This window comes from Saccopteryx leptura, unplaced genomic scaffold (genome assembly GCF_036850995.1).
Source record: "Saccopteryx leptura isolate mSacLep1 unplaced genomic scaffold, mSacLep1_pri_phased_curated manual_scaffold_47, whole genome shotgun sequence".
In the NCBI taxonomy this organism is placed as follows: Eukaryota; Metazoa; Chordata; class Mammalia; order Chiroptera; family Emballonuridae; genus Saccopteryx; species Saccopteryx leptura.
The window spans coordinates 190,966-262,131 of record NW_027095729.1 but is presented as its reverse complement, the minus strand read 5'-3'; the positions used below and the strand labels follow the sequence as shown (position 1 = coordinate 262,131).

At 48.0% G+C, this 71,166-nt stretch overlaps 1 pseudogene; it reads left to right on the top strand.

Annotated features, from left to right (window-relative positions):
• The first annotated feature begins 69,583 nt into the window (after positions 1–69,583).
• LOC136387022 (histone-lysine N-methyltransferase EZH2 pseudogene) overlaps positions 69,584–71,166 on the top strand; it is a 2,313-nt pseudogene continuing 730 nt past the window's right edge.

The following is a 71,166-nucleotide window of genomic DNA, read 5'->3' as shown; positions in this document are numbered from 1 at the left end:
CTTTTCTCAATGTATTTATTATATAATGCATATTGTTTTCATGCAACTAAAAAGATATCTCAGACAAAATTTTCATATGGATGTGCAGGTATTGCTGGGTTCTTTTCTGTTTTGTCATTTGGTCTATTCATATGTCATTACCCCATTGTTTTAATGATTGTATCTTCATACTGGAATGCATCTCTTGTCTAGTTGTACAAGCTTCTGTGTTTTATTTTGCTTTTCAGAATTGTCCTGTGCGTTGCGGGTGCTTATCATCCTCCTTTCTGTGCACGCTGCCTGCCGTTAAGACCCTCCCTCAGCCCAGGCTCATGACAATCCAAAGTGTCTACATACATTGTGGTTGTCCCTGGGGCCACCATCTGACCTGGGTGAGAAACATGTGTTCAAAGGTTATTCTGGAACTTGAATGATTGGCCTGGGAATGTAGAAACCACACCCCATTAGTGCAGCGAGTTAACCTCTGAGGATTGAGGAGTAATCTAGAATGTATCCATTGATGAATACGTAGGGTCACAGTGCTTACTGTGTTGTTCTTCATGTCTCAGTGTACTGTTATGGGGAAAATATTTGCTCACATTCTGGGGTTTATAGTTAGTACATGTTGAATGAGTCAGCTCTGGAATGACCATCTCTTCTGCTGGGTTGGATGAATGTGGAACCTCCCCATCAACTTCCTCAATGGCCAGGTGAGATAGGAAACAAGGAAAAGGTATAGGGCTCTGAGGAAGCTAGGTTTTCTCACATAGCCTGCTACGAGCAGGTAGTTATTGTCCTCCAGTCCCCTCCATGTAGACCTACTGAGTGCATGGGGTGGAACATAGAGGAAGATGAGGAAATCCAGTCCGTAGCAGAATAGGTGTTCTAGCTGTTTCGTACACTTTGGGTGTGGTCTTTCTTAGATATGGGCTCTATTTTTGTTCATATCAGAATTCAAATATGAAGTGAGCAATGTGGTCCAGGGGATACTAGGTAAGTGGAGGGGATTGAGGTGAGCGAGAGTGGGGAACAGCTACAGGCAGCTTGTGAGGACCCAACAAGGGTACCCAGACTATTTCTGAGGTACATGCCTCATGCCCAAATTAGATGAACTATTCCCATGGGGCCACTTTTTGTGAGCCCTTCCTATAGATGCAAAGCAGATTCCGAAGCACACTGTTGTGGTCCCAGTTTATTGACCATGGCGAGGTCTAACCTCACAGGCTTCCAGGCAGCAGAGCCAAGTCCAGAGCCTAGGTGCGTGTTCCAAGCTCCAGAAAGGAGAACTTTTATAAGCGATAGGAGAAAGACCCTGAGAGGTTTGTTCCCTGGATCCACATGTCTGACATCTGGTGTCCTGGGGTGAGGGGTGAGGGAAACCTGGAGGCAGACTTTCAATCCTGATTCCCAGAAACCATGGAGGAGAAGAGGAGACGTCTGGAGAAGGAGGCGGCTGACCTTGCGGCAAGTTTTCCATGGAGGCTTGAGGTCAGTGTGTGAGGGCAGAGCAGATGTTTCAGCGAAGAGATGAAGAGAGACCAGAGAAGAATATTTATCTCCTCTGCATGCATCTCTTGGAGGGAGTCATGGGAAAACAAGAAGAGGAGACTAGCTGGTGAATTTTTCCTTCTTGCTCAGGCCAGGGTGTGAAGAGCACAGTGAGTCTTCAGTTCACTGGCCAGGAAAGATCATGAGCAGGATTCCGCATCCCAGCTGCAGTAGCTTGTGTGGTGACAGGGGTCATCTGGGGCTGAATTTCCACCCCTGCTTTAGCCAGAATGATGGGCAGGAGAGGTTTTCATAGGAAGGGGCCAGGAGAGACCTGGAGGAGAATTGTGTTTTTCTGACTGTAGCCCAGAATCTCATGGGCAGCTGGAGCCTCCGGAAACAGGTGAGGAGAGACCTGGAGCCACTTCTTTCTTACTGGCTCCAGCAGGTCTGTGCTGGGCAGAGGGCGTCCTGAGGTCAAGGGCAAAGAGAGACCTGGATGTGGCTTCTCGCCAGCCTGTGAGAGGTTTTGGGGTTTCTGGGGTGAGGGGTACACTTCAGCCAGCATGAGTCCGGCCACGCCACTGCTAGGCAGTCCTGCCCCAGCTGCTCAGCTCAGGTCAGGGCTCACTGGTCCTGAAGCCTCCCCCAGCCGGCCAGGTACCAGAAACACTTCTTAGATCACAGCCTCCCCCAGCCTTTGCCCGTCTCTCCTCTGCTTTTCCCTCCCCGCGGTGTCAGGACCTGAGATGCCCAGTGCGGATGAATCTGCATGGGCAGATGTGGTAGCAGAAGTTGTTTGGAGTGTCAGGCTGGACAGGCCACAGGCTGCCAAGGTTCTAGGTGAGGAACATTTATGGGAGAGAGTGGTGATGTCCAGACAAATAACCTCCAGAGAAACAAGTGACTAGGATGCTTCCAGGTAGGGGAGGGGAGGGGGCAAGACAGTGGGGGAAGGAGTGCAGCACTGGTAGGAGGTGAGAGCAGGGCCCAGGCTGGGCCAGGTGAGGGGTGTAGTGTAGGTAGAGGTAGAAGCGGGCGCGAACACATCACTTCGGGGCTGGAGAAACCCGGGGTGAGAAGGGAAGGGGCTATGATTTGTAAGAGGCTTTCAGAACATAGAGCCTGGGTGTGACGAGGTCATGGAGAGAGAGAGAGAGAGAGAGAGAAAGAGAAAGCGCCGGAGGAAGGGGAATGGCATGGAAGCCATGACCGTGGAGCTGCCTGGTGAGCTCCCGTTTTCCCCGCAGATAGGAAGAGACAGCAGGGTCCAGCAGCATCAGTCACCGCCAATTCCAGTAGCCAGTCCTTCAGCTTTAAAAAACAAACAAACAAACAAACATGTTTATTAATGAGAAAGAGAGAGATTTGTTGTTCCATTTACATAGGCATGTACTGGTCGCCACAGTTGGAGGACTCGGACGCGACATGACAGGACCCCTTAGTCTCAGGTAGGACCCTTGGCCCCAATCACAGGGTCAGATCTGATGTGTCAGGGCTCCATACTCCCTTAGGGTAGACTCCTGGCCACACTCAGAGGAGGCAGAGCCGATGTGACCGGACTCTCCACGCCGTCTGTCTGAGCTGAACCCTACACACACTCTGGTGCCTGCCGCCAGGAACGCTCTTCTCTGCTGCCATCTAGAGTGTACCTTGGGAACAGCGCCCGTTTACCGAGCATCTGCCGTTGTCATGTTGCAGGGACACAGTGAATGTCCAAGACACCTCCCATCACCCCCAGCTCTGGATGTCTGTGTCTCCATAATGGTAGGAACTAAAGTGCATGGGAGAAAGCTCATCACTTTCTCAGGTAGGACTCTTCTCCACGGAGACAAAATCCAAAGCTCACATAACCCCCTCCTAGTTGGGGCCCCTCACCACAGTCAGAAGACCCAACCCTGCTGTACCATGACTCCTGTGGTAGGACCCCATTCTTACATCACAGGGTCCAGAGCCAATGTTACCAATCCCAGACCTTCTACTCTCTCAGTTGTGACCCTTCCACAATGTCAAATGATGCAGAGCAGATGTGACAGGATGCCCTATGCTCTCAGGGAAAGACCTTTTCTTGCACTCATGTGGATCAGAAATGATGTGATGCCCTCCTTACTCTCTCATGGAGGGACCTCTCCTCACACTCAGAGATTCCAGAGCTGATGAAAGGACTCCCCTTTTCTCTGGTGGGCTTGTTTCCTATGCTTATAGGGAGCAGAACCAATGTGACAGGACTTCCTGTGTCAGGGAGGACCCCTTCCACAATGACTGGACCCAGAGCTTACGGGCATGACCCCTTACTTTCACGAGGCAGAGCCTTCCTGTGAGAGGACCCCCTGTTACCTCACTGTCTTGTATGAATATGAATTCACCTTGAGTATGTATTATATGTTGAGTAACTCTTGTTCATCTGATTAAGTTGATTTGATTATTACCACAGCTGTTGGGACTTACAAGGTACAAGGAAAATGTGTTTGTCTGTTTTTTATCCCTCATCCTGTCAATGAGCTGGGCATGTGAAGATAAAGGATGAGAAACTAACTTCAGGGAAGTGCTGCAGCTGAGATGTGGACATCTGCCAGCTGGGGTTACTGTTATTTTTGTTTACTGTTAGCTGTTTTGGTTAATTTTTGTAGAGTTTGGTGGAATTATGTAGTGCTCCCTTATTTACACTGGCATAAAAACACATCTGAAAAGGTAGCTGCTTGGACTCTGAGAGTCATGAGTTTTCTGTATTGAGTCTCAGCTGTGTTTACATTGTAAGAATCTGGTTGAGCTCCTGCATCTGTTGTGTGGAAACTTGGGTTCATTGTCTGGCTCCATGTCTGGAGTTTGGCTGTGGGGTCTCGGTTACAGATGTGGATTCAGTCTGCAGCATCTGTGGTTGAATCTGTGTGGAGCTGTGTGGCATCTGTGTGGGGCCCATGCGAAGCTCTACCCATAAGATGTAATATGTGGCATCTGGTGTCCAAGTTCTTGTGTCAGTCTCTGGTGACTGGTATTTGGGTTCCAGGGTCTGACTTGGGTATGGAGAACAGTGTTTGGTTTGGTGCCTGGGGCCCAGGGTCCTACTTTTGGTTTAGGGTCTATTTAGGTGGAGGAATGTAGGGTCTATGTCTGGGGTCCTGAGACTATCTGTGGCCTCTGTCTGGTGTCTGTCAGTAATGGTTGTTGTGTTTTCATAGGTAGCTGGCTATTGGTGGAGAAAGACAGGTAAGGAACTTGCACATTATATTTTATAAATCTAGGAAAGCCTGTTTTAGGAAGAAGCTTCAACATTTTATTTAGCTTAAGCTTAATCAGCACAACTGGCTTCTTCTTCAGCATTCGCCATCTTGGCTGCTTCTCCTCTCCTCAACATGGCCTTTATCTACTCTCCTCTGTGCTCTCCTCTCTAATGCTAATCTCAGGAACCCAGAGGTAGCAAGCTCCCAGTCTGCCCCACTTTATAGTGTAGAAACCAAAACCTTTAATCCAATACACAAACAAGGAAGTCTCTGATACAAAGTCACTTATCTGAGGCATAATGGGATTCCTCACTAGAGTGCACCACCCCACATCAAAAAGGATGGGATAGGCTTAGTTCCAAAACCAAGCCCCAGGCTACAAGGATCCTTCCTGCCCACAGCCCTCCCCCAACACACATTAATATAATCACGCCCATCCCAAGCAAGAAGGGCAACCAATACCATCACCTGGGTGACGGCCTTCCACGTGGGCAGCACCATCTTTAAAAAGTGAGCTTAATATATTTTATCTGCCCAACACTGGACCATCAGGTTATGTACAGGTTTTCCTAAAAACATAAAAAACTTGAAAAAAGTACAATATTCAACAGAAGGCTGCAAGGAGTACTTGGATTGCTCGATTTGTCCAGGATACTGTGAGTGCGCACTCTTCTGGCCCATCTTGGACCATTGGTTCTGAACTTTGAACTGTGTTAGAATCAGTCTTTAGTTCAAGTACCTGTGAAATGGAGATAACAATTGTCCCTGTCTCATTCGGTAATGGGAGCAATAGGTAAGGTGAGGCATGTGAGGGTCTTAAAATAGGATTTATTAACAGGTCTGGATTCTCATTTAATGCTGTGGACAGTGCTGTTGTCTAATTTTCCTCCCTTTTTTCTTTTTTATTGAATCCAGAGAGGAGAATGGGGAGAGAAGGAGAGTAAAGCATCAATCTGTTCCTGTATGTGCTCCAGCCAAGGATTGAACCAGCCACCTCTGCATCTCAGCACAATACTCCAACCAACCGGGCCATCCAGCCAGGGCGTGTGCTGCTCTGTTTTGCACATATTTGGATCAACATCACAGTGGACCTGTCTAGGAAAAAACCCACAACTATGTTTTTGCTGCCACCTCATGTGCATCTTGAAATTAACAGCTAGATAAAAGTCACCAGAAAGTGTTTTCCTCTGCTACTATCTGTGCTACTATCTGGGTGCATGTAACCAAAAAACTGTCAACCTACTTCTGCATCACCAATGTGTCTTTTCCCTTTTTTCACTTGGAATTTCTTTGTACTCTGCTTTAGGCATAGCATGGGGCGGGTACGCGGAAAGGCGGAGACGGGGCGGGGCGCAGGGATAGCTGGGGGCGGGGACTACGAGGGAGCGATGGGTGGGGCGGCGAGGCGCGCAGAGGGCCTGAGGCACAGAAGGCGTGGGGCGGGGCTTACAGTGTGGGGCTGGAGGGGACAAACGGGGCAGGGAGCACGATGCAGGGTGATGTGGGGCGTGGCTGCGAGGGGCAGGGACAGTGATGGGTGGGACACGGATTGCGCGGGGGCGGGAACGGGGCGGTGACGGAGTGGTGCAGGACGGGTAGTGCGGGACCGGGTGCACCGCGGGGCTCATGGGGCGGGGCCCAGGTCTGGCACGGCGTAGGGCGTGGACTGCGAGGGGCTGCGAGAAGTGGGTGGCCGGCGCGGAGCTGCGTGGGGCTGTGTGGATGGCGATGCGTTGAAGAGACAAGCGGGGTTCCCGTGGCCCAGGGGCGATGGCAGATGGCGCAGGGCTGGGATAGCGAGGCGCGCGAACAGCGCGGGGCGGGGATGGCGCGGGGTGTGTGTGTGGGGGGGGACGAAACATGGCTGGAATGGAGCTGGGTGTGGACTGCGAGGGCAGGACACCTCCCTGTGGTTGGGTCAGTACCTGGAAAAGAGCTCCAGCCTTGCCTTAAGACAGGAGCTTCCTGCCTGGAGAGGGGATAACTCGCTGGAGAGGGTCTCCCTCCTAAGATTTGGTGACCTTTCGAGTGAGGGGTCCTCCCCTTGTAGAGTGGCTCCGGTTCCATGGAAGGGCGGCATCTCCCTGGAGATGTTTAGTAAGGGGAGGGAGCCTTTCTCCCCCAAGTCTCTTGTCAACTTAAGCAATGTCCAGAGCTGTAGAATATTTATGAGTTTATTTTAGCCAGACTGTCGACAATTGCTGGTAATCAAAGTCTCAGCGATTAATAAATTATATGGAAAATGGCGTTTTGCCCAGTGTTTTGTACATCAGAATCGAAGTTGAAGATGTGGGGGTTACATGAAATTCATTGGTGTTAGATTAGGGAGGCCGAGAAGGAGAACGCAAAGCCGGGAAATCTGTGGGACTGATTTAAAGTAAAAATGAATATACTAAAATTTATTTTACGTGGGCAGGAATAAGATAGGTAACAATGACTGTGATAATAACAACTATGTGGGTGGTTGGCTTCTGCTCTGCTGATATGCTTGCTATGAGGACTGCAGGAAAAAATTACCCTTACATTTCAAAGGTGTGCTATTGTTAGGATAGACAGGCATCAGTGCAGAAAAAGCGAAGAGGAAACAGAGGGGGTTTTATCTCACTCTCTGAAGGACAGGGGGTCAGCGATCACAGGGTTACCCTGCAGCTGGGAGGTTGGTCCACAATTGAAAGGGAACTCACGGGATCCTATTGCAAGGGCAGTGGAGGAGTCCGTGGGAGAGCAGGGCCTACTGACATTAACGAGTCTATACAGGGAGGGTGTGATCCGCCAAGCAGTATCAGGTGGCCTCTGCTGACACTCCATGGCCAGTGAACAACTTGGTTGCATCCGTGGGGGGGGGGGGGACCACAACTGTCCGCCTATTGTGTAGGGAAATGTTATTCAGATTACCTGTCCTTTCCTGAGTGTCGCGGGTGTGCGGAGTGTTGGAGTCTTGTTGAGTTTGTGAGGGAGAGGTTTAGTAGTGTGAATCCAAGGGAGATGGAGTCAGCGTTCATCCTTCCTAAAACTGAACACGGAGGGAAAAAAGGGTTTAGCACGTTGGAAGGAAGGGTGCCCCCCAGACTGGGTCCCTGAGGCTCTGAGGAGAAGAGTAGCCCCGTGATGGGAGGTCTGACAGAGGAGCAGTGAAGTGACGTGCAAATCTGTCCTGAGAGGGCTCGGATGTAGGGTTACAGTGACCTAGCAGGGTGGAAGCTTTCTAAAATCCAGAGAAGTCGGTTATTGCCATGTCTAGCCAGTTGGGTTCCTGGTAGAGGGAGGGGGACAAAGTAGCCCATGGGGAAGCTGAGGCCATTCGAGCAGGGGGTTGGGGTGTATCAGTATTAAAGAAGGGAGAGTGTTAGGGTCATGGAGAAGTGAAGGGGTCATTGGGTCACAGCTCACCCGACGCTGTCTCATAGCTTTTCTCTGAGTGTATTCTTGTGGGTACATGGTTGTGAAGAGGTCAAGGTGGAGGTGATGCCTTTGCCTTGGAGACTCATTTTTGTGGATGCTGGGAGGAAAGAGAGTGGAGTAAAAGGAGGTGAAGGTGGTTTCAGGTAAGAGTGAAGGAGAGGGAGTAGGGATTGGAGACGGAGCTGAGGGTTTCTTAAGGCAGACTTTCTTCAGTGGGTAGTGGCTGCTCAGTATGTTAGAAAGAAGTGTTCAGAGAAGAGCCTGCTCGTGCATTTTTTGTGACAGAATATTTATTTCATTTCTCATGGTTGTTGTGATAGAAGAAATAGAATTTCTCCCCTCAGTGAAATTTGAATGTAGAAACAGGGAATCCTTCAGTGGCAGACATAGGTTATTTTTGTAATAAAAAACGTACCATGGATTTGGATGAGAAGGCTGTGAGGGGAGAGAAGCATCGTGCCGTTTACTTTCCGTGATTTTTCTGTTCTGTGTTCCGAGGTTTTCTGTCAGTGCTGGTCTGTGTTTGGTTGGAGGCCACCGGGTGGACGCTTTTTGCCAGCTCCCTGTCTGTGAGGGCGCACAGTGTGCACATGAAGACAGAGATTTGTCATGTCGCAGGATGTGCACGTTGTTGTTCTTAGAACTGGTTTTTAGTCTAAGTTGTATGACATAGCTCTGTGGGAACGAGGATGAGAGTGTGTTGGACTCTGAAAAAACCTTACATGTAAATGGGGGCTCTTACCTTCCGTTATGGAGCTATGGAGTCTTCAGGTAGGTCGTTCACTTTCGTTTGGGGGGAATGGTGCCCTTTCGGGGAGTCTTTAGTCATCAGCCTAGGGGGGATGCGTTCCCGCCAGTCCGACTGGGGCCCACGGTTCCCACCAGTGTCGTAGACCCGTCGTAGAAACTTCACGGTTCAGTACAGGTGGTGTCCAGGGCGTTCCTGGGAGGGAGGAAAGGAGAGGCACCCGCGCAGTCCATAAGTGTGTCAGGGGAGCAGTGGTGTGTCAGCTGTGAGGAGGATTCTTTTTTTTTTTTTTTTTGTATTTTTTTCTGAAGCTGGAAATGGGGAGAGACAGTCAGACAGACTCCCGCATGCGCCCGACCGGGATCCACCTGGCACGCCCACCAGGGGCATGCTCTGCCCACCAGGGGCGTCGCTCTGTCGCGACCAGAGCCACTCTAGCGCCTGGGGCAGAGGCCAAGGAGCCATCCCCAGCGCCCGGGCCATCTTTGCTCCAATGGAGCCTTGGCTGCAGGAGGGGAAGAGAGAGACAGAGAGGAAGGGGGGGTGGAGAAGCAAATGGGCGCTTCTCCTATGTGCCCTGGCCGGCAATCGAACCCGGGTCCCCCGCACGCCAGGCCGACACTCTACCACTGAGCCAACCGGCCAGGGCCGTGAGGAGTATTCTTAAGGGGTTGGGTCATGGGGGTGTCTCTTAGGCTGGAGTCTCATTGAAATGAGGTGGCCCCCCGGGGAGGCTGTTCTCAGCTGCTTGTTCCGTGGGATTATGAAATGGCATCTCTGATGCTGTCTGTGGGGATAGGGCATTGTGTATTTCGATGTCCACTGTGGGTTTTTTCCTGTTTACCTGTTTTCAAAAGTTTCCCCAGTGTGCATGTCAAGAGAGGATCCTCAGTTTGATGCCCTGTGGCTATAGCCCCATAGTGAGTCTTAGGGGATTTGAGGACGTATTTTCTGTGCAGTGGTGACTTCATGTCTGATGACGACATGATTCCTGGGTCACTGGTCATTGCAGTCAGTCTCCTCGTAAACGTCACATAGAAAGGAGAACTTGGGAAGGCTGCAACTAAGGTCTAGGATGGATCCTGGGAGCCAAGGTGAGGGTAGGCCACTGGGATTCAGATCTCGAGAGTGAGAGATTGTCTTCCAGGCGGGTTATTTCATGTCCTGGGAATGGAGGAGGAAGCAAGGTGGAGATTGTAAGGGGCTGGGAGAGAGAAGGTGTTGAAGTGGAGTCCAGAGCAGTGAGGATTGCTGGAGTGAATGGTTCATGAGCTTGGGACTCTCAGGAGGATTTTGTTAGGTACTTTCTATTGCAGTCCCATCAGTGACGACAGGGCTCGGTTATGGGGAGGATAGCTAATTCATTTAGGAAATTGTATGTCTGGGGCCTGGCTGCCTACTTCTATTGACAGATTTTGAAGGTCGGCATCCCATGAAGGAGAGACTATTTGCTGTGGACACTGTTTTTGTGTGCACAGCGGAGCATTGCTGGCACCTGCCTGTGATACTTTATTTCTTTCAGGATGGTCTCTGTTCAAGTGACCATGGTTGTCATTAGGCAAGTGTATGCTTTCTCAAGCTTTGTGTTTGGGTGGCACACAGTAGTAATGTATTTAGGTTTGATATCTCTGTTGCCATGTGTGTGCTTTTTAGGGGACTGTTGTGAGGCAAGGTGTATGTGAGAACACAACAATACAGCACTTTGTACCCGTTCTTTTGGGCCTTCACTGGTTTCTGTCACTGTGTCTGCACCTGGTGTCTGTCCCCCACCCCCACACTGTTTTTGATCATAGGGTTTGGTGCTACAATGCACATGGAGTGTGGTGATGCAGGACTTTCTGTGATTTGAATATTCATTTTGAGTCCTGCATGTCCTGTCAGAGCCCAATCTGTGTATTGAATAAATATGCCCTCATCCCAGGCTTTATGTTTGTTCATTGATTGCCCTCTCATATGTGCCCTGACCAGGGGCTACAGCAGATGGAGAAACCCCTTTCTCAAGCTAGCAACCTTGGGTCCAAGCTGGTGAGCTTTGCTCAAACCAGATGAGCCTGCGCTCAAGCTGGCGACCTCGGGGTCTCAAACCTGGGTCCTCCGCATCCCAGTCCGCATCCCAGTCCTATGCTCTATCCACTGCGCCACCGCCCGGTCAGGCCCAGGCTTTTTGTTTGGATGAATCCTGTTCTCTCCAGTCAGAATCAGCCCCATTGAGTGTCTGAATGGGGGTTTTTCCTAATTTGTGGAGACTGGATTCTGTTGGACAGGAGCGTGTGGGCCTTTGCCCCTGTGAACCATCCTGAGGCGACGCTGAGAGCTGGGAGGATCCAGAGAGATGTGTGTGCCTCGGGGACACTTGAAGAGTTCAGTGCTTTCACCTATGTACTGGTATTTTAAGGTTGTTGCTCTGGGTGGAATGTAGGTGGAAGACTTCATGAGTAAAAATAGGAATTTATCAAAGTATTCAGTTGTTTGGTGGTTCACATAGGCTTTTGAATTGAATGCAGATTGGTTGACTGAGAGGGACTAGGCTGACAGTGGAGCTATTCAAACTGCGTGGACCCTGAGCCAGCGTGTGTGCTTCCAACGCCGTGATTCCTGTAGGGAGAATGTGGTGGAACCTTGAAGAAGACATTTCAGGATAGAACAGGTGTCTCCTAGGTTGGATCTCTTGCTCTCTCTTTTTATGCAGTTTTCTATTCCAGTGGTGGGCTTGGGAGGGAAGGAGAAGTTGTAGGCCCTCTGAGATGTGTAGGGTTAGCCATACAGGCTGCTATGCCAAGGAATGAAAAATTCCTTCATGTCATTCCAGGGGAAAGAAAGACATGGACTGTATAGGTGAAGAGTTGAGAGATTTTTTGAGTATACATGGGGTACATTGATATTGTAGAGATCACAGTGCTCATGGTGAGGGTCTCCGTGATTCTAGAGTAAGGGTATGTTTTCCTTGGTCTAGGACTGTCCATCTTTACTTATCTATATTCCTGAGGAAGGGCATAGGAGAATTCACCATCTGTTCCCGTTTTTGTATTTTTTTTGTATTTTTTTCTGAAGTTGGAAACGGGGAGGCAGTCAGACAGACTCCCGCATGTCCCGACCTGGATCCACCCGGCATGCCCACCAGGAGGCAATGCTCTGCCCATGTGGGGCAATGCTCTGTTGCAACCAGAGCCATTCTAACGCCTGAGGAAGAGGCCACAGAGCCATCCTCAGCGCCCGGGCCAACTTTGCTCTAATGGAGCCTGGCTGCGGGAGGGGAAGAGAGAGACAGAGAGGAAGGAGAGGGGGAGGAGTGGAAAAGCAGATGGGCACTTCTCCTGTGTGCCCTGGCCGGGAATTGAACCCTGAACTCCTGCACGCCAGGCCGACGCTCTACCACTGAGCCAACCGGCCAGGGCCTGTTCCCGTTTTTACCATGTAACATAAGCCTGGCCATTGTGAAGTAAGTTGTCATGCTTCTTTGATGTTGAGTGTAGGCCCAATTTCCTGCTGTTGAAATGGACAGGAGAATGTGTAGTGGTTGAGTACGGTTGAGTGGAGACATGAGCATTCTATTGACTGTGTGACATTGAAGAATGGTCAAGTGTTCACAGAAAACAGGGGAAAATAAGGTAACATGAGAAAGGAAGTTGGTGTTGTGAGTCATTTCATGCCTAAGTTAAAATGTGGTGACTTTCTTGGAATTTAAAGAGAGAGGTAGGAATTGGTTGTGTTGCACAAGTCCTGGCAAGATTTGTCCCAGAGGATGTAGCTCAGGGGTCCCCAAACTACGGCCCGCGGGCCGCATGCAGCCCCTGAGGCCATTTATCCGGCCCCCCGCCACACTTCTGGAAGGGGCACCTCTTTCATTGGTGGTCAGTGAGAGGAATATAGTTCCCATTGAAATACTGGTCAGTTTGTTGATTTAAATTTACTTGGTCTTTATTTTAAATATTGTATTTGTTCCTGTTTTGTTTTTTTTACTTTAAAATAAGATATGTGCAGTGTGCATAGGGATTTGTTCATAGTTTTTTTTATAGTCCGGCCCTCCAATGGTCTGAGGGACATTGAACTGGCCCCCTGTGTAAAAAGTTTGGGGACCCCTGATGTAGCTCATGGGGGTGATCTTTTTTTAAAAATTTTTTAAAAAATTTATTCATTTTAGAGAGGAGAGGGAGAGACAAAGAGAGAGAGAGAGAGAGAGAGAAGAGACAGAGAGAGAGAAGGGGGGAGGAGCTGGAAGCATCAACTCCCATATGTGCCTTGACCAGGCAAGCCCAGGGTTTCGAACCGGCCAGTGACCTCAGCATTTCCAGGTTGATGCTTTATCCAATGCGCCACCACAGGTCAGGCCTCATAGGGGTGATCTTAAGGAGTGGGCCACCTGGGTAGGATTTGAAATTTGGAGGAGGAACGCTTAAAGACATGAGGTTGGCAATGGAAATGGTGTGATGGAAAGGTGTATGATGTGAAAGGTGTCACAGAGCCCTATGTGAGGTTTGAGAAGAGGCAGTGATTTTCCTATGTCTCCTGTGGTTTGTCATTGTGCCACATACTGTCCCAGGTGATTGTGCTTATCTGGTAACATCCAGTCTGATACCATCCAGTCTGTAGGGTGTGTTATCAGCTGAGGAAAGGAGTCCTCATTGTTTTCAGAGTAGTCCACACCATGTTTTTGAGTTCTCAGCATGCAAGGTGTGTGTTGTAGGGGGAGGTACTGTTTTTGAACTAGAGCAGGGGTAGTCAACCTTTTTATACTTACCGCCCACTTTTGTATCTCTGTTAGTAGTAACTTTTTTTTTTTTACAGAGACAGAGAGAGAGAGTCAGAGAGAGGGATAGACAGGGACAGACAGACAGGAATGGAGAGATGAGAAGCATCAATCATTAGTTTTTCGTTGCACATTGCAACACCTTAATTGTTCATTAATTGCCTTCTCATACATGCCTTGACCGTGGGCCTTCAGCAGACCGAGTAACCCCTTGCCTGAGCCAGCAACCGTGGGCTCAAGCTGGTGAGCTTTTGCTCAAACCAGATGAGCCCTCACTCAAGCTGGTGACCTCAAGGTCTCAAACCTGGGTCTTCCGCATCCCAGTCCGATGCTCTATCCACTGTGCCACTGCCCAGTCAGGCAGTAATAACATTTTCTAACCGCCCACCGGTTCCACAGTAATGGTGATTTATAAAATAGGGAAGTAACTTTACTTTATAAAATTTATAAAGCAGAGTTACAGCAAGTTAAAGTATATAATAATAAATAGCAAGTATTTCATGTCGGATTTTCGCTGTTTGGCAGAATAAATCTTTATAAAACAACTTACTATAGTTAAATCTATCTTTTTATTTATACTTTGTTTGCTCCCTTACCACTCACCATGAAAGCTGGAACACCCACTACGTGGGTGGTAGGGACCAGGTTGACTACCACTGAACTAGAGTGTGTGATGATGTCTGTTTTGTATTCCAATAGACTCTTTTCCAGCTGTTCTTCACCCATGATAGATACATGAATTCACCAGAATTTCCAACTGCCGTTTTGCTGTTCCGCTTGTCTATCTGACCCCATCCTTGCTTACTTACTATTGTCCCTGAAGCAGAACAGTTCTAGGAAGCTGGTCAACTGCCCCAAGGAAAATTATTCCAGGAAGCTGAAATCGTAAGACTGCAGAAGGGAGCACACCAGAATTGCTGACTCAACGCACACTTGCTCAAAAGCTCTCCCCCACCTTAATAAATTTTTGCCTCAGAGTCTGTTTTGGTGCTCTTCTCCCCGAGAAGTGCCCGGCAGGGTTCCATTCTTCCTTTCAGTAAAGCCTGTTACTCTGGTCTTTCGGACTCCCATGGATTCCAACAACCCAGAAGGTGCTGTCATTGAGGGATCACTGTTTACATTCTGTGCAGTGATCATCATCCATTATTTCTGTTTCCTCCTGTAATGTTAGCTTTATGATAACCCCCAAAGGTCAGGGGAGGAGTGCTGAATATTTCTTGCGGGAAGGTCGGGATTGCCAGAGAAACATAGACTTTGACGTGTCCATGAGTCCTACCATATGAAGTGATGTGATTATGTCGTAGTGCAATGTTACCATGGTTCTGTCCAGGTATTATTAGAAATGTACGTATCATGCATGTCTGGGTCCTACTGAGAGGTGCGTGGCAAAGCTTTCATGTTCCAGGAGGATGTCCTTGTGTTTGTGGGACATTTATGATTTCTTATCGTCACTTTAAAGAGCAGGAGGAAGGGATCTAGAAGGAAGTGTCCTTTTATTGCCATACTGCGTCATTCAACTCAGTTAGGCGTTCAGCATTTGTTTCTCCCCTGTGCCTACACTGGCGACATTGTTGGTCTTTCGGCAGTTGTCTGTAGAATGTGTTAGTCCTGTTTTAGTGAATTCACCGTTCATGCCAGTGAGTGTGATATGGGTGTTTTGTGAGAGGGAGATGACATGGAGGAGTGCTGTTTCCAGAGAAAGGGTCCTTAGAAGAGGAGTCTGTTGATGCAGAAAACGGTGAGGTCAGGTAGGTCTTCAGTGTGCAGTGTGGAGTGGGGTCATGTGGTTGAGGTATGGGGTCTCTGTATGGTTTTCTTTCGGATACAGCGGGAGCGAGAAAGGTGGCTGTACAGAATTCTCCCTGCGGAAGGTTTGCTGGACACTGATGGTCGCCTTTTTACCAAGGTTGTAGACAGTGAGTGAGCCTCTGAGCAGGCTATTTCAGGCTGAATAGAATTGACGTCTCTGCCGCCCTCTTGTGGACACCTAGGGAAGAGCAGCCATCGATAGGGTATGTCGGCTTATTCTTTGGAAAGAATTTGGGAAATCGCAAAGGAACCTGTTGTCAATGAGGAGACAGGATGGCTTTGAGCTGTGGGAGTGTTTCTGTGTCTAGATATGTCTTTCCTATGGCATTTCTGAGTTTATTTTGTGCATTGCCTTGTCATAGATTCCTCAGTGTTATTTTCATTCTTGTCAATTGTTGTCCTGTGTTACTTTTTTTATATAAGTGGATCAGAAAGGAACATGAGGTCAGAGGGGAGGCTGCCACTCCCTTAGGTAGGAAGGAAACCTTTTTTAAGGAAGAATTGTTACCTTCTCTGTCATTTTGGCCATTAGGTGGGTTGTTCCTGAGGTTTCCTGATGGCCACGAGATGAGGAATGATATGTATTGATGTGATTATAAGTATGTATTTATACTTGATGTCCTCAGGTGTGCGGGGTTTCAGTACTTATGGGAAATCAAACTGGCCTATGACAGTGCTCTGTGTTCTTTCCGTGGATGCTTCCTGCCTGGAGGTCTATTATGTTGCCTCGTGAACTTATGGTATGGTTGGATATTGCAGCATATTAAGTTTTTCTTTCTGTGTGTATTGATTGGTTTTATAGATATATGTTTCCAGTTACGGATTTCCAGTATAGTGTCTACCAATGTTTCCAGTTACGGGTTTCCAGTTACGGATTTCCAGTATAGTCCATAAGGAATTCACATGGGTGGATATTGTTCTGCATGATCACAATGGTTTTCCTGTGGGGTGATCATTCGGTGTGTCATGGTAGGATTTCTTGTCATCTTTGGACCTGTAATGAAATATCTGTGGTTGGTTTTGTTTCTCATTCTTCATAATCTATACCTTCATTAGTTCCCAGGGTGGTCTGAATAGTATGGCTTTCCAGTAGAATGTGTTTCTGCTTAGCTTAAATGGGTTTTGTCTGTTGGCTTAAATGTTTTGAAGATACTTTTAATAATTTTTGTCTTTAAATGTGAAAATAAGCTCTCTCTGTTATAAATGTTGGTGAAGTCTGGATTCACAAACAGGTGAATGAATGGAAAGTTTTGCAAAATATTATGGCTTTTTGTGTTTTCCTATACGAATATGGTGCACTGTGATATTTGTTGTTGCTGGGAGTTCAGGGTATGCTGTACATGTCGCTTTGTCTCCGGTTCTTACAGCTTACTGGTGTTGAGGGAAATTTATGTTTATATTGTTGAGGATAAAAAAAAATACTTCCGTTTAATAAATGAAACAGAACTGTGGATAGTAACTGAAGCCGAGAAGGTTAGGGAAGTAAAGTGGAAACAGGTTGCTGTAAATGTGTTGTTTTAACCCAGGATAGCTCATGCTGGGTAGTTCTGTCTGAGGGAAGAAGTTTCTCTCAGCAAAAGTAATGCCTTTTACTGAGGCCTGTCTGCTGTGTTTTACATTTACTATCATGTACTTCAAGAGTCACCTGTGGAGTGTGAGGAAGTAAGACATCCCAGCCCTCATTGTCATTGTTATGTGATCATTTACAGTTAACTGTATTTTTCCTGCCTAGGTAAAGAAGTTTCATGGAAGATATCACCCGTGCTCCGAATCCCCCGCCTGGTGTGAGACATCGGCTGTGAGGGCTTGGAGTCTGGGGCCTGGTGTCTGGCATTGGGCATCTCAAGTCCAGCTCTGGCCGCAGTTTGAATAATAAGTCTAGGGTCCCGCCTCAGACGACAGTCCGTGCCCCGGGTGTGGAATCTCCCTTCTGGCACCAGGCCTCTGAAGTCCGATACTGCTTTTCGGTTTGTGTCAGGGGATGTGTAGGGTCGAGGAGTGTCTTCCAGGGTGGTGGTCAAAGGGTAGGTCTAGGGAGTGTGGCTTCTGGGAAAGTGGTACTGTGTTAGGGGTTACTGGAGAGGTATTAGACTTGGAGGCAGATGGGAGAGTTTCCCCTGGAGGGTGAGGGGTGAGGGTGAGTGGGCGGGAGTGAGGCCAGGAAGACTGAGGCAAGGCGTTCCGATCTTTTTCCCACTCCTGAGTTCTCTCTGAATGAGAATTTGTCAGTGTTACAGCACAGACCCCAACAACTGCGTTTGGAATAGACAAAGGATAGTTAGTACAGAGCCCACTTAGATATTGATCCACATCACTGAGCCTCAAAGTGAGGAGTTTCCTCTGTCTGTCCTGCTTCATTTGCATATGAAGAGCCACTCATGGAAAGGAAGGCTTTTCAGGCTGGGGCATCTGAAGAGGTTGGATGCCTGTCTGGCTGCAAAGGGATCAGGCATATGGAGCCACAGAGTCTTCTGCTGTGGTCAATGTAACACTACGGAGTCTCGTTCCCTTTCTACGGTGAGTGTCTTTGTCATGGGATTGTCCGGAAAAGTAAGACTGATAAACGTGGGTGGGCCCGACTCATGCCGGTAAAATGATGTGATTCCCTGGACAGTGCATCCAGACAGGTAAGACTTGGGGTGTCATGAAGCAAATGCTCCCGCATGGAACTCTACCTGCATGTTTACCTCCTGCCCCCATGTTTGAAACGGAAGGAGCGTTTCTGGGTCTCCGGAAGGGGGTGTCTTCTGGGAATGTTAGCTGCTCTTGGAAGTGTTTTTACTGAGGAAGGTATGGTCTCCCGTCGTGTGGGGGTGAGACACTTTCATCTTCATTCCTTTTGTGTTGTCTCTGTGTGGACTCGGCTCGCAGTCTGTGCTGTTATTTCGATGTGCGTTCTGTTACTGCTCATCGTGGAGAATTCCCACATTACTATATTCCCGATGCCCATATTTTGTGCACTGGGAACTAAGATGATGTTTAGAATTGTTATCCTTTGAGGTGCGGCCCTTTTATTTTCCGGGTGAGTAGATGTCCTTGAGAATCACTTGTAAGTGCGGCTCCGTGCTGCCCTCCCATGGACATGTGTGGGAATCACATGGAAGCCTGCTTCCTGAGAGGGATGCATTGGCTTTGTTGTATTTGTATTGGTTTCAGTCTTGTCTTAAAGTTTTTTGGTATTGTTGATGACGGCTGTCTAGTGTCTGTGGGTGGGATGCCCCAGAGCGGAGGTCAGAGGAAGGAAGAGTCCTCTGGCGTGAGTTGAGAATGCAGAAAGTAGGGACACGGGAGGGAAAAGGTTGTGACAGACTGGATCCCAAGAGGTAAGATGTCGCTGTTGCGTGAGGGGTTTGGTCTTTCACAGTCCTATGTTCACTGTGCTCTCTGTTACTATCCGCAGATTTCATGGAGTTCTGTGGGCATTGAATAGGGAACAGGACATTGTAAGTTTGATTAATCTCATTCTGTCCACTTATTAGGGGGCCTTCTTCCAGAGTTTGAGTGATGGGTCCTTTCTGTTGATGTTCTGTTAGCCTTTCTTTAAGTGTTGTGATGCTTGGCAGCAGGGCTTACTTAGTGGTGCATTTGGGGAGCCCTGTTCATACTGTCTTCTGTTTTTCATCTGGTTTCCCGATTCCTTGATTCACTACGGTGGAGAGAAAGAGTGAAACCCGTCTTCCTGAATGGTTCTGGACACTTGATTCACAGCTCGATTTAGCTTCACGGCTACTGTGCTCTGGATTTGAATCGCTTTCAACCTCTGGATATCTTTAATTACTACATGTTATTGTCATTGAGCAGGTCCCTTGATAGGCTGGCTACTGTGCTGTGGGCATGTGGCAGGCAGTCTTCCTGGGAACCTTCCTTAGAGTGCAACATTACATTCCACTTACATTTTTCGGATTGCATTGTGTGAAACTGAGAAATACCGTTTCTGGTATTTCGATCTTTGCAGGTCCCTTGCACAGTGTTCGTAGTCCGGTGTGGACTGAGAATGGTTTCCAAGTGAGAAGTCCCAATCCAACTGTGAGCCTGGGTTCTGCTGTCAGACCTGACAAGGTACTGATGAAAAGCATTGCTTGCTGTCTCATTGCAGAGATCAGAGGACTTGCCTTTGTGATATGGACAGCTGTGACAGTGCTGCCTCCTTGCCCTTCTGTACCTGTGAGATCATCTTCTAGCACAGGTAAGACAAGTTTTATTTACTTTCCCTAGACATTCCTGTGCAGCGCTGCAGGGTCAGTTGGGATCTGGAGGCTTTGCACATCACACCTTGAAGCTGTGTCTTCACCCTGGCTTTACAAAGTGATTCCAAAGGTAGGGTAGGGTCATCAGTTTCTGCCTTTGTTCCTTTGCTTGCTATTCAGCATTAAAATAAGAGTGCATGTACTACTACATTGTGGTTCAACTCCCACATTACCCATCTGGTGGTCTTAAATGCTTCGATTTCCAACTTTTTGGGAATGCTGTCTTGGCTGCAGAGGTGGGTTCTTTCTGCAGGGTCTTTGCTTTGCAGTTATTTATGTTCTTAGAATATGTTTGTATACTGTCCTGGAGATTTTTTGGTGTGCCTTTCTGTCCTGGTTGTCTGTGTAGGCTTCAGATTTAGGTGCTACTGTTTGCTGTGAGGCAGGAAGGTTTGATGTCCCACTCTGCCATGTCTTCTCTGTTCTTCTGTGTTCCTGATCTGGATGTTGTCTGGGTATCGTCTTTGAGTGAGAGGTACTTCAAGTTCAACTTCAGCTTTGTTTGCAAGCGTTATCAAGGGATGAGGGTATGTGTCTGGGTTCTCCACCTCGGTTATGCTGTCTTGGTGGCACTAAGCTTTCTTCGTCCAGTGAGATGCCTCAAAAGTGGGATGTCAGCATCCTTCCCTATGTGTGGGTGGTATTTTTTCTGTCGGTATAATCAACACTGCCATGGAGTTTGTTTTCCTGGAATGATGCCAGACATGAGGTCCCTTATTGGGGCAAAACAACTTCTTTGACTGCCATTGCGTGGTCATTCTGGGAATAGCACTACTGAAGTAAAATCTTTTTAATTTTTGATGTCCTTCGCAAGGACGCTTTAAAACACTGCGGTCTTTGCAGGCATCACTGTTTTCTTATTGTCTCTGAAACTGTCTGTGTGTTGCAGTTGTCAATTCCTTCCATTGTTGGGGTATGCGACCCTTTTATGGAAAATGCAATGCCATCTCCATGACTGTGTTAGAGTTGGGTCATTCCCTCCTTCTCTGTTATTCCTTATGCTCCTCTGTGTCATTACAGTGGCTCACAGATCACTGAGGGTTCAGGGACATTTTTTTATTGATAAGAGGAAGTCTTGACCTATTTCCTGCCTGGTGGATTGTGCGTGTATGTGAATGTCAGTATTTCTGAGCAGGATAAGTTATTTCAAGTTATCTTTTCCTTTATGAGTGATGACATCACTGTGATAGGGAATATTGTGGTTCATCTCCTTTAAGAGGTGTTCCTTTACTGAGTTCCACTGTGGCAACAGTGACAGTTCTGTATTCCCTGTGCTCCACTGTGCTTGATATCTGAGTTTTAAGACAGGGCCCGAGATGATAGACGTGAGTGGTACTCCTGGTACTGTAACCGATGTCTACCCAATGGTCTGCTACAGGGAGATGGCTTTGCCAAAGTCAACTCACTGTTACTGTTGGCATTCTCAACAGCAGTTTGATGGCTCGTTAGTCTCGCCTCCCATGTGTTAAGCTTTTGGTGTTTGCCTATGCAAGCTTCACTTGTCAGTCCTGTTTTCCCTGCATGCCGACAAATTTCTCTCTATGACTTATGAGATCATTAGGTCAGTCCCTCACATTTCCCATTAGGTATAGTGACATGTTGTCCGGTGGTAGTTTTATGTGAAAAGGTTTCCAATATGTTTGTTTAAGCTGATGAATGTGTGATGTATACCTGGCCAATCTTACGGGATCATCAATACAGGATGTACAGATGAGAAGGTGCTGAGGAAAGTAATTGGCCCTCCTTTATTCCCTGCATGCTCAGAAGAGATTGTTGTGGGAGATGGAGGGCTGTCACCTTCTTTGTTCCTAAGGTGCTGTAGGTGGGAGTTCGTGAAGGGGTTGTACTTACTTAGGGAAAGTGATCTCTGCATTCAGTTTGTTGGTCTTTCTGTGTCTAGGTGCAGGCTGAGAGGGAATGTCAAGGTTCAATGACTTCCATGTTCACGAAGTGTCTTGGACATGGTACCAATAACTGTTGCTGTATGTTTCCAACTGGACATAGTCTCAGTGCCTCCCCTATGTCTTTATTTATTTGTTTATTTTATGTGCTGTTTACAGAACCCTGGGTGTGTGTGAATCAGGAGGACCTGGTTTTGTCCTGGACAGGGCAGCTGGATGGGCTCTGTGTTCTGCCTGTGGTGCATTGCTGACAGTGGTGGGTTTTTCCTGCTGGGGAATGTGGTGTAGGGTACTTTGTGCATTCTCATTACGGATGTTGGGTGTCCTGCATTGCTTTGGAATTGCCTTTGGGTCCCGTGTTTCAGGGTGCTGGTCCTTGGGTAGCGTTGAAGTCTGTTTTGATGGATGTGGCCTGGTAAGAAGGGCTTGATATATGTCTCTGCCGTCTTCTCTCTTTACTTTAGGTTTTGTGTTCTGTATTGTGTCTGTGCACCTGTTTGGGGTTGAATGCTGATGACCTGTGGCTGAGGGTGTATGTGTGTGGCTTGCTCATACTGGCCCTGGTGTTGGTTGTGTGTCACAGCTTGTTCATCATTTCGTATGACCCAGAGCTGCTGTGACAGGCCCCACTTTACGGTAATGGTGTGATCACTGTGACGCTAGGAACTTTGCCATCATGGTGCGTGTAGCTTTGAAAACCCTTTTCAGTAGAGGCCACCCCAGGGGAATAGAAAGGGGGAGCCGTGCAGTGAGCAAGTTGGGGATGGCACTACTGTCGGTTTCTTGGCGCTGGGTTTTGACATCATGGAGAGGCCCTTAAGGTTTCCTCCATCAACAGGGACATAAAGTGCTTTTCAGTGATTATGTTTCCAGTACATTTCTGTTGATTAGTCCACTTGCCAAAAATGACAACCTGCTGTTGAAAATGAGCAGCTGTCACTGTGAAATGGATGGCTGCAGAGGTTGTACATGCTGAAATTACTGCCTTTCTGGTTTTCCAGGACCTGTAAGTGTTCTGCTTGTTCATTCTGTTTTCCTTTTTTATTATTCTGGTGTTGGGTTTGTTGGAGATGTGAGGCTTTCAGAGTTTTGTTTTCGTGTTTTATTTTCACCCAGAGTTCAGAAAGGTTTTTATCAGGTTGGCTGTTTTGAATTATAGTCCTGTCGGATTTTTCCTCCGTCTCACCATTTGCTTGCTTGTTTGCTGACATGTTCATTCTGTGTTGCTTGAGGACTTTGTTCCTATTTTCCATAGTTCTGCTTCTGCCCAGGGTTTCTGGGGGTGCAGTGCTTGTCCATTTATCCCACCTGTTCCTAACTTGTCTTTGGCATTGAGGTGGGTTCCCTTACCATGAGTGTGTGGTTTGAGGTCCCATCATTGTGTGTCAAATGTGTATGTCAGCGTCTGTTTGCATTGTTGGATGGGATTTCTTTGCCCTGGATGAGCAGATAGTGCTTCATTGCATGTGTTCTTTCAGCCTTGTTATCGATTAGAAAAGGGAATGATACAGCATTTGGAATAGAGTTTTGTTCCTGTAGTAGGGTTTCAGCTGCTGTTGTATTGATTCTGTTGGTGCTGAGTGCATTGATTCCATGTGTCTGTTTCTCCCAGCGCTCCCTGAGTGTGGAAGTCAAGGTGTTTTATCACTGTTCATTGCTGGGTGCTGCAAAGTCCTTCTTTCCTGGTTCCAAGTGAGTTTTCTGGGTAAAATGTGTCTGACAGCTCTTGGTTTTCCTGCTAGCAATTGTGTTATCATGGGACTTTCTCTCATTTTGCTGTTTTCAAGTACCAAGGAGTTTGACTGTCATGTGTTTGATCGGTACTTTGCTGGACTGTAACCATAGTGTGCATTGCAGTGTGCTGCAGTAGACTGTTTTGGTAAGCTGTGCAGTGAATTTGTTGGCTGAAAGCACATTTTTCAAAATGCTTGTTCTTGTCTTGATGCAAATTCAGCATGACTGTCCATGGCACCTTAAGTCTTTCTCAGCTTAGGAGGTGTTACTGAGGTTTGATGATGGGGTTCACGGGTCATAGGAATGCAGGCAGTACTTTTCTCAGGGGAGGACTTTCACTCCTGCAGTTGTGGGGTATGTGCATTATTTCACAATCCTCATGTCTAAACCTCTCAATGCATGTATGCATTCCCCATGACCCTCCTTGTCTTGTAAGCATGAGATATTGTCTGAAGCGTCTGTGCTCTCTCGCCTGTTACTCTGCTGTTCTCACTATGTTGGCCCTGGGTAGCAGGAAAGGGAGCACTATTTTTATTGGGGGACAGTGTCCACACTCCATAAAGAGTCAGAGATACACCTCCGTACTCTTGGGGAGCCCATGCTTGTATATGCTGAATACTGGGGTGGTGAGGAAGGATCCCATATGTCCTCAGAGGGCAAGTTCTTCTGCACTCAGATCCATATTTCTGTTTCCTTACTCGAGTGCTGCCACCCAGAGGACATGTTGGGAGTTGCACTTGACCTGCTCTCCCTGATCATTTTGCCTCCCTGGAATTCAATGAAGGGTGCCTTCTCTGTACAGAGAGGTTGGGATGAAGATGCCTTTGAGGAGGACCAGTTTTCTCCTCATAGCCAATGTGAATTATACGTGTATAGCCAGCAGTTATACTGATTTTTCGAGGGAGTCATGCACAGGGTGAGAGGATATAGCAGTGTTATGACAGGGAATCTCTGTATTCCACGCAGAGGTGCCTTGGAACAGTCAGAGGATTAGGACACGCACTGACTGCACATTCCAGGATTTCAGGAGGGGTCCCAATACAGGTGGTGTGCCATCTGTACGTCTGCCTGCCAGTACCCATGTATGTGCTTCCTGGTCCCAGTGCTCATGTCTCAGGGCAGGTTAGCCTGTAAGGGTGAATCCGCATCGGCTCCCATGGCAGATCTCCATGTTCTCTCTGTAATCCCTCAGAAGTGCAGGACTGAGGTCCTGTGGCATCATCCAGTACTCTGCCTTCCTGTACTGTGTCCACTCACAGTCGAAGGATGTGGTTGTAATGTGTCACTGATGTTTTTGCAGGGAGAATGCGTTTCTATCCCCTTCATGATCCAATGACATGGTTGCAGGATGTGTCTACTGAGTTCTTTACCCAGATCACCCAATCCTGTATGTGAAGACTGTTATTTCCTGTCCAAGTGGTGACCAATTGGATAGACTGTCAGACTGAGATGTAGAGGACCCTGGGTCAAGACCCTGAGATCTCTGGTCTGAGTACTGGCTCATGCAGCTTGTACATGGGTTCCTTAGGACTTATGGTTTGAACGTGGGATCATTGATATGACTCCGTGGTTGTTGGATTGATCCCAAGGATCATTGGCCTCAACGTCAAGGTTGCTGGCTTGAGCACCAGGTTCCTCCTCTCCCTTCATGGCAGATATGAGAAAGCAATCGATGACCAGGTAAGGTGCCTCAAAAAACAATAGACCATCTCCACAGAACCCCTTTTTGTCTACACTGTGTTACCAGGCCATGTTTGTGTTTAGCTAGAAAGCCACTTTTCAGTGTGGTTATTTGTTTTAGAGAGTCATGTGAATTTTGATCAGAAAAGTCATTTTTATTGTCTTTGTGTGGGTGTATGGAGCAGAAATGTTTGATCAGATATGTGGCGAGCAAAGATCAGGTCTGTGTTCGTGGCTCATCTTTGTATTATGTGAGCCATTTCTTTAAAGAGTTGTTTTTAATTTTATAACCTCCATCATAATGATCTATTTTTTAGGTGAGAGGAGGGGAGATAGTGATGCAAACTTCCACGTGTGCCCCATCGGGAGCCACGCAGGAACCCCATCTGGGGCAGATGCTCCAGTACAGAGCTGTGTTCAGATCCTGAGGTGACAGCGCTGGGGGCACGCTGCACTGCTGGAGGGGGAGAGGGAGAAGGAGTGAGGAGAAGCAGATGTCTCCGTGTGCCCTGACCCAGAATGGAACCTGGGTTGTCCATAGCGGACCGACGGTCTATCCACTGAGTGAGCTGTCCAGGTCTATCTTTATGAGTTTTGTTCATTAAACTTTAGGTCTGCAATTCTGGTTGGGTTCTGGCGCTTTGCAACTGGATGCGTCCCTGAAAGATAATGAACGAATGAGGGCCGTGGCGGGTCTGGAGGCCAGAGGTGTGCGGGGAGGACCCGAGAGGCGGCGAGAGGCGAGGTGCGGGCGGGCGTACTTAGGCGCAGTGCAGTCCTGACCCGCGGTGAGAAGGGGCCGGGGTACCTAGGGTCGGGCTCCAGGTGATGCCATTGTGCAGGCCGCGTGAGGTGAGGTACCATGGAGTTACTCACGTAGGTGGTGAAGAAAAGTGAAAAAGTGATGAAGCGTCAGGTTTTCTTCTTTGCTCATGGGTGCAGGCAAGACTTAGAATGTCCTGTATGTTTTGGGGCATGGTGTTAATACGTTTCGGTTTAATTATATTGTAAGTGCCCTTGTTATTAGTTTTGGGATTTCTTTTACAACTTGCAAGGATACGGACTGTGCAGTTAATTTTTGTTGTGGATTTCTAAAGGAACCGTAAGGAGAGGAAGATACATAGTTTCTATGTGTCACCGCAGGTGTGGAGAACACAGTCGCCTTTTCAGCTGCCGTCCGCGGGATGCCCTGGCGCCCTCGTGTGGGCATCTTGGGGAAATGACACCTTAGCGCAGGTGCGCAGAGAAGGTTTGGCAGAACGGGTCCCCTTTGAAGGAGGAATCCACTTTTCCGTTCACGGTAAGTGGTTTCTCTCCTTACCGATTATTTTGAAGGAGGTGTGTGTGTGGGGTCCTCTCGTTTCTGAAGGAGAGAGGTGTGATTCATCTATTTCGATGATAAATTTTTCTGTTTTTTCTTGCAGTTCTGCTGTATGTCATTGGGAGCTTATGTTTCCGAGTTTCTGTGCAGTGTATGGAAAGCAGGAACTCCCAGGTTCATGCAACTCAGCGGTAGGAAGCGCTGTTCTTTGTAGTCATGGGTTGTGCCGTCAAACCTACTAAGTGTTGTATAATGTCCATTTGTATGACGTTCCCATCACACAGGTAGGTGGGTTCCAAAGTAGGTTTAAAGTGGTGAGTAGGAGAAGGAATTGTCCTATTCCTATGTATTAATTACTGTAATATTTTCCATAGAATGACCATCCATCTTTATTCTGCCCACCGCATTGAAATTTTCCCACTGTTTCCCTTGGAATCTGCTTGTTCCCTTACACTTTTTGCATTTCAGAATGTCTCCCTTGTGGTAGAGTTTTGATTTTGTAAGGAAGGTGACTTTTCCATTGTGATTTTAAAATGATGAAGTGTAAATGAATTTATTTTGCTAAGGTAAACGTCCACCGAGTGTACCTGGTTCCTGAGTGTTTTCATGTGAATGAGTCAGAAAAAACTAAAGTCAGGTGTGAGCGGCAGGGCGCGTTCCCCCAGAGGCTGACCAGCCAGAGATGAGAAGTGGGGTCAAGAGAAAGGTACTGAGGTGGACCAGAGGGAAATGGGGTCCAGACCCAAGGTGGATACTTTGCACGGGAAGAGGGACGATGTCGGTGGATGTGAGGCCAGGTGCTGCCAGGCAGGGGTCGTTGTCTCTGGGTCAGAGGTGTAGAGGTGAGAGGATCATGACCCAGGGATGTCAGGAGGGGTGGAGGGGACACGAGGGAGGGGTTGGGGGAGAAGGTGTAACCGGGCAGGAGAAGCAGAGAGGAATCGCTGGACGGTTTGTGGAGCGCACGTCCCACTCCCAGTGTAAGTGAGCACTTCCAGTGGGAGCACTTTTCTATTTCAATATAGACAGTGTTCAGAAAACAATGTAATTCTTTTTCTAAAAAAATTTTAGTTGTTGATTTTAGAGAGAGGAGCGGGAAACATTCATCTACAGTTATCGCCCCGATGTGTGTTGACCAGACAAGCCTGCGGTTTCCAAGGCGACGTCAGCATTCCAGGTCTATGCTTCATCCACTGCACCACCGCAGGTCAGGCTAATTTTTATTATCCTCAATATTAATATGAATATTATAATATTAATATTATTTAATTATTATTAAATAGTATGAAAATACTGTGTGTCTTTGGGTAGCATTTTATAATTTTAATAGTATAGATCATCTCTGTTCTTGTGAAGCAGAATCCAAGGCAATGACCTGTTTTACTGTTAGTCGGGTCTGAAGAAATATATTATTCACTCAAGAGTTTTTGTATAAGTGGAGTATTTATGTATAACTGTTATTTCTCTTCCAGTGTAGTAAAATTTTTTGTTTGTAGTAAATGGTAGGTGACTGTCATGAGTCATCCAGGTACATAAGCTAGTATGTAGTTATGATCAGTATATTGATATAGGAGTAAGTCCTATGAAAGTTGTCAAAGCTTGAAAGGGATGAGGTAGAAGTGAGATCATTCCAGGAGTTTGCAAAAATAGTTTTGTAAGTTAAAAGTACACTGATGAGTCAGTAAAATAGTAACATCCGTCTTAGCGTTTGACAGGAGTGTAGGTCTGGGATGCATGCTGTGATAGTCATCCTAAGTATGGTTAGTCATTACCCGTGCTCCACGGAGGGTGTCGGGGAATATACACTGTGGTCAAAGTCTTCATTTTTGAGGAGGAAAACTTTAGAGGGTGAATTCTGGAATCTAATGAAGGAAGATGAAGGAGTGGAAGTGATCATACACAGGTATGAAAGTGATTTCTGTTGTATGAAAAGAAGCGCTGATGGTGAGATGCTTAGTCTGGATCTCTTCCTGGGTGATTCAGTCTCATACTATGTGAGATGTTCCTTGACTCCTGAGTGTTTATGGTTGTCTTGTCAACCCTGAGCAGTCGATTGCAATCATGGAAAGATGGGAGGGGTTTCTTTTTTGTTTTTCTTTTTCTTTTTAAGCTTTGGTTTTGAGTATCTATGGTGATATTCAAAGAGAGAAATTGTATTTCAGAATTAGGATTTAAAATGACTTGCTGTTTGTATTCTAGTTTAGACTTTTTGTTGTTCTATGGAGATTAGGGTCAGTGTTTTGAGCACCATGGGCTGAGTCCATGTTGGTTCCGGTTGAAGGGCTGTGCAGTGTAGGTGCCTATGTGCTTCTGTTCTTTCTTGTCAGGACTTATAAATAATACCTAGCCCTCAACACTCCTTACAATACTAAATGGCGCCATCATGGTCGAATATGCCCTGGGGGCATATTCATGTTTAGTTCAGAAATCTGACATAGGTAGCAAATTTCTGGAGAGCAGAATGATAGGAACGCAGCAGTTTTCTTATATCTCCGTTGAAAGTATTTTCCAACTTTACCAGTGATTTATGTTAGGGTTATTTTTTGATGTGTGTGTGTGTGTGTGTGTGTGTGTGGTTTGTATTTTTTTAAGAGATGTGTCTTTGAAAAAATGTGAAGATGACGATACTGTTATTACTTTTACTTACATGTTTCTAGATGGATGTCGTGGTGAGCCATAAAGAGAGCCTATGTAATTGAAGTGCACTGAAATGTCTAGGAAGGTGGTTTATCATTCAGTAGGGGCAGTTTTTAAAGAGTTTTAAGCATTCTTGAAAAGCATGTTAGATGTATTAGTTGGGATTGTGGAATAGTTATGGATCTTGAATTTTATTTGTTAATTATAGGTTTTTTAAAATATCTTTTGATTTTTTTGGTGGGGGGGACTGCCTTGGTGTTGAGAGGTTTGCCATATCCCTGAATGAGAGAGGTGCTTTAAGTTGCTTTTTATAATTATGAATATTTCTCTTTTCCATGTTAGGTCCGTGATTTATTATTCGAGTTTTATTATTCTAGTTTGTTACTTATTGCATTGAATTTAGATATTGATGGTCATTGGAATGTATTGAAATGAATTTCTGTCCATAATTTGTAGGACCACCTTTTGCTTTTCAATGTAGAGCATGGTATCCAAATATGTATTGGTTTTGTTTCCATTTCTTTTTATTTCTGCTGTGTGATGGTGTAGGTGGCTCCAGTATTTTCTATTCGTTGTGCATGTCTGTTAACATCCACAGATAGTGATGTTTGCAGATAGTAGAATGGGGGGGGTGTTACTTATTTTCTCACATAGCTGTTGTGACACCAGTTAGTTTATGAAGGAAATATTTTATAGGATGTTAATAGAAAGATTTATGGTAAAAGAATAGATAGGAGTTAGCTTCCTAGTACTGGAGGTTTCGTTGCAAGAAGTAAGCTATTTATATCTATCGGTAAGGAAAAAGGTGTTTCTTAATTTATAAAGTGATGTAGTGGGATACTGCACTGCAGGGATCGCAAGATGAATACTTTGTGTTTGTTGTTATTGTTCAAGTTTCAGCTTTCATGAGGTGAGTTGAAGAGAGGTATGTTATTTGAGATCTAGGATCAGCACCATGACCTGCTGCTTGTATTATTTTCTAAGGGTGACATTGAGTTATTTAGGAGTATTTTTTTTTAATGTTCATTTGAAAACATGTTTATGCAATGATATAGTCATCACCATTTTTTTCAGGGGTCTGTGTGGAGGGTTACCAGAATTATAAAGAAAGTTCACGTAATTTTAGTGTATTGAAATGTGTAGAGAGTTTACCTATCATCACATTGGGTTAGTTTTTAAAAAGTTGCAAGCATTCTTGTAAAGTATGGTAGATTAAATATTTAGGGTATAGTGGTGCAGTTATGTATATGGCATGTGATGGGCCATTTAGGTTATTTATTTATTTTTACCTCATTACAGAGTTTTTGGTTGCTTGTATCGGTGTTAAAAGCAATGCTTCTTTGCCATTTCATAGAGGTGTGTTGAATCTCCTTTTATAGCTATGAATATTTCTATTTTGCTTTTTAGGCTGGTGGTATAGGATTGGACTTTGTTATGAATTGCATGTGAATGTAGACTTTCACGGTATACTGAATTTATTAGAGTGACTTAGTGTTCTTAATTTGTAGGACCATTTTTGCCTTAGAATCTAATGTCATCTAAAATTTTTTTGGTTGTTGTTTTCAATTCTTTTAATGTCTTGCTCCTTTATGTCGTAGGCAGCTGCAGGGTTTTCTATGAGTTGAGGATGGATATGAACATTCAGAAGGAAGTGATTTCAGTGAATGGCAGGATGTAGGGGTGCCATTTATTTTCTCCTATGGTTGTTCTTTTTCTTTTATTTTTTTTGTGACAGAGACAGAGAGAGGGACAGAGAGGGACAGACAGACTGGAAGGGAGAGAGACAAGAAGCATCAGGTTTTCGTTGCGGCACCTTAGTTTCTCATGGACTACTTTGTCATATGAGCCTTGATTAGGGGGCTAGAACTGACTGAGTGACCCCTTGCTGTAGCCAGTGACCTTGGGGTCAAGCTGGTGAGCCTTGCTCAAACCAGATGAGCCTGCGCTCAAGCTGGTGACCTCGGGGTTTTGAACTTGGGTCCTCCACATCCCAGTCCGACATTCATATACTGCGCTACCGCCTGGTCAGGCAGGCTCCTATGGTTGTTCTGAAATCAGTTTTTATAATTTTTTCTTTCATGGGAAGCGAACCCTTTGTCATATATAATGTGTGTTTGAATGAGCATCCATTAATGAGACCCAAGAAGTAGGCTGTTTATGTTTATTGATGAGGAGTTAGTGCAGCAGTTTATTTTGGTAGCTATATGGTAGAAGGAATGATTCAATGGAGTCGGGGTTTCTTTCATTTATTGCTTTTTGTATAGTTTCCCTATATTTTGTATTTTAATAGGTGAAGTGAAACTAAGGCAATAGCACTATGAAAGGTTTGGGTGTTGTTTTCATAAAGTCTGACAGAATGAGTTTATAGACATGTTTGGGAAGGGATTTTATGTAAAATTGTTTTTAAGTTGATTAAGAAAGAAAACAGGATGAGAGTTGTTAGTATTGGAGAGGAAGGGTCTGGGTGGAAGGTGTTCTAGGAACAGGAAGTATTTTGCAATCAAGCAGAGCGCCATTTAGGTCAGTTGGCTATTGTGTAAAAATGGAAAGAGGAACCCGTAGATAGTGGAGGTAGGAAAGGAAAAGACTAGGGTGATCGATGATCAGTTACATTATTGAAGCCGTGTTACAGAGCTTGTCATGAGTCATGAGAAAGCAAGGATGCTTTGAAACGTCTTGTGGTTCACACGTGATTCAGTGTCCTCATGTGTTCCACAGTCTTTGTCCTCAGCAGGCAGGTGTGGGGGGGTTCTATGTGGCCTCTGCGATGTATGTGGTGCTCGTTCCTTGGTCCTGTGGTCTGGAAGTGCAGCTGAAGGCCAGGATAGGTCTACCTTGTCAGGATGTGTGCTGGAGACAGTTCTGGGTGCTGCAGATAGTTGTGAGATAGATAACTTTGCCATGCCGCTGAGAGAGTTGTGTGTACTTCAGCATCCACCCTGGAGAAAAAGGTGAGGCAGCATGTGTTTGAGCAACAGAATAGCAGAAGAATGGCGTAGTAGAAAATAGGGTTTTCTGGGGTAAATTTTAGACTGTAATATGTGGTGTAGTATAGTTTGAGTGAGGGTGAGGATAAGGGTTCCAGAATGCAGGGTTTTGTTATGCTCTGGTTTAGTTTGTAGGGGAAAAGAAGCTCTTTGAGAGTAGTAGCAAACTTTGATTTGTAGTATATGAAAAGTTTTATGAAGAAGTCTATTTGTAAAGAGGAATTTGTTTATGATTTCACCAAAGGAAAATAATGGAAGGTTAGAGAGTGAATGTTAAAATGTGGAAGAGTAGGAACACATGTTCTATGGGATATGAAGAAAAAGTTATTAAAGACTGGATGATGGTTCGTGAGAAGAAGCAGTGACCTTGGGAGACCCAGTCTGGCTCCTCCATGTGAGATTTAGTGTCTGAAGCTGTAAGATGTTTTGTGAGTCTGTCATGTTGTGGGGTGTCTTCTCAGCCTGAGGCATTCCTCCGGAATTGTTGAAGAGGAGTGATTTTGTCTGTGTCGTTCTGTCTGTATGAGCTCCCGTGTGGCTAGTTGAGAGGTAGCATTTGTGATCCAGGATGCAAAACGCCCAGATGTTTGTATTGTACTTGACTGTTTTTGTTTCATGGAGAGTTGGGTTCGTCTTGGTGAAGTAGTGACCGTTTGGCCCAGATTATTCTGTGTCCCTGGTGAACGCCGTCTGCATCGTCGGGCAGAGCACCTGTTCTTTGTCTCCACTGTTTGGTCATCCACACTGTGTTCTCATGTGAAAGGCAGCCGGTTTGGCCGAGTATATCCTGGGGGCACAGTCACGGTTGAAGCAGAAACAAGGGAGGCGGAAGCTTGGAATCTTTCTGGAACCTGAAAGGAGTTTAATGCAGTACTTTTAGAATATTTCCATTGTAATTGTTTTGTAATTGTACCTTGTTAGCAGAGGTGTGGAGTAGAAGACGGTTGCTTTTAAAATCGCCGTCCGCGCGATGCCCCGGCGCCCCCATGTGGACACCTCTGAGAAGGACACCTTAGCGCAGGTGCACAGATCATGTACAGAAGAGCGGATCCTCTATGAAGGCGACGTTCAGTCTTCCCTTCAGGTAAAGTGTTTTCTCTCATGGCTGAGTATTTTGAAGGGGGGGGGTGTCTATTGTTTCTGAAGAAATGACTTTCCGTATGTGAATGAGAGAGGTGCTATCCATCTAGTTCAATGATAAATTTTTGTAATTTTTGTTGTAGGTGTGATTCATGTCATTGGGAGTTTCTGTTACAGAGTTGATGTGAAATGCATGAAAAGTGGGAACTCCCGGGTCCATACAACTCAACGGTAGGAAACGCTGTTCTTTTTTGTCATTGTTTTTGCCCTCAGCCGTTCTAAGTGTTGTATAGGGTACATTTGTATGAAGTTTGCATCATAAATGAGGGTGGTTTTTTTTTGTTTTTGTTTTTGTTTTTGTATTTTTCTGAAGCTGGAAACGGGGAGAGACAGACAGACTCTCGCATGCGCCCGACCGGGATCCACCCGGCACGCCCACCAGGGGCGATGCTCTGCCCCTCCCGGGCATCGCTCCTTGCGACCAGAGCCACTCTAGCGCCTGGGGCAGAGGCCAAGGAGCCATCCCCAGCACCTGGGCCATCTTTGCTCCAATGGAGCCTCAGCTGCGGGAGGGGAAGAGAGAGACAGAGAGGAAGGAGAGGGGGAGGGGTGGAGAAGCAGATGGGCACCTCTCCTGTGTGCCCTGGCCAGGAATCGAACCCGGGACCTCTGCACACCAGGCCGACGCTCTACCACTGAGCCAACCGGCCAGGGCCTGTTTTTTGTTTTTGTTTTTTTTTAGAATAAGAGAACTCTTTTTTTAAAAAATTTTATTTATTTATGTATTTTTTACAGAGACAGAGAGTGAGTCAGAGAGAGGGATAGACAGGGAGAAACAGACAGGAACGGAGAGAGATGAGAAGCATCAATCATTAGTTTTTCATTGCGCGTTGCAACACTATTGATTGCTTTCTCATATGTGCCTTGACCGCAGGCCTTCAGCAGGCCGAGTAACCCCTTGTTGGACCCAGCGACCTTGGGTTCAAGCTGGTAGGCTTTTGCTCAAACCAGATGAGCCCGCGCTCAAGCTGGCGACCTCGGGGTCTTGAACCTGGGTCCTCCTGCATCCCAGTCCAACGCTCTATCCACTGCACCACTGCCTTGTGGAATTGTGTTTTTATTCTCTATAGAGCGTGGTTTGTTGTCTTTGTACTCCAGGTAGTGACCTTTTGTGTCTGATAGCTGTTTGTCCTGGGCTTAGGTCTCCTTTGTTGTGGTTGCTTAGCAGCAGCTGTGATGTTGACAGGAATCACCAGCTTTAGACTCCCCCTTTTGACATTGTGAACTGAAGTCATTGTGGGTTAATATGGCTTGGGTGTAAATTCTACTTTGGTTTAGAAAACAGTGTAGCCCCACATTCAGTTATCTCAGCTTTTCCTTGTGATTATTTTCTTGCTGTACTAGTGATTATTTTGTTTATGCGGGGGGGAGGGAAGTTTAAGATGTGTATTTGAAAATATGTTATTGGAAGTGAAATTGTCATTCTCTGTCTTTACATGTTTTGTGATCTATGGCTATAAGAGGGATGAATAGCATTTAGGTAGCTTTAGTGAATCAAAAGTGGTAGGACCTTGTTTCATTGTTTAATATGTGTTTTTGAAAAAGTTTGAAGTGCTAAAGATCATGTATAAGGTACAGTCTTTTGGGGGTGTAAGTGGAGTGTGTAGGTACAGGGAAGCTTATGTTGTAGTCATGTTCGTGTTTTTAAAAATTTATTAACTTTTTTTGGTGGGTAGAATTGGTCGTCAAGGTATGGTATATCTCTGAGAGAGGTACATGCTATGGTTTTTGAACATGAAGAATGTGTCCATGTTTTCTATTTGCTGTGGGCTATATTATTTGAGTTTGTTATCTATTGAGGGTGGTACGGATCATCCCTGTAAATGAAAGGAAAGAAAAAGAATTTCCATTCTTCATTTCTAGAATCTGTTCTTGGCCTTGAATAGAGTGTATGGTACAGAAATGTACTTTGGTTCTCATATTCCATCCTTGTATTTTAATTTTTTTATCGCCTTTCCATTTTAGGTAGTTGCAGTTTATTTTTTTAGTTGGGTGTATTGAAATTGACAAAGAAGTCAGCATTCCTCGTGGACGTTCATCAGAGAGTCATTATAACAGACAGTGTATTATGCCTGTTTTTTTAAATGGGATAGGAAGAGAAACTTTTGAAGTGAACTATGCATGTGGATAGGAAGGTATTGGTGGAGTTTCCACATGAACAAATTGCACGCTTGGGAAGCGGATAGGCCATGTTATATTTCAGAAGCTATACGATAGAAGGAATTTTTATGTCTAGTTGTCCTTTTTCCATTCATGACTTGTAGAATTTTACTGTATTTTGTAATAGGTGATGTGAACGTGAGGCAGGAGTATCATGAATAGCTTGGCTCGTTCCTCGGGCTGATGACGTTGGCATCCAGGGAACCCTCAGTACAGATCTGCCTTTCTAAAATACATGGTGGAGACACCGCTTGGCCCTGTGGAAGGTCCCAGTTAGCTCAGGAAGTTCAGTGCATGCCTTAGCCACCTGGGAGTTCTGTCACAGGTCCTCAGAGGAAAAGGTAGATAGGCTGCGTGGACTCATGGAGATAGAGAAGAGTGAAGCGGTTATCAGAGGGAGGGTGGTGGAGAAGAAAGGGGGGACATGGAGTCATGCTGTTTCACTTAGGTGCTCCATGGAGCCGTGCTCTCTGGAAGTGTATTGACATGTGTGTGTGTGAGGGGGGTTGTTCAGAGGTGGAACCCGTGATCGTTTCCTGCGTCGTCAGTGTGGACTACATTGAGGTGCTGACCAGGGCCAGAAAGTGTACATGGTGGACATCAGTATTTATAAGGAGATGCATGATTTTATTGGATATGTTTTTTTTGGTAACCGATAGCCATAGAGAGAGAGGGAACATTCATGGGCATTGCAAGTAATAGTAAAAAATGTTATAGTTTATTTAATGTGTGAATGGATGATGGTAAAGGGGGTGAGTGTAGGTTACTACTTGCTATTTGAGTTCTGAGCTGTAGGTTCTGTTGTTATATTGTGTGAAGAGTGCCACCTAGTGGCGCCCGGAGGAGGAGGAGGAGGAGGGGAGGGGGAGGGGGAGGAGGAGGAGGAAATGGAGAAGGAGGAGGAAATGGAGGAGGAGGAGGAAATGGAGGTCTGTTTTCCCAAAATGTCCCCATGGCTTCCTCGGGGTTAACTTTTTTAGAAAGAATTAGTTTTCAGAAAGTTGGGTTGAAAATATTTTAGAAAAAGCATCTGTATCAGCTGTCAGGTTCTGAGGTTGTGGAATTTTAAAGTTTAGTATTGATTTTCCATGTTACAAAGTGCTAGAAGGGGGTGTGGTTCCCATGAAGGTTCTGTGAACAGGTGCTATAAGAATCGAGAAGGTGGCCCTGGCCGGTTGGCTCAGCGGTAGAGCGTCGGCCTGGCGTGTGGGGGACCCGGGTTCGATTCCCGGCCAGGGCACATAGGAGAAGCACCCATTTGCTTCTCCACCCCCACCCCCTCCTTCCTCTCTGTCTCTCTCTTCCCCTCCTGCAGCCAAGGCTCCATTGGAGCAAAGATGGCCCGGGCGCTGGGGATGGCTCCTTGGTTCTGCCCCAGGTGGCAGAGCGATGCCCCAGAGGGGCAGAGCATCGCCCCCTGGTGGGCAGAGCATAGCCCCTGGTGGGCGTGCCGGGTGAATCCTGGTCGGGTGCATGCGGGAGCCTGTCTGACTGTCTCTCCCCATTTCCAGCTTCAGAAAAATACAAAAAAAAAAAAAAAAAAAAAGAATCGAGAAGGTCCCTGACCTGTGGTGGTGCAGTGGATAAAGCGTCAACCTGGAAACACTGAGGTCGCCGGTTCAAAACCCTGGGCTTGCCTGGTCAAGGCACATATGGGAGTTGATGCTTCCTGCTCCTCCCCCCCTCCCTTCTCTATAATGAATAAATAAAATATTTAAAAAAAAAAGTTTGTGTGCAGCTGTCTTGGACTGCCATCTAGTCTAAGGAGTCTTTGAGGTGAAATCTGTCAATAAAGGTGTTGACTCTTCTAGGAATGGTTCTTTAAAAAAAAAATCGAGAAGGTGAGGGCATTTATTTGGAAGCAGTCGGAAAGCTGGATTGTTTTTGGTGTGTTATCAGTGGTGAAGGAGAGAGGGAGCTTTCGTAGTCGTGTGCTTTCCGGTATCCAGTAATAGGGGATTGACATGGTGTCTAGTGAGCCTCATCCCTAAGGCACAGGCACACGCACTCATTGTGAGAAAGCTGTAATGGAAGTTGGAGAAGGTGGATCGGCCGACCTCGTTTCATGGCAGAGAAGTTGTGCAGTGGGAGGGAAAGAGAGGGTGAAGGCCACGCTGGTGTAGTGTGTAATAGTCTACTAGTGGATGCTGTTTGAGATGTTTATTTAGTGGGTTCAAATAAAAGAGCAGAAATAGGCCCTGGCCGGTTGGCTCAGCGGTAGAGTGTCGGCCTGGCGTGCGGGGGACCCGGGTTCGATTCCCGGCCAGGGCACATAGGAGAAGCGCCCATTTACTTCTCCACCCCCCACCCCCTTCTTCCTCTCTGTCTCTCTCTTCCCCTCCTGCAGCCAAGGCTCCATTGGAGCAAAGATGGCCCGGGCGCTGGGGATGGCTCCTTGGCCTCTGCCCCAGGTGCTAGAGTGGCTCTGGTCTCGGCAGAGCGATGCCCCGGAGGGGCAGAGCATCGCCCCCTGGTGGGCAGAGCTTCGCCCCTGGTGGGCGTGCCAAGTGGATCCCGGTCGGGCGCATGCGGGAGTCTGTCTGACTGTCTCTCCCTGTTTCCAGCTTCAGAAAAATACAAAAAAACAACAAAACAAAAAAAAAAAAAACAAAAACAAACAAACAAACAAAAAAAGCAGAAATATAGGTAGGGTCTGTTAAATTGTAGTGGAGAGGTGGAAAAGTCAAAGGGAAGTCACAGTGTGGGAGGAGAGAGAGAAGGGTCAAGGATGGGGTAGAGGGTAGACGGGGTCATTGTGGTGTACAGCGAAAGCAGAGCCGGTCACCCAAGGACTGGTGCCGTCACAGCAACTTTCTTTTCTGCAGTGTGTTCTGCAGTTTATGTAGAAGGAAGGCTCGGAAGGAGAGTTTGAGTCGGTACCAGAGCAGATTCTGTGTGTGTAGTCAAAGGGAGTTGAGTGGGTTCAGTTTTCATGGCTTCTGGTACAGAAACAGAAGGGAGTTAGCCTTATTACTACCGGGGTCTTAAGTAGAGACGTGCAGAAAAATGGGCGGGTGAACTTCGTCTCGTATTTTGGGAAGGATCCTGCCTGGACTCACCAGCCATGTCAGTCCAGTGTCTGCTGGGGACAGCAGTGTGGGCAGAAGAGCGTTTGTGAGGAGGTCCGATTGGAGTCTTGCCTCCTTGTCTGCGAGGCCCTTGTGAAGAATGGCATCTCTGCTGTTGACGCGGTGACAGGGATGCCTCCTCCCGTTTCCAGAAGTTGAAGTCCAGCGAAAAACCTGGTGGTTGTGGACAGTCAGTGGGGAATGCAGCGGGAGGACTGCGAGCTGTGAAAGGAGGACCAGGAGCAGGAAAGACCGAGGTTGTTTTGTTGAAAACGTTTGTTGAAGATTTTACCAGCTGTGGATTCCTGTGGACTTAACTCTTGGTAGAGGGGGTACTGTGAAAAGGGTGAGATATTTTCCTTCTTTCAGAAGCATGTGTGGGCTGCGGTCACCAGAGCTGCGTCCCGGCTGGCTACTAGGGAAAGTCTCTGTTGCCCACGGTCCCAGTTCGCCCTCTGTGCTGCCCTCCAGGTGCCCAGGAGCGGGATGGCAGGAAGTACATGGTAGGAAGTACAGAGCAGAGACGGCTTTTCCTGGGAAAGGTGCTCTCCATGACCCTTAGTCTCGTGCGTCTGTCCCGAGCAAGAAGGCTGGAGGTGGCACTTCCTTTCCCTCGGCCTCCCTCGTGGCGGACTGACCTCCCCTAGTCGCAGCTGCAATTCCAGCTTGAATTTAGCCTGGGGGTTCAGTGAGAGGAAGGGGAGCCACATCCTAGAGCTTTTCCTACTTACTCAGTTGTGTTGAGGCGTGCACTCCCCAATGTCCTGTCCATCATACCCAAAGTCGAGTCCTGTGGTGAGGCTGCCACACGTGGAGGTGTCAGAGAGCACTTGTACTCCACCATTTTCCCAGTGTAGGTTAATAAGCTTGAGGGGTATGGAGTGGGATGTACTTAGGAGCAGTATTTCATTTTTTCTGTAGGTGTTTTTGGGAAAACGAGGTTGGGGAGGGTTTAGGTTGTAGATTTCATTGACATGGTCGTTTGTGACTTCTTTTAAGATATGGCATGAGAAAGGTGGGTGATCTCACCTTTCCGTAGGGAGGTCTGTCAGGAACTGAAAGGGACCTCACTGGCACCTATTGCAAGGGTCATGGAGGATTCCGTGCCGGTGCATAGCGAAGAGACACAAGCTGAGTACTTATGGATGCAGCCCACCAAGGAGTGTCGCATGGCCTCTGTTGGAATCAATGGCCAGTGAGTCACCTGCTCATCTCCCTTGAGAAGTTTGGATATTCATGTGGTGTCAGGAAATGTTAACATTTAGATTACCTGTCTGTTTGGGTCTGCTCTGGGTGTGTAGTATGTCGGAGTCTGGTGGAGTTCATGTGGGAGATGCTTAGTAGTGTGGATCTAAGGGATTCTGAGACAGTGTTCATTCCATGTAGGAGTGAACACTGAGGGAAGGGCTTGGGACGTGGGGAGGCATAGTGCCCAGGCCGGACCACTGAGCCTCTGAAGAGAAGAGGAGCCCTGCGATGGGCGATGGGCATTGTCAATGGGGAGGAGTGAGGTCACACGCATTTTTTTCTAGACAGGGTCAAGAGGTAGGGCTGCATTGGCCTAGCAAGGCACAAGGTTTCCAGAATCCACGGAAGGTGGTTATTGGCTTGTGTGCTGAGTTTGGTTACCTTTGGAGGGAGGAAGAGAAAGCAACCCATGGGGCAGCTGAGGTCACTCAAACAGGGAGCTGGGCTGCATCAGTGTCAAAGAAGGGAGAGGGTTAGAGTCATCTTGAAGTGAAGGAGCCAGTGGGTCCACACTTACCCGCTGTTGGCCTGTCAAGCTCCCAAGTATATTTTTGTGGGCACACGGCTGACTGTGAGGAGGTCTCCGTGGAGGTGATGTACTTCCGGATGGATCGCTTCTGTCTTGGAGTCTTATTTTTTTTGTTTTTTGTTTTTTGTTTTTTGTTTTTTTTTTTGAAGCTGGAAACAGGGAGAGACAGTCAGACAGACTCCCGCATGCGCCCGACCGGGATCCACCCGGCACGCCCACCAGGGGCGACGCTCTGCCCACCAGGGGGCGATGCTCTGCCCATCCTGGGCATCGCCATGTTGCGACCAGAGCCACTCTAGCGCCTGAGGCAGAGGCCACAGAGCCATGCCCAGCGCCCGGGCCATCTTTGCTCCAATGGAGCCTTGGCTGCGGGAGGGGAAGAGAGAGACAGAGAGGAAAGCGCGGCGGAGGGGTGGAGAAGCAAATGGGCGCTTCTCCTGTGTGCCCTGGCCGGGAATCAAACCCGGGTCCTCCGCACGCTAGGCCGACGCTCTACCGCTGAGCCAACCGGCCAGGGCAAGGAGTCTTATTTTCTTGTGTGGTAGGAGGAGAGTGGAGTGAAGGGAGGTGAGGGTGATGTTAGGTAAGTAATCAGGTGAAGGAGAGGGAATAGTGATTGGAGACAGAGCTGAGGGTTCCTTTCTACAGATTTCTTTGTTGTGTGTGTGTACTGGCTGCTTGGTATGTTAGAAAGAAGTGTTTTGAGAACAGCTTTCTCATGCCTTTCTGTGAGAGAAAATTAATTTCATGTCTCATGGTCATTGTGATGGAAGAAATAGAATTTCTCCCCTCAGTGAAATTGGAATGTAGAAATAGGGGATGCTTCAGTGGCAAAGACAAGGTATTTAAACAAATGTGCCACGGATTCAGACAAGAAGGTTGTGAGGGGAGAGAAGCATCGCATTTTTACTTTTTGTTATTTTTCCGTTCTGTGTTCTGAGGTTTTCTGTCAGCTGTGGTCTGTGTTTGGTTGGAGCCCACTGGGTGGATGCTATCTGTTGCACCCTGCCTGTGAGGGTGTACAGTGTGTGCATGAAGACATAGATTTGTCATGTCGCAGGAGGTGCCTGTTGGTTCTTAGAATCGGTTCTTAGTCTAAGTTCAGGTACATAGGTCTGTGTGAACCAGTATGACAGTGGATTGGACTGTGAAAACACCTTACATGTAAATGGGGACTCTTACCTTCAATTATGGAGCTGTGGAGTCTTCAGGGAGGTCGTTCACTTTCGTTTGGGGGGAATGGGCCCTTTCGGGGGAGTCTTCACTCGCCTATGGGGGATGGGTTCCCGCTGGTCCGACTGGGTCCGCGTTTCCTGCCTGCGCTGTAGACTCCTCCTGGAAACTTCGCGGTGGAGTCTGGGCGGTATCCAGTGCGTTCCTGTGGGGGAGAGAAGCGAGGAAGGGTTTAGGTTGTGGGGGGGGAGGTCCCCGGGGAAGTCTGTGGGGTCTGACGTGGCCGAGTGGGGGAGTCTCAGGGAAGGGAGCCTGGAGATGGGGTCAGGGTGGAGCCTGGAGCGCAGTGCCCATGCCCGCTGCTGCCCTGGGTGCGGGTCCTGTGGGAAGAGAGAGGGTGCGGAGGGGAGGGAGGGGATGGAGGAAAGGAGAGGCACCCGCGCAGTCCCTCAGTGTTCCCGGGAGGGGAGCTGCGGTGTGTCCCTGTGAGGAGGGTTATTAAGGGGCTGGGTTTTGGGGGAGGATCCTGGGGTGGAGTCTCATAGAATATTGAAATGAGGTAGCCCAGGGGGAGGCTGTTGTCAGCTGGTTGTTTGGAGGTCTGAGGAAATGGTATCTTTGATGCTGTGTGTAGGGATACGGCATTGTGCATTTGTGTGTGTTCACATTGGGTTCTTTCGTGTTTATCTTTTTTCAAAGGTTTCCAGTTTCCCCAGTATGCATGTCAAGACAGGATCCTCAGTTTTCGGCCCCGTGGCCATGTCCCCATAGTGAGTTTTAGTACGTTTGCAGCTGTATTTGCTGTGCAGAGGTGCCTCCATGTCTGATGGTGTGATGAGGACATGATTCCTGGGTCACTGGTGATTGCAGTGAGTCTCCCTGTAAAAGTCACAGAGAAGGGAGACCTTGGGAAGGCTGCACTCAAGGTCTAGGAGGGATTTTGGGAGCCAAGGTGAGGGAAGGCCATTTGGGATGTATATCTCAACAGGGAGAGATTGTCTTTCCGGCAGGTTATTTCATGTTCTGTGAATGGAGGAGGAATCAAGGAGGAGATCATAAGAGGCTGGGAAAGAGCAGGTGTTGAAGTGGAGTATACAGTAGTGAGGAATGCTGGAGTTGACAGCTCACGAGCTGGGGACTAACAGGTGGATTTTGGAAGGTGTGTTCTAGTGCATTCACATCAGTGGTGATGGTTATCTGTTAGGGGTAGGATAGGTCAATCTATTTAGGAAATTGTATGTGTGGGGCCTCCCCCCCTACCTTTCTGGTCTACTATTGTATTTTGAAGATTGGTATCCCATGAGTGAGAGAGTTTGCTAGTGACACCATTTTTGTGTCCATAACGGGTATTGCTGGCACCTGCCTGTGATACTTCATTTCTTTCAGGATGGTTTCCGTTTAGGTGACAGTGGTTGGCATTAGTTCAGTGTATGCTTTCTCAAGGTTTGTGTTCAGGTGGGAAAAAGTAGTAACACATTTAACTGTGATATCTTTGTTGCTTGGGTGTGCTTTATGGGGGCTTGTTGTGAGGCAAGCTGTATGGGAGTAGACAATAGTATATTCTTTTGTTCCCCTTTTATGGGTGTTCTATTGCTTCCTGTCAGTGTGTCCAGGCCTGGTGCATGCCCCCCCCACCACATTCTTGATCATACTGGTTTGGTGCTACAATGCATGTGGACTGTGTTGATGCAGGAATTACAGTGCTTTGAATATTCATGTTAGAGGCCCGCAGGTGCTGTCAGAGTCCATTGTGTGTACAGAGGGAAAACGCCCTCACTCCAGGCTCCCACGCTTATGCTATATTAGTATGAATCCTGTGATCTCCAGTTACAATCATTCCCATTGACTATCTGCTGTGGGGTTTTTCTAATTTGTGGAGACTGGATTGTCTTGCCCGGGAGCCCATGGGTGTTTACGCGTGTGAACCATCTGGAGGTGGTGCTGAGAGGAGGGAGTGTCTGTAGAGATGTGTGTGCCTCAAGGAGACTTGAGGAGTTCAGTGCTTTCCAGTATGTGCTGGTATTTTAAGTTTGTAATGGGGAAAATGTGGGTGGAAGACTTGAGGATTAAAAATAGGAATTTACTGACCGGTGGTGGCGCAGTGGATAAAACATCAACCTGGAATGCTGAGGTTGCTGGTTCGAAACCGTGGGCTTGCCTGGTCAAGGCACATATGGGAGTTGATGCTTCCTGCTCTTCCCCCCTTCTCTCTCCCACTCCTCTCAAAAAAAAGTGAATAAAAATAGGATATTATGGCCCTGGCCAGTTGGCTCAGTGGTAGAGCGTCGGCCTGGTGTGCAGAGGTCCTGGGTTCGATTCCTGGCCAGGGCACACAGGAGAAGTGCCCATCTGCTTCTCCACCCCTCCCCTTCTCCTTCCTCTCTGTCTCTCTCTTCCCCTCCTGCAGCCGAGGCTCCATTGGAGCAAAGATGGCCCGGGCGCTGGGGATGGCTCCTTGGCCACTGCCCCAGGCGCTAGAGTGGCTCTGGTCGCAACAGAGCGACGCCCCGGAGGGACAGAGCGTCACCCCCTGGTGGGCAGGGCAGAGCGTCGCCCCCTGGTGGGCGTGCCAGGTGGATCCCGGTCAGGTGCATGCAGGAGTCTGTCTAACTGTCTCTCCCCGTTTCCAGCTTCAGAAAAATACAAAAAAAAAAAAAAAGGGAATTTATCAAAGTTTTCAGTTGTTTTGTAGTTCCATACGCTTTTGAATGGAATGGGTATTGGATGACTCAGAGGGACTAGGCTGAGCTATTTGAAGTGTGTGCACACTGAGCCAGACTGTGTGCATCCAAAGCCATGATTCCTGTAGGGTGAATGTGACGGGACCATGAAGAAGACAGTTCTGGATAGAATGGCATGTCTCCTAGGTTGGATCTCTTGCCTGTCCTTTTTATGGAACTTTTCTATTCCAGGTTTCTGATCTAGGGGGGGATGGAGAAGTTTTACGTTCTGTAAGTTTTACATTCAGCATATAGGCTGCTAGGAGAAGGAATGGAAAATATAAGGTCTAACGGAAAGTTCTGTGTGTTTCTGGAATAAAACAAAATACAAATTTTTCTTACCATCAGTAAACTTTGTTACATAATATAATTGCCATTATTATTAATGATTTCTTGCCAGCATGAGGGCAATGTGTGTATCCCATTTTTGAAAAATCTTTTATCTTTTGATTCGAAAACTTGAGCCAGTGCTTGCTTGATATCTTCTTCATTTTTGAATTTTTTGCCTTTCAAAAAATTTAGTAAGGACAAAAACAAGTGATAGTCGGAGGGTGCTAAGTCCGGGGAATGTGGTGGATGCAACAGACATGCTTCTGTAGTGAGCATGGGGTAGATTTCTAATGTAGAGGCCACAGTGCTCATGGTGAAGGTCTGTGTGATTCTAGAGTGAGGTGACTTTCTCCTTGGTCTTGGAGTGTCAGTCTGTACCTGTCAGCATTTGTGAGGAAGGGTACAGGAGGCTTTACTAGCTCTTCCAGTTCTTACCAGGAAGCAGAAGCCTGGGCGTTGTGAGGTATGTTTCCATGGTTTCTTGAGATTGAGTCTAGTTCCCATCTCCTGCATCTAAATTGGAAAGGAGAATATATTTGTACGGTTGGGTGAAAACATGTGCATTCTATTGAGTGTGTGAGATTTCAGAATGGTGAAGTGTCCGAAGGAAACAGGAAGAAGTCAGGTGACTTGAGATAGAAAGTAGGTGTTGTGAGTCCTTTCATGCCTAAGTTAAAATGTGGTGTCCTGCTTGGAATCCAAAGAGAGAGTTAGGAATCAGTTGCGTGTTGTTTCATAAGTCCTGGCAAGATTTGTCAGAGAGGATGTACTCCATTGTGGTGGTGATCGTACACAGCGGGCCACATGGGTAGGATTTGAAGTTTGGAGGAGGAATGCTTTAGTCAATAAGGTGTGCAATGGAAATGGTGTGATGGAAAGGTGTATGCTGGGAAAGGTGTCACAGAGCCCTATGTGAGGTTTGAGAAGAGGCTGTGATTTTCCGGTGTCTTTGGTTTGTCATTGTGTCACATACTGTCTGAGAGACTGTGATTATCTGATATCATCCAGTTATTCTAGTGTGACATCAGCCCAGAAAAGGAGTCCTCATTGTTTTCAGGGTAGTCCAGACCTTGTTTTCCAGGTCTCAGCATGTGAGGTGAGTGCTGTAAGGGGAGGTATTGTTTCACATCATTAGTGTGTGATGATGCCTCCTTTGTATTCTAATGGACTCCTTTCCAGATGTTCTTCACCCAGGTGGTGCTGTAATTCAGAGATCATTGTTTGCATTGTATTCAGTGATAATCATCCATTATTCCTGTATCCTCCCTTAATGTTAGCCTTATGATAACCCCAAAAGGTCAGGGTGGAGGGTTGACTATTTCTTGGGGGACAGTCAGGATTGATAGAGGAACATAGACTTTGATGTTTCCATGAGTCCTATTATAGAATGTGATGTGGTTATGTCATAGTGTGGTGTCACAGTGGTTCTGTGCAGTTATTACAAATGTAGGTGTCATGCGTGTGTGGGCCATACTGAGAGGTGTGTGGCAGAGCTCTCCTGTCTCAGGAGGATGTCCTTGTGTTTGTGGGGCATTTATGATTTCTCATTTCAAAGAGTAGAAGGAAGGGATTCATAAAGAAGTGTCATTTTATTGTCATACTGACTTGTTCAACCTAGTCGTGCCGTCAGCCCTTGTTTTTCCCCTGTGCCTGTCATTGGTGACTTTGGCCATCTTTGGCGACTTTGTTTGTCTTAGACAGATGGCGTAGAATGTGTTAGTTTTGTTTGAGTGAATTCATCGTTCACGCCACTGAGTATTCTATGAGTGCTCAGTGAGAAGGAGATTTTTACCGAGGAGTGCTGGTTATGTATAAACGTTCCTTAGAAAAGGAGTGTCTTGATGCAGAAAATGGTGAGGTCAGTTAGGTTTTTAGTGTGCAGTGTGGAGAGAGGTGCTGTGGCTGTTATGCAGATATCTCTCCGCCTTTGTTCCCATTAGGGCATTAGCGAGCAAGGCGGCTGAACAGATTTCCCCGTGGGAAAGGTTCGCTGGTCAGTGATGTTCACATTTTTACAAAAGTTCCATAAAGCGAGTGGGCCTCTGAGCTGACTCTTTCCGGCTGAACAGCATTGACATCTTTGCCGACCTCCTGTGGAAATGTTGGGAAGAGCAGCATTCGATGGGGTTTGTAGACATTTTCTCTGGAAGGGATTCTGAAAATTTCAAAGGAAGCTTTTTTCAGTGATGAGAGGATGGCTTCCAGCTTTGAGGAACATTTCTGTCTGTAGATGACTCTTTCTTATGGCATTTCAGAGTTTGTTTTGTGAACTGCCTTGTGATAGATTCGTCAGTGTTGCTTTGAATCCTGTGGATTCCTGTCTTGTGTTCTGTTTTGTTTATAACTGGATCAGCAATAAACATGAGTTCGGAGGGGAGGCTGTTAACTCCCATAGTTAAGAAAGACAGCAGACATTTTTTTTTTAAACAGAGCCAGAGGCAGAAAGAGGGACAGATATGGATAGACAAACAGGAAGGGAGAGAGATGAGAAACATCAATTCTTATCCTCAATTGCAGCTCCATCAATGCGGCTCCTTAGTTGTTCATTGCTTTCACATGTGTTCCTTGACTGAGGTGCTATAGCAGACCGAGTGATATCTTACTTGAGCCAGCGACCTTGGGATCAAGCTGGTGAGTATTGCTCAAACCTGATGAGTCCATGCTCAAGCTGGGAACCTTGGTGTCTTGAACCTCGGTCCTCCACATCCCAGTCTGATGCTCTATCCATTGTGCCACTGCATGGTCAGGCATTTGTTAACAAAGAATTGTTACCTTGCTTGTGTGTTATTCTGTCTGTTAGGTGGGTTGATCCAGAGGTTTCTTGGCATTGGCCACGAGATGAGGAATGATATGTATTGATGTCATCATGAGTATGTAATTATACCTGCTGCTATCAGGTGTGCGAGATTTCAGTACTTGTTTGAAAATACAACTGGCTGGTGACAGTGCTCTGTGTTCTTTCCGGGGATGCTTCCTGTCTGGAGGTTTATTATGTCGATTTGTGAGCTTATGGGAGGTTTGGATATTGCATATATTTTGTTTTTCTTTCGTTGTGTATGCATTGGTTGGTTTTATGGATAAAATTTCCTGGTGTCTACCATTGTTTCCAGTTATGGGTTTCTAGTATAGTCTATAAGGAATTCACATGGGTGGATATTTTTATGCGTGATTGCTATGGTTTTTTCCGTGGGGTGATCATTCGGTGTGTCATGGTAGGATTTCTTTTCATCTTTGGAGCTATAATGAACTATCTGTGGTTGATATTTTTTCTCATTCTTCAAATTTCATTCTTTCTTACTTCCCAGGGTGGTCTGAATAGTATGGCTTTCCAGTGGAATGTGTTTCTGCTTAGCTTTCATGGGATTTGTCTACTGGTTTGAATGTTTTGAAGATATTTTAAATAATTGTTCTAGATACCATGGTGAAAATGAGCTCTTCCAGCTGTTATAGATGTTGGTGAATTCTGGATTCACAGACCCTTGAATGAATGGAGAGTTTTGAAAAATAGCCTGGCTTTGTGTGTTTTCCTGTAGGAATACAGTATAGTGACTTTTTTTTTTGCTAGGACTTCAAGGCATGGTGTACATGTTGCTTTTTCTCCAGTTCCCATAGCTTACTGGTTTTGAAGCACATTTCTGTTTCCATTGTTAATGGAAAAAATATATAGTTCTGCTTAATATATTAAAAATAACTGTGGATACTAATTGAAGCCGAGTAGGTTGGGGAACTAAGGTAGATCTAGGATGCTGTAAATGTGATATTTTAGCCCCGGACAGCTTATGCTGGGTAGTTCTGTCTGAGGGAAGATCTTTCTCTCAGCAAAAGGAATGGCTTTTACTGAAGCATGTCTGCTGTGCTTCCCATCTGCTATCATATATTTCAAGAGTCACCTGTGGAGTGTGAGGAAGTAAGACATACCAGCCCTCATTGTCATTGTTATGTGAATCATTTACAGCTAACTGTCTTTTTCCTGAAGTTTTAGCGAAGATAACATCCGTGCTTCAAGTCCCTCGCCCAGTGTGAGACATTGGGCGCAAGGGCTTGGGGTCTGGGGCCTGGTGTCCGGCATCGGGCATCTCAAGTCCGGCTCTGGCCGCAGTTTGAAGCGGGGCCCCTGGGCTGCCGTGTACTCTATCGGAATGCGTCCAGGGTCCTGCCTCAGACAGCAGTCCGTGCCCCGGGTGTGGCGTCTGCCTTCCGGCACCAGGCCTCTGCGCTCTGATACCACTTCTTGTTTTGTGTTAGGGGGTGGATAGCGTCGAGAAGTGTCTTCTGTGGTGGTGATCAAAGGGTAGGTCTAGGGTGTGTGGCTTCTGGGTTAGGCCTACAGTGTTAGGTGCTACTGGAGAGGTATTAGGCTTGGAGGCAGATGGGAGAGTTTCCCCTGGAGGGGGAGGGGGAGGGTGAGTGCGCGGGACTGAGGTCAGGAAGGCAAGGCAGGGTGTTCCGACAACCGCCTCCTCCTTAGTTCCCTCTGAATGACAACATACTGTGATAACTGCCTTTGGAATACAGAAAGGACAGAGTTAGTAAAGACTGGGACTAGATATTGATCCAATCACGGAGCCCCAAGGTGAGGAGTTTCCTCTGTCTGGACTGCTGCATTTGCATATGAAGAGCCACTCCTGGAAAGGAAGGCATTCCTGGCTGGGGCATCTGAAGAGGTTGGATGCCAGTCTGGCTACAACGAGATCAGGTAGATGGAGCTGCAGAGTCTTCTGCTGTGGTCAATGTACCACTGCGGAGTCTCGTTCCCTTTCCATGGTGAGTGTCTTTGTCATGGGATTGTCGGAAAAGTAAGACTGCTGTACGGGGGTGGGCCTGACTTGTGCCGGAAAATGATGTGATTTCCTGGACAGTGCATCCAGACAGGAAAGACTTGGGGTGTTATGCAGCTAATGCTCTCCCATGTAACTCTACCGGCATGTTTCCCTCCTGCCCCCGTGTTTGGAACGGAAGGAGCGTTCCTGGGTCTTCGGAAGGCGGTGTCTTCTGGGAATGTTAGCTGCTCTTGCAAGTGTTTTCAGTGAGAGGGGTACGGACTCCCAGATGTGTGGGGGTGAGACACTTTCATCTTCATTTTTTTTGTGATGTCTCTGTGTGGACTCGGCTCGCAGTCTGTGCTGTTCTTTCGATGTGCGTTTTGTTACTGCTCAATGTGGGGAATTCCCACGTTACTATATTCCTGATGCCCATATTCCGTGTATTGGGAACTAACATGATGTTTAGGATTGTTATCCTTTGAAGTGCGTGCTGGCCGTTTTATTTTCCGGGTGAGTAGATGTCCTTGAAAATCACTTCGAAGTGCGGCTCCGCGCTGCCCTCCAGTGGACAAGTGTGGGAATCGCATGGAAGCCTGTGTCCTGAGAGGGATGCATTGCCTTTCATGTATTTATTCAGTTGCATTGGTTTTCAGTGTCGTCTTAAAGTTTTTTTGTATCGTTGATGATGGCTGTATAGTGGCTCTGTGTGGGATATTCCAGAGTGGAAGTCAAAAGAAAGAAGAGTCCTCTGGTGTGAGTTGAGAATGCAGAAAGTAGGGATACTGGAGGAAAACGGCTGTGACAGACAGGATCCCAAGAGTAAGATGTCGCTGTTGCGTGAGGGGTTTGGTCTTTCACAGTCCAATGTTCACTGTGCTCTCTGTTACTATCCGCAGATTTCATGGAGTTCTGTGGGCATTGAACAGGGTTTAGGACGTTGTGAGTTTGCTTCTTAGTGTCATTCTGTCCACTTATTAGGGCGCCTTCTTCCAGAGTTTGAGTGATGGGTCCTTTATGTTGATGTTCTGTTAGCCTTTCTTTAAGTGTTGCGATGCGTTTCGGCAGGGGTTCCTTAGAGTTGCGTTTGGGGAGCCGTTTTCATACAGTCTTCTTTTTTTCATCTGCTTTCCGGATTCCTCGATTCACTAAGGTGGTGAGAAAGAGTGAAACCCATCTTCTTGAATGGTTCTGGACTCTTGATTCACAGCTCGATTTAGCTTCACCACTACTGTGCTCTGGATTTGAATCGCTGCCGCATTCCTGTGGACATCTTTAATTACTACATGTTATTGTCATTCAGCAGTTTCCCTTGGTAGGCTGGCTACTGCGCTGTGAGCATGTGGAAGGCAGTGTTCCTGGGAACGTTCCTTAGAGTACATCATTACGTTCCACTTACATTTTCTGGATCGCATTGTGTGAAACTGGGCAATATAGTTTCTGGTATTTTAATCCTTGCAGGACCCTTACAACAGTCTTCCCAGTCTTGCGTGGACTGAGAACGATTTCCAAGTGAGAAAGTCCAATCAAAATGTGAGCCTGGGTTCTGCTGTTAGAAACAACAAGGTACTGATGAAAAGCATTGCTTGCTGTCTCATTGCAGAGACCAGAGGACTTGCCTTTATCATATGGACAGCTGTGACAGTGCTGCCTCCTTGCCCTTCTGTACGTGTGAGATCATTTTCTAGCACAGGTAAGACAAGTTTTATTTACTTTCCCTAGACATTCCTGTGCAGTGCTGCAGGGTCTGTTGGGATCGGGAGGCTTTGCACATCACACCTCTAAGCTGTGTCTTCGCCTTGGCTTTACAAAGTGATTCCAAAGGTAGGGCAGGGTCATCAGTTTCTGCCTTTGTTCCTTTGCTTTCTATTCAGCCTTAAAATAAGAGTGCATGTAATATTACATTATGGTTCAACTCCCACATTAGCCATCTGGTGGTCTTAAATGCTTCGATTTCCAACTTTTGGGGAATGCTGTCTTGGCTGCAGAGTTGGGTTATTTCTGTAGGGTCTTTGCTTTGCAGTTATTTATGTTCTTAGAATATGTGTGTCTGGTGTCCTGTAAATGTCTTGGTATGGTTTCCTGTCCTGGGTGTTTGTGTAAGCTGCAGATTTGTATGCTACTATTTGCTGTGAGGCAGGAAGGTATGATGTCTCAGTCTGCCATCTCTTTTCTGTTTTTCTGGGTTCCTGATCTGAATTTGTCTGGGAATCGTCTTTGAGTGATAGGTACTTCAAGTTCACCTTTAGCTGTGTTTGCAAGCAGTATCAAGGGATAAAGGTTATGTGCCTGGGTTCTACACGTTGGTTATGCTCTCTTGGTGCCGCTAAGCTTTCTTTGTCCATTGAGACGCCTCAAAAGTGGGTGGCAGCATCCTTCCCTATCTTTAGGTGGTATTTTTTCTGTCAGCATAATCAACACTGCCGTGGAGTTTGTTTTCCCGAAACGATGCCAGAGATGAGGTCCCTTACTGGGGCACGAAGAACTTCTTTAACTGCCACCGTGTGGTCATTCTGGCAATAGCAGCAGTGAAGGGAAAAGTTTCTATTGATAATTTTTGATATCAATTCTCAAAGGACCTTTTAAGACAGGGGTCTCCAAACTTTTTACACAAGGGGTCAGTTCACTGTCCCTCTGACCATTGGAGGGCTGGAATATAAAAAATACTATGAACAAATCCCTATGCACACTGTACATATCTTATTTTAAATTAAAAAAAAATGGGAAGACATACCATATTTACAGTAAAGAACAAGTAAATTTCAATCAACAAACTGACCAGTATTTCAATGGTAACTATGGGCCTGCTTTTGTCTAATGAGATGGTCAATGTGCTCCTCTCACTGACTACCAATGAAAGAGGTGCTCCTTCTGAAATTTTATTGTGGGCCAGATAAATGGCCTTAGGGGGCTGCATTTTGAGGACCTCTGCTTTAAGACACTCCAGTCTTTGCAGGCATCACTGTTTCTCATTGTCTCTGAAACTGTCTGTCCGTTGTCAGTTCCTTCTGTTGTTGGGGTATGCGACCCTTTTCTGGAAAACACAATGCCATCTCCATGACTGTCCTACAGTTGGGTCATTCCCTCCTTCTATCTTATTCCTTATGCTCATCTGTGTCATCACGGTGGCTCACTTATCAATGAGGGTTCACGGACATTTTCTCATTATTAAGAGGAATTTGTGACCTATTTCCTGCCTGGTGGATTGTGTGTGTATGTGAACGTCAATATTTCTGGGCAGGAGAAGTTATTTCAAGTTATCTTCTGCTTCATGAGTGATGACGTCATTGCGATAGGCAATATTGTGTTTCATCTCCTTAAAGAGGTGTTCCTTAACTGAGAGAATTCCACTGTGGTAACAGTGACAGTTCTGTATTTCTTGTGCACCAAAGTGCTTGATGTCTGAGTTTTAAGACAGCAGCCCGAGATGATAGCCATGAGTTGTACTGCTGGTACTGTAAGCGATGTCCATCCAATGGTCTGCTGCAGGGAGATGGCTTTGCCAAGGTCCACTCACTGTTACTGTTGGCATTCTCAGCAGCAGTTCCATTGCTCATTAGTCTCACCTCCCGTGTGTTAGGTTTTTACAAGAGGCTGTGCAGCATTCCTTTGTCAGTCCTGTTTTCCCTGCATGCCGACCATTTCCACTCTGACTTCTGAGCTCGTTAACTCAGCCCCTCACGTTTTACATTAGGTATAGTGACATGTTGTTTCGGCAGTTTCATGTTAATGGGTTTCTAATATATTTTTTTAAGCTGATGAATGTGTGATGTATACCTGGCCAGTCTGATGGGATCATCCAGAAGGTGCTGAGGAAAGTCATTGGCCCTCCTTTATTCCCTGCGTGCTTAGAAGAGATTGTTGTGGGAGATGGAGGGCTGTCAACCTCTTTGTTTTGAAGGTGCTGTAGGTGGGAGTTTGTGAAGGGGTTGTACTTACTTAGGGAAACTGATCTCTGCATTCATTTTGTTGGTATTTTTTGTGACTAGGTGTAGGCTGAGAGGGAATGTCAAGGTTCAATGACTTTCATGTTCACAGAGTGTCTCTGAGATGTTACCAATAACTTGCTGTATGGTTCTAACTGGACATAGGCTCAGTGCATCCCCTATGTCTATTTCTTTGATTAATTTATGTGCTGTTTACAGAATGCTGTGTGTGTGAATCAGGAGGACCTGGTTTTGTCTTGGATATGGCAGCTTGGCGGGATGTCTGTCTGTTTGGCCTGTGGTACATTGCTGACAGTGGTATGTTTTTCATGCTGGGGAATGTGGTGTAGAGTCATTTGTGTTTTCTCAGTATTGGTGTTGGATGTCCTATCTTGCTTAGAAATTGCCTTTGAGTCCCGTGTTTCAGGGTGCGGTCTTTGGGTAGCGTTGAAGTTTGTGTTCATGGATGTGGCCTGGTAAGAAGGGCTTGATATATGTCTCTGTTGTCTTCTCTCTTTATTGTAGGTTTTGTGTTCAGTACCATGTCTGTGTACCTGTTTGGGGTTGGATGCTGACGACCTGTGCCTGAGTGCGTGTGTGTGGCTTGCTCACATTGGACCTGGTGTTGGTTGTGTGTCACAGCTTGTTCATCATTTCGTATGACCCAGAGCTGCTGTGACAGGCCCCACTTTACGGTAATGGTGTGATCACTGTGACAGTAGGACATTTGCCATCATGGTGCATGTACCTTTGAAAGAACTTCTCAGTAGAGGCCACCCCAGGGGAATAGAAAGGGGGACTCACGCAGTGAGCAAATTGGGGATGGCACTACTTTTGCTTTCTTGGTGCTGGGTTTTGACACCAGGGAGAGGCCCTTAAGGTTTTTTCCACCAACAGGGACATAAAGTGCTTTTCAGTGATTATGTTTCCAGTACATTTCTGTTGATTAGTCCACTTGCCAAAAATGACAAACTGCTGTTGAAAATGAGCAGCTGTCATTATGAAATGGATGGCTGCAGAGGTTCTGTATGCCTACATTACTGCTTTTCTGGTTTTCAGGACATGTAAGTGCTCTGCTTGTTCATTCCATTCCCTTTTTTATTATTCTGCTGTTGGGTTTGTTGGGGATGTGAGGCTTTCAGAGTTTTGTTTTCGTGTTGTTTTTTTTTCACCCTAAGTTCAGAAAGGTTTCTATCAGATTGGCTGTTCGGAGTTACAGTCCTGGCTTCATCTGTCATATTTTCTCTCTGTCTCACCATTTGCTTGCTTGCTTGTTTGCTGAAATGCTCATTCTGTGTTGCTTGAGGACTTTGTTCATATTTTCCATAGTTCCGCTTCTGCCCAGGGTTTCTGGGGGTGCAGTGCTTGTCCATGTATTCCACCTGTGCCTAACTTGTCTTTGGCATTGATGTGGGTTCCCTTATCATGAGTATGGGTTTCAGGTCCCAACACTGTGTGTCAAATGTGTATGTCAGCGTCTGTTTTCTTTGTTGGATGTGGTTTCTTTGCCCTGGATGAGCAGATAGTGCTTCACTGCATGTGTTCTTTCCACCCTGTTATCGATCAGAAAAGGGAATGATACCGCATTTGGAATAGAGTTCTGTTCCTTTTGTAGGGTTTCAGCTGCTTTTGTATTGATTCCATTGGTGCTGAGTACATTGATTCCATGTGTCTGTTTCTCCCAGGGCTCCCTGAGTGTGGAAGTCAAGATGTTTCATCACTGTTCAGTGCTGGGTGCTGCAAAGCCCTTCTTTCCTGGTTCCAAGTGATTTTTCTGGGTGAAATATGTGAAAAGCTCTTGGTTTTTCTGCTAACAATTGCATTACTATGGGACTTTCTCTCATTTTGCTATTTTCAAGTACCAAGGAGTTTGTCAGGTGTTTGATCAGTACTTTGTTGGACTGTAACCATAGTGTGCATTGCAGTGTGCTACCATAGACTGTTTTGATAAGCTGTGTAGTGATTTTGTTGGCTGAAAGCACATTTTTCATAAATGCTAGCTGTTGTCTTGATGCAAATTTAGTATGACTGTCTATGGCACCTGTACTCTTTCTCAGCTTAGGAGGCGTTACTTGAATGTGACGATGAAGTTCACGGGCCATGGGAGTGCAGGAAGTACTTTTCTCAGGGGAGGATATGTACCTTCACTCCTGCAGTTGTGGGGTATGTACATAATTTCCCATTCCTCATATTTAAACCTCTCAATGCATGTATGATTTACACATGACCCTCCTGGTCCCGTGATCACGAGATGTTGTCTGAAGCATCTGTGCTCTTGCCTGTTACTCTGGTGTTCTCATTATGTCGGCCCTAGATTAGCAGGAAAGGGAGCACTGTTTTTATTGGGGGAAACTGTTCACACTCCATAAAGAGTCAGAAATACACCTCCGTCCTCTTGGGGGGCCCATGCTTGTATATGTTGAATACTGGGGTGGTGAGGAAGGATCCTGTATGTCCTCAGAAGGCAAGTTCTTCTGCACTTGGATCTATATATATGTTTTCATTCTCAAGTGCTGTTGTCCAGAGAACATGTTGGGACTTGTACCTGACCTGCTTCCCCCGATCATTTCACCTCCCTGAATTCAATGAAGGATGCCTTCTCTGCACAGAGAGGTTGGGATGAAGATGCCTTTGAAGGGGACCAGTTTGCTCCTCATAGCCAATGTGAATTACATGTGTATGGCCAGCAGTTATAGTGATTTGTCGAGGGGAGTCATGCACAGTGTGAGAGGACACAGCAGTGTTATGATAGTGAATCCCTGTATTCCTTGCAGAGGTGCCTTGGAACAGTCAGAGGAGTAGTACGTGCCCTGACTGCACATTCCAGGATTTCAGGAGGGGTCCCTAATACAGGTGGTGTGCCATCTGTATGTCTGCCTGCCAGTACCCATGTATGTGCTCCCTGGTCCCAGTGCTCATGTCTCAGGGCAGGTTAGCCTGTAAGGGTGAATCGGCATCAGCTCCCATGGCAGATCTCCATGTTCTCTCTGTAATCCCTCAGAAGTGCCCGCCAGAGGTCCTGTGGCATCATCCATTACTCTGCCTTCCTGTAGTGTGTCCACTCACAGTTGAAGGATGTGGTCATAAAATGTCACTGATTTTTTCTCAGGGAGAATGCTTTCCTATCCCCTTCATGATCCAGTGACATGGTGCAGGATGTGTCTACTGAGTTCTTTACCCAGATCACCCAATCCTGTATGTGAAGACTGCTTTTTCTTGTCCATGTGGTGGCCAATTGGATAGACTGTCAGACTGAGATGTAGAGGACCCTGGGTCAAGACCCTGAGATCTCTGGTCTGAGTACTGGCTCGTGCAGCTTGCACATGGGTTCCTTAGGACTTATGGTTTGAATGTGGGATCATTTATATGACTCCGTGGTCGCTGGATTGATCCCAATGATCACTGGCCTCAACATCAAGGTTACTGGCTTGAGCACCAGGTTCCTGCTCTCCCTTCATGGCAGATATGAGAGAGCAATCACTGACCAGGTAAGGTGCCTCCAAAAACAATAGACCGTTCCTATTTGTTTCCTTTTCTATTTGTCAATATTTATTCCTCTCTTGGTCCCTCCCTCTGTCTATATAAAAAAAGTGGTGCCATGCAACGCTGGTCTGCTTTCATTCATTTATAATACTGAAAATGGATGTGATAGTTGACAGGACTGTATGGTTGTGAATCACAGGTTAGGTCATAGGGCTGTGCAGTTCCTGAGGTCATTCCTTTGTAATTACTGAGATCAATCAGAAGTCCCACGACAGGGCTGTATAGTCCTTGACAGTGTTAAATATTCTCACTGTTTGACCTCTGCTGCTGGTTACTGTGGATCCTGAGAAAAAGGCCTGAGAGGAGGGCACCTGAAATAATGAAACGTTTCTGGTGCCCTCTACTGGACATCTTGAGAATAACAGTCTTTGATGGAAAGTCCGCCGTTGGCTGGTATTGGTTCGTGTGAACACGTACATGTCCCTGAGGTTTCCCACATAGTGAATAAGTGACTATGGTGACTATGGTGTCACCATGTATGTTCAAATTCCCTGTACAATTAATTCATAGTAGGAATAATAGGCTATGAGAGATGGATTGCTGTGACATAGCTACTTTCTGAAACTGCTGCAGTGCTGACACGGAGACTATTTCCTTGAAAAGGGAAGGAACGCTTTGGGTCATTCTGTTTCCTTTTTCAGTGTGGTACAGCAGAGTGTGCTGGGACCAAGGGTCTTTTTGACCATTAGGTCTTTGCCTTGTCTTCCCTTAGGTGACTGCTTATAAGTATCGCTTCTTTTATTTGGCTTCCTTATATTTTATGTAGTTATTCTTCATTCAATTTCATAGTTTGTCTTCCATTGATTCATTTCTCCCTTTATTTAATTGTTTTCTCTTTATTTACTTATTAGGCTATTTAGTTAATTGTTTCATAATTTCAATTGTCTTCCTTTGGTAGTTCCCTCACTATCTTATTAGGTACTGGTGAGTGTCATCCCACTGTGCCTGATTCAGTCAATGCAGGGGGAATCTACCCTTTGCTTTTCCTCTTTCTGTCTTTACTGTGCTGCAGATCCTGTTCATAGCTGTGAGACCTCTGCCCAGAGCCTACTGTTCTTGGGCTACAGTGAATAGGGCAGCTTCTCTGGTGTGTGTTCTATTTTTTGGTGTGGTTTTATCTGAGGCTTTCATGGACTTAAATTTACATGACCTTCTATTTTTACATCGTGATGTATGGAACTTAACATGAAGGGTTCTGCTCAGTGTGGATCACCCTGTTTCTAAGTCTTGATCTTTGTGGCCAGGATTGTGTCTGGGAATGATTTTTAGCTTTAAAGCCCTTGGTCCTCTGTTGGTGCTCGCAGTGCTCCCCACAGCCTCCATTGAGCGCGTGGGTCCTGACTTCTCTGTGCTGACTGTTTTGTGTCGTGTCTTCTCCTGTTAGTCTGATGAACGAGACCCATCAGCTTGGGATCCTCTCTTCTTCAACTGTGGGATCCCTTGTCGCCTTCTGTTGCCTGTTGTCATGCATTTTGCAATTAGGGAATATTACTTGAATAGGGGTCCATGGGAAAGTATACATTATTTTGCTGCCCTCTAGTGGGGAAATTGGGAATTAATAGCATTTTATAAGAGGTAATTTCCTTGCCTGCATCTCTGCTGCTGATTTGTAAAACACTTTGGAACGGCCATTGCAACTTCCCCCTGCGGTGTCCGTGACTGTGTCAGAGGAAGGGCTCCAGCCAGAGAACATGGATTCCTGTACATGATGCCATGCTGAAGCCAGTCACTGCATAGTCAAGCTGGATGAGTGTTTGACCAATCCAGTGACCTCAGGTTTTTGATGCTGGGTCTTCAAAGAGTGCCAGGTTCACATAATCTCCACTGCATCATCATCTGGTCAGGCTGTTCCTCCACTTATTTCAAACGGTGAGGGGAAAATAAGACCATGTTAGTAAACATTTTGATGAGGTTTTAATTTATATCCTAAGAAATTTGTAGACATCTTTGGAAAATTGATATCATTCTTTGTATACTGTTTTTATGAGGTTTACTTTGATTGAAAAATAAATCAGTAACAGTATTTTTAATATGTTCTGCGAGTTACAGTCTGGAGGCATGTTGTTCCGAGAATGAGAAGCTTTATATAAGTGATATCGTGTCCCCTTTGTGTCATCTGAGAGATACTCTGTGGGGCACTTGTTCAACATTTTAAGAAGCAGGTCTGTAGGTGGTGAATTGTGGACAGTAAAACATGAAGAATGTCGGTTTTAGTTCCATTGCAGCACCAGGAGGAAGGATTGAGTTAAGAGGCAAGGACAGTTGCCTACAGGGGTTTCAGTGGGGTCACAGTTCAGATATGTTGTTCTCTCAGCATGCAGGGGTTCCTGGATCTGCCCATCTGACTCACAGGGGCACTCGTGCCACCAGGGATCTGGGAATGCCCAGGACAGTGGTGTGGAGTTAGGTTGTGTGCTATACACTGCTTGCTGCTTCAGATGGTCCGATCTATAATTGCTGTGGCAGCACAGCGCACTTGAGCAGCCTTCCAGGAGGCGAGTGTATGCGTACAGGACCTGTATGAATGTTGAAGAGAGGAGAAATAGCGGCAGAAAGACTCAGTTATTAAGGGGACAGCAGAGCAATGGTGCTATACGAAAAGTTGTGTTGTTGTTTCTTCTATTTCATTTACTGAGTTTAGTGATAGGGCATTGGGGGAGAGACGGAGAAAAAACCAATCATTGTTCCCTGTACAACTAGTGCTTGACTTACGACCATGATTGGTTCTGACAGACTGGTCGTAACACTATTTGGTCGTAAGTTGAGTAGGCTATATGTACAGTACTGTGAAATGATGTTATAAAAATCTTTAAGTCAGGCCCTGGCCGGATGGCTCAGTGGTAGAGCGTCAGACTGGTGTGCAGGAGTCCTGGGTTCGATTCTTGACCAGGGCACACAGGAGAAGCGCCCATCTGTTTCTCCACCCCTCCCCCTCTCCTTCCTCTCTGTCTCTCTCTTCCCTTCCACAGCCAAGGCTCCATTGGAGCAAAGTTGGCCCAGGCGCTGAGGATGGCTCTATGGACTCTGCCTTAGGTGCTAGAATGCCTCTGGTTACAACAGCGATGCCCCAGATGGACAGAGCATCGGCCCCTGATGGACATGCTGGGTGGATCCCAATTAGGCTCATGTGGGAGTCTGTCTGACTGCCTCCCCGTTTCTGGCTTCGGAAAAATACAAACCCCCACCCAAAACAAACAAACCAAAAAAATCTTTAAGTCATTTTTATCATAATTTTCTTTCATTATGGTTATTTATCATAATTTTCCTTGTTCATTTTCTGCCATTTTTATCATCTTTACTCCATTTTGTTTTTTAATTTTACATTCGTCAGGTTTAGGTAAAACACTGCATTACCAGTACAACTGTTTTAATATTTGCAAAGATAATTTCCTCTTGGTAGACATCATGGGAGGGGTTTGATGAAAATTATCCAAGACACAAAACACAAATTGCTGTACCGAGTCTGGGATAACAGTTGAAATGGTGCACGCTGAGATGATAGTGCTGGTGGAAGTTGGTCTGCACTGTCATACACCCAGCTGGGCAACTCTTGTGCTGCCAGACGCGGAGCAGTCGTGGGTAGTGATTGTGGTCGCACAGTCGAATGGTGGTAAGTTGCGTAGGTCATAAGTCAATCAATATTTGTAGTTGTTTCTTGGCGTTCCAATTGGTCGCTTCCTGTACCTCTAGTGGGAGAGAGGAAGGGAGATGTAAGGACCGTGCCGCACGGTGACCTGTGCTCACCTGAGGACAGGGCACAGCAAACCACAGGCGTCCCTGACGCCAGGAGGGGTGGACGAGGACAGCCAGCCAGGCGGGTTTAATTCCAAATGCTTCCCAAAGAGTTGAGTCTTGATGTTGGGCTTTTGGAGATAATTCAAGTAGAGATCCACATGAGAGAGGGTGCTCACAGGTGTCAGCTAAACATCCCTGCATGAGCAGAGGCTCACTGACCTTCCCAGGGGACTGGACACAGCTGGTCACCTGGACACCCTGTCAGTGCTCTGCTGGTCATGCTGTTGGATGGACCCGGCCTTGCCTGGCCCCTCAGTGTCACTGATGCACCTCTCCCCAGGCCCTTCCCCGGGCCATCCTGGGCTGGGACGTTCTAGAATATTCAGCGAGCATGCGTAGGGAGGACACCTACATTTTCCCAGTTTCAGTCCACTGTCGTGACTGTTCTAGACCAGATCTTGCACACACACTGGGCCAAGAAAGAGTGAGAAAATGGTTTCTTCCCGCCCTGGCCCCCCAGGTCTCCTTAAGATTGAGGCCGATAACTTTATCAAGTGAGACTGAAGTGTTACTCTCTGGGCTCAGCGAGAGGTCACTTCAGAAGGAGGCCACGCATCTGCAAGGCCACAGCTGGCTGGTGGGCTGAGAAGCCCAGAGCCTGGTAGCCAAGTTCTTATGTTTTCAGCCCAAACAGTGCAAGGGGGCAGGATTCCTGAGGCGAACCCCGTGAATGGACTGGGCTGACGTAGACAAGAATCAAATCAAATGGGAACTGTCTTCAAACAGCAAACAGCTGGGAGCCAGGGCCAGGCCGGGAGCAGGGCTCAGTGACGTGTATCGAGCTTTGGGCCCCCGGTGGGCTGAGTACCAGGCAATGCTACTCCATTCCCACCCAGACCAGGAGGTGCAGTCCAACGTGTCCCCAGATGAACTCCACTTAAAAGGGGTTTATAGTGGGAAAACATTAGAAATACCAACAACAGCTAACATTCAGGGAGGGAAGCAAAATAAACCGGCTTGACACTGGGAAAAGCTGGAGGCCGCGCAGAGGTAGGAAGAGGGCTTTGTGTAGCTCAGCAGAGACCATTGTGGGCACAGAGAAGGGGGACTTTTGTCTTGCCATCTGTCCCGTGCGGGGCCAGTGGCCAGCAGATCACTTCCTCTTTGCTCTGAACTTACTCCCACCTTCTCCGATAACTAAAACTTTATGGAAGTTTCTTTTGTTCTTTCTAAAGTGTCAAAAGCCTTCAGAATGGCCCATGGGGCCCTCCCAGCCAGCAGGCTTTCCTGAGCTGTGGCCTGGAGGAGGGGGGAGAGGGATGGTCGGTGGGGCAGCCATTCCCCCACTGTGCCAGCCTCGGCATGCTGTCACGTGTGTCAGGCCAGGGGGAAGAGGACACGTCTGGACATGCCTCTGGTGACTGGTGCTCATACCGGGCTCTCCCTGTGACATGAGAGGGAAGCCCCCAGAGGGTGAGGCTGCTGGTGTCCAGTGAGCTTCTGCTGTGTCCCCGTCACTTTACAGCAATGCCTGGCCCCAGAGTTAACCAGAGGGAGACAGGGAGGGCCACAGGGAGGACGGCTGAAAGGGGCCCGCCACACCCTCGATCGCGGGCACGTGGACATCCAGCCTGGCCCCCCGCCCGTCTTTCCCGCTGTTTCCTGTGGGGTCAGCAGTGCTTCCGGCAGCTGCCCAAACGCCCTCAACACCCCTGTGACGTTGCTTTGTCTTCCAGATGCAGATGTGTCGGCTGGCTGGTCCAGTATCGTGGAAGGCAGCCTCACCTGCCCCCACCAGCCTCTCTTCTGGCCTCGTACAGCATTCTTCTCACCACAGATCTATCTGGGTTCCCACCTGCCGCTGCTGTGCTACCTAGAGGGTCAGACTCTCAGACACAGACCCTGAGCCGGGGCCACCATTCCCCTGTGGTCGTCCAGACCCCAGGCCCACCACTGTCTAGAGAACTTCTGACCCCGATGCAGGGTCTTTGGGGACTGCACTGGACTCAGAAAGTGTCTCTAGAGCTGAAAGGAAGCGCTTGTTTCTTTAAGGTGTGTGCCACCCAGAGTGTGGGGACAAGGGCTGTGACGGCCCCAACGCAGACCAGTGCTTGAACTGTGTCCACTTCAGCCTGGGCAGCACCAAGACCAGCAGGTATGGGCTGGGGCCTGTCTGCATGTCGGGAGCCTGCAGGGCAGGCACCACACAGGGGCCTGTGTAGAGCTGTTCTCTGCCCCACAACTGGTACCTGCTAGGAATTCATGCGGTGCCCCAGAAAGGGAATCCCAGTGAGCTTCACCACTCTGAAATTTCATCAGTTTTAGTAGCTGGTTTGTCCTCATCACACAAGCAGTTTGTGTCCATGACAGGAACCAGGAGCTGTGTCATGGTGACCTGGGTGGTCATAAACTTTTCTATTTTGTTCCACTATAATGGATCATATTCAGCATGGTAAGGCTGACCACTGGGGAGCTGCAGACAGATGTCCTTTTAGGGCCAGAACTGCTCTAAACATCAGGGGGCTCCTGTGTCTGAGTGCCCAGGCAGAGGTGTGGGCATGCATGGGGGCACACTCCCACCAGGGTGTAGGCAGAGGTGTGGGCATGCAAGGGGGCACACTCCCACCAGGGTGTAGGCAGAGGTGTGGGCATGCATGGGGGCACACTCCCACCAGGGTGTAGGCAGAGGTGTGGGCATGCATGGGGGCACACTCCCACCAGGGTGTAGGCAGAGGTGTGGGCATGCAAGGGGGCACACTCCCACCAGGGTGTAGGCAGAGGTGTGGGCATGCATGGGGGCACACTCCCACCAGGGTGTAGGCAGAGGTGTGGGCATGGGGGACACACTCCCACTAGGGTATAGGCAGAGGTATGGGCATGCATGGGGGGCACACTCCCACCAGGGTGTAGGCAGAGGTATGGGCATGCATGGGGGGCACACTCCCACCAGGGTATAGGCAGAGGTATGGGCATGCATGGGGGGCACACTCCCACCAGGGTGTAGGCAGAGGTGTGGGCATGGGGGGCACACTCCCACCTGGGTATAGGCAGAGGTATGGGCATGCAAGGGGGCACACTCCCACCAGGGTGTAGGGAGGATGTGGGCATGCATGGGGGGCACACTCCCACCAGGGTATAGGCAGAGGGGTGTGGGCATGCATGGGGGGCACGCTCCCACCAGGGTGTAGACAGAGGTGTGGGCATGCATGGGGGCACACTCCCACGCGGGTGTAGACAGAGGTGTGGGCATGCATGGGGGGCACACTCCCACCCAGGTGTAGGCAGGGGTGTGGGCATGCATGGGGGGCACACTCCCACCAGGGTGTAGGCAGAGGGGTGTGGGCATGCATGGGGGCACACTCCCACCAGGGTGTAGGCAGAGGTGTGGGCATGCATGGGGGCACACCCCCACCAGGGTGTAGGCAGAGGGGTGTGGGTATGCATGGGGGCACACTCCCACCAGGGTGTAGGCAGGATGTGGGCATGCATGGGGGCACACTCCCACCAGGGTGTAGGCAGAGGTGTGTGGGCATGGGGGGCACACTCCCACCAGGGTGTAGGCAGAGGTGTGTGGGCATGCATGGGGGGCACACTCCCACCAGGGTGTAGACAGGTGTGGGCATGCATGGGGGGCACACTCCCACCAGGGTGTAGGCAGGGGTGTGGCAGGTGCAGGCATGACTTCACCCCATCCTGGAGGTCACACAGCTGCTCCCCTGTGCTGGGCAGAGGCAGTTGAGCTGCAGATTGCTCACTGGCCAGGAGACCCAGGCCAAAGGCAGGGGGGAGGGTTTGCTGGAGCTGAATCTTCTGAAATTCGAAATTCGCAGTCTTCACAGTAGCTCCACAGTCACATGGTGCTTCCCTAGGGCGATGTGTAAAGGGCAGGGTTCTCAGCCTCTGCCTTCCCAGGGATGGCTTTACCTTCGACTTTCGACCCCCACCCCCCACCCTGGGTCTCTGTGTTCTGGGAGGGGGGGCAGACAGGACAGCTACAGTTCCCTGCAGCCTTCTGTTCTTCCCTGGCTGGTCTCAACTGGCTGTGGCATTTGTGCTGCTGGGGTTGGGGAAGGGGGTGAACGACGTGTTGGCAGAGTGTTGCAAAGGCCCTCTCTGCTCCTGGTCCTCCAGGAAGTGCGTGAGCACGTGCCCCTTGGGTTACTTCGGGGACACAGCAGCCAGACGCTGTCGCCGGTGCCACAGGGGATGTGAGATGTGCTCGGGCAGGGGTCCAACCCAGTGCCTGTCTTGCCGCCGCGGGTTCTACCACCATCAGGAGATGAACACCTGCGTGACCCTCTGTCCTGCCGGGTCTTATGCTCATGAAGGTAAATGCATGTTGCTGGGCATTGAAATGACGAGTCTACCCTTCCCTGGGCTGCGGTTCCCTCCCCGGTGGGACTTTCCTGCCCTCTGCCCCCTGTGCACCCGTCCCTCTGAGAAAGAACTCTGACCAGGGGAGGGAGGGCGCAATGGTGACTCTATAGAGCCTTCAGACCGGGCGCTACTGGCCAGTCTCACACAGACGTGGTCAGAGCAGGTGCACTGATGCTGACATGAACCTGCTGGTTTGTGGAATTTCACTTCTGAAAGTCAATGTCCGTTACTGAGGACAGGCAGAGAGACAGCTCAGGCCAGAGGCTCTCGGGTCAGCAATGACTGACATCAGACATCAGGGACTTCAGACATCAAAAGGGGTGCCCTGCCGCCTGCCCTGCACTGTCTCCCCTGCAGCCCTGGGTGTGTTGGCAGAGTGCTTGCACAGGCAGGTGGGGTTGGCGGATGGGTCGTCGGCTCCCACTTGTGGACTTGATGGTCGAAACTGGGTGAAGGGCCCTCTTAGGAAGACTTCCTGGGCTGCAGTGGGTGTGAGTGAAGACAGACAGTTTGAAGCCCCCCAGAAATGCGATGCTGCCCGCTGGCTAAAGAGGCTAGTGTTTGTGGTGCACTTGGCACACAGTGACCACATCCCCCAGAGGGGCCATCAGGACACATTGCTGAGAGGTGACAAAAGGTCCATGACTAATGATGACACAGGTGGGTCTCGAACTCAGAGCAGGGAATCCAGGTGGGTAGCTCTGCCAGTCTCAGGAAGTGGGCAGGGGTGGGGGACTCAGGGGCCCAGGACATCACTCGGTGTTTCATCAACTCGGTTCCCCGGGAAGAGGCAGAGAGAGCGTCTGGGTCAAGTGGATGGAGGGTCATTCCTAAACAAGGTAAAAGAAGCCACCGTTCTGCTGTGGTGATTATGCGTGTCTATATCCACGGTCACTGAGTGTTTAGTAAAGACCCCTGAGGACACGGGGTTGGGGCTCAGGGGCACCCTCAGGCTCCACCCTGACATGTGTGCAAAGGCCCTGAGTCATCTCTGCTCAGTCAGCCAGGAACTGGCTTCTGTTCTGTTGAAGTTAGCAGAACCGAGCTTGTGTCCTCTGGCCAGGGCCCCCCGCATTGTCTGTGGACTTTGGTTTATTGCAGAAAAAAGAGCTAAGAGCCCTGACATCTGACACGGGGCCTGTGGTCCTAACGTGGCTGCCTGATTCCTGCATCATTCGTCCTGGAGCTGACGCCCGGTGACGGCTGCTCTGTCAGCCCCGCTGGGGACAGGAGCCCCGTGGGCCCAGGTCTGACGTGCCGGCATTCTCCCACTTCCCTTCTCGTCTCTTCCTTCAGGTCAGAAAAAATGCCTGAAGTGCCACGCAAGCTGTAAGAGGTGCATGGGTGACACGGAGAAGTGCACTGTCTGCCAGGAGGGGTTCAGGTGAGACACGGAGTTCTACTCCTTCTCCTTTCTGTCACCTCTCTCTCTCGTTTCCACTCAACGATTTGCTGTGTTTTTGCAAATTCTCACAGAAAGCAAAATTTTCAGAAGCCTTTCAGGGTAAAGATGAAGAGTCTGTCCAAATTAGACTTGTTGTTGTCTCTGTTCTATCAAGTGCAACACACATCCTCTTTAAAAACATTGTACTGGGTTCATGATTTTTATCAGAATACTTTGAAATATTTGTTTGGCCCATTCAATGCAGCCAAACTGCATTTACTGCAACCAAATGCTCATTACCTGTTCCTCCAAGTAACCGTTTGGAATGACGCCATGGACCCTCCCGCAGTCCGGAAACAGGCTCTGCGTGTTAAAGGGAAGTGTCCACCTGCCATCCACACACCTCCAGGAAAGTCTCTTGAAATCACATCTTTGTTTCCTCTGGTAAAACGGGGGCGTGGAGCCACCCTGCCTTGGGGAGATGAGATGGGATGAGCTGTGTTGGGCCATAAATGATTTGCCACAGGGTCAGCCTGCCGTGGCAGCCCGTCTGGGACCCAGGGCCTGCGTGTGTGGGGATGGGCAGCTGTGGATGTGGCAGGGGCAGCTTGGATGGAGGCACTGGGGACAGACTGGGAAGGAAGCTCAGAAGAACTGACTGGGGTCACACAAAGGAGACAGAGTTGGGGGGAAGGTTGATGAGAACAGTGCTTCTCACCCCACAGAGTGCCCCCGAGTCACCGAGGCTGTTGTGAAAACGCAGATTCTGACCAGGCATCTCTGACTGGAGCCCGGGACTCTGCATTTCTGGCAGGCCCCCAGGGAGGAGGAGGATGCTGTGCCAGGCTGTGCCAGGCCCAGGCCCTCCCTGCCGGCCTCCCTGTCATCCAGGCTGAGGGCACCGGCAGAGGGGTTCCTTGGTGGAGGGTGTGAGGAGGAGCTGCACACCCATGTCTGGTCTCCACAGCGCCTCCGACGTGGGCGTCAACATCACTCATGTTTCTGCTGGGAGAGGAAGTTTCCCCGGGGAGCATGTAGCTGCTGCAGTGCCTTCCATGGGTCTGACTCTCTTTTCTGACCTGGTTGAGGGCAGGAGAGAAGCAGGCCCCCAGGGCCATGGGCACACCTGCTGTCCTCTAACCCTGTTAGGTGCACGAGGCAGGGTTGCGGCAGTGACAGGATGCATTAATGAACCAGTTCCCCAGGAGCAGAGGGGACACTGAGGTGGCCGCAGCAGGGGGCCCAGGAGCTGCAGTTGTGATGTCTCCTCCGGCCAGGGCTCCTCGACCCCAGGCTGGAAGCTGAAGGTGTCAGGGAAGCTCCATGGTTCCAAGTCAGTGGGACTCACCCCCACTGGGGAAGTGCTGCAGGGTCCCGGGGCCTCCTCTCTGTGCCCCTGGGTTCTGGAGGAGAGGACGTCAACCGCCCCCAGATGAACAGGGAGAAAACGCAGCGATGCAGACAGAGGCAGGGGTTTTATTGCCGGTAGTAACCCACAGGAAGCTCCCTTTTATTGCCCAGCGTCCTCGTGAGCCGAGGCTCCAAGTCATTGCTGCCCCATTAGAGCTGCGTCTCCTGCCACCCAGCTCTGAGGGCTGACGTGCAGGAAGAATGTGCGTTTAAGGACTGGATGGAACTGGCTCTGTGAGCAGGAAGGGCCTGGGTGTCTGCTGTCCATGGTTACCCCCGCCATACCCCTCATGCAGGATTCCGTGTGTCTGACGCACCCAGGACACCAGTCCCACATGTCGAGTGTCAGGTGCACTCACAGCGTGTGCATCGAGCACAGTGTGCTCTTGGGAGTGAAGAAGCAGAGTGTCTGATGTGTATTCACACTGCCCGGTGCCAGACTCTCACCAACATCTTATGAGTATTTGCTCATTTAGCCCCCAAAACAGCACTGCTGTGCAGGAGCCATGATTATCCCAACAAAGAGGAGAGGACATGGGGACTCGGAGAGGTTAGCGGACTTTTCTGGGGTCTGGGTCTGGTTGCACAGCTAGGACATGGCGGGGAAAGGACCTGGAGTGGACGGCCCAGTGACAGTCTCCTCCCTAAGCCTTGACCTTGGAGGTGCGAGAGGAGAAGGGGAGCCACAGAGGCAGGTCCTGCCGGGTCCCGGGAGGGGATTTGAGTTCAAGTTTATGGTGAAGGACAGAGGCGGGAGCCCATCCGGGTTTTGTAAGTGTTGTTAAGATTGCAGAGGGCTCGAGACAGTGAGACTGCCCACCTGTCACCAGGGGTGGCCCTCACACGCTCAAGTCCTCCTCTTGGGTCGGGTTCAGGTTTGGTTAGTGCCAGTGAGGAGAAGCCATCACAGACCAGGAGCGAATGGGAGGACCTTGCTGTCTGCACCAGGACCCGGGCCCTGGGGCTTCGGAGATGGACCCGGGTCCCGCCAGCCACCTGCTGGCAATGGTCCTGCTCTCGGGCCCAGGACAACCCTCCCAGCTGGACCTCCTCCAGAATCAGAACCGCTTTTCCGCTTATGTCGGCTCAGAACCTTTGTTAATTCAGAGAGCTGGGCTTCAGCGACTTGCATTTTCTCTCATGAAAGACCTTGAGGGCAAATCTTCATTTAATTAGAATTCGGAAGGGATGTCGAAATCTGCCTTTTTTCCCCCTCCGACAGCCTTGCATGGGGCAGCTGCGTCCCTGACTGTGAGCCGGGCACCTACTTCGATTCTGAGCTGGTCAAGTGTGGGGACTGCCACCACACCTGTCGCACCTGTGTGGGTGAGTTCACGACCACACAGGCCTGGGTTTCACTGTGCCGCGCCGTCCCGGGACCTGGGTGACGCAGGGGGGTGGCCGAACCCTCTTCAAACCAAGAAGGCCTTAGGATTCCTCAGTAGGCCAGGGGTTTGTAGCGGTAAAGTCACAGAGGCCCTGGCAGGGGCAGGAGGGAGGGGGGATAGGTTACTGTTTACAGGTGTGAAGTTTGAGTTTGGTAAGATGAAAATGTCTGTCTGGGGATGATGAATGGATGGATGGTGGTGATGGTTGCACAACATGTGAATGTACCTAATATCACTGAGCTATACAATTAAAAAGATTTTATGTTACCGACAGTATTACAGTTTTACAAGCTAAAAAAGAAAAGTCAGAATGTCATACTTTAAAAAAAATTTGTATCCTAGTCTGGATAGGTAGGTTGGTTAGAACATTGTCCTGAAGTACAGAGATTGCCGGTTTGGTTCCTGGTCAGGGCAGATACAGGACCAGATCGATGTTCCTGCTCTTTCTCTCTTCCTTCCTCTCCTTCTAAAATTGATAAAAAGAATTAAAGAATTTGCTTTCAGGCGCTCGGTCCTGGAGCGTCCGACACCCACTGGGACACAGAAGGCGGCAGAGCCCCGGCGGTGGCAGTGCGCGGGAGCAGCGCGGGCTGGGTCGCGGGGCGCAGAATAATCATGGGCCAGACTGGGAAGAAGTCTGAGAAGGGACTAGTGTGTTGGCGGAAGCGTGTGAAATCAGAATACATGCGGCTGCGACAGCTCAAGAGGTTCAGGCGAGCTGATGAAGTGAAGAGTATGTTTAGTTCCAATCGTCAGAAAATTGTGGAAAGAACGGAGATTTTAAACCAAGAATGGAAACAGCGAAGGATCCAGCCTGTGCACATCCTGACTTCTGTGAGCTCATTGCACGGGACCAGGGAGTGTTCGGTGACCAGTGACCTAGATTTTCCGACACAAGTCATTCCACTAAAGACTCTGAACGCGGTTGCCTCAGTGCCCATAATGTATTCGTGGTCTCCCCTGCAGCAGAACTTCATGGTGGAAGATGAAACTGTTCTACATAACATTCCTTATATGGGTGATGAAGTTTTAGACCAGGATGGGACTTTCATTGAAGAACTAATAAAAAACTATGATGGAAAAGTACATGGGGATAGAGAGTGTGGGTTTATAAATGATGAGATCTTTGTGGAGTTGGTGAATGCTCTTGGCCAGTACAATGATGATGACGACGATGACGGAGATGATCCCGATGACAGAGAGGAAAAGCAGAAAGACCTGGAGGAGAACCGAGATGATAAAGAAAGCCACCCACTGCGGAAATTTCCTTCCGATAAAATTTTTGAAGCCATTTCCTCAATGTTTCCAGATAAAGGCACAGCAGAAGAACTAAAGGAAAAGTATAAAGAACTCACCGAGCAGCAGCTCCCAGAAGCTCTTCCTCCTGAGTGCACCCCGAACATAGATGGACCAAACGCCAAATCCGTCCAGAGGGAGCAGAGCCTGCACTCGTTCCACACGCTCTTCTCTCAGCGGTGCTTCAAGTACGACTGCTTCCTACATCCTTTTCATGCAACACCCAACACTTAAAAGCGGAAGAACACAGAAACGGCCTTGGACAACAAGCCATGTGGACCACAGTATTACCAGCATTTGGAGGGAGCCAAGGAGTTTGCGGCCGCCCTCACTGCTGAGCGGATCAAAACGCCCCCCAAACGCCCTGGGGGCCGCCGCCGATGTGGGCGGCTCCCCAACAACAGCAGGCCCAGCACCCCCACCATTAACGTGCTGGAGTCCAAGGACACGGACAGCGACTGGGAGGCCGGGACCGAGACAGGCGGCAAGAACAACGACAAAGAGGAGGAGGAGAAGAAGGACGAAACGTCCAGCTCCTCTGAAGCGAATTCTTGGTGTCAGATGCCCATAAAGATGAAGCCAAACAGCGAGCCCCCCGAGAACGTGGAGTGGAGCGGAGCCGAGGCCTCCATGTTCCGGGTCCTCATTGGCACCTACTATGACAACTTCTGCGCCATTGCCAGGTTAATCGGGACCAAAATGTGCAGGCAGGTGTACGAGTTCCGGGTCAAAGAGTTGAGTATCATAGCACCTGCTCCCGCTGAGGATGTGGACACCCCTCCGAGGAAGAAGAAGAGGAAACACCGGTTGTGGGCTGCACACTGCAGGAAGATACAGCTGAAAAAAGACGGCTCCTCTAACCACGTTTACAACTACCAACCCTGTGACCATCAACGGCAGCCTTGTGACAGTTCGTGCCCTTGTGTGATAGCACAAAATTTTTGTGAAAAGTTTTGTCAGTGTAGTTCAGAGTGCCAGAACCGTTTTCCTGGGTGCCACTGCAAGGCACAGTGCAACACCAAGCAGTGCCCCTGCTACCTAGCTGTCCGTGAGTGTGACCCTGACCTGTGTCTGACGT